The 70,250-nt window shown below is 48.6% G+C and overlaps 8 protein-coding genes across 8 annotated transcripts in view; 4 read left to right on the top strand and 4 right to left on the bottom strand.

The window, feature by feature from the left end:
- Positions 1–24,479: 24,479 nt before the first annotated feature.
- LOC137536889 (histone H1.11R-like) lies at positions 24,480–25,610 on the top strand. Its single transcript, XM_068259070.1, has 2 exons — positions 24,480–25,151; positions 25,539–25,610. The coding sequence occupies exons 1-2, from the start codon at positions 24,480–24,482 to the stop codon at positions 25,608–25,610; spliced, it is 744 nt and encodes a 247-aa protein (XP_068115171.1).
- A 2,102-nt stretch (positions 25,611–27,712) lies between these two features.
- On the bottom strand, positions 27,713–28,024 carry LOC137535972 (histone H4). Its single transcript, XM_068257872.1, has one exon. It carries the CDS (start codon positions 28,022–28,024, stop codon positions 27,713–27,715), a length of 312 nt encoding a protein of 103 aa, XP_068113973.1.
- A 1,882-nt stretch (positions 28,025–29,906) lies between these two features.
- Positions 29,907–30,317, bottom strand: LOC137536414 (histone H3). Its single transcript, XM_068258606.1, has one exon. The coding sequence runs from the start codon at positions 30,315–30,317 to the stop codon at positions 29,907–29,909; it is 411 nt and encodes a 136-aa protein (XP_068114707.1).
- A 1,387-nt stretch (positions 30,318–31,704) lies between these two features.
- Positions 31,705–32,640, bottom strand: LOC137536413 (histone H2B 1.1). Its single transcript, XM_068258605.1, has one exon. The coding sequence runs from the start codon at positions 32,615–32,617 to the stop codon at positions 32,237–32,239; it is 381 nt and encodes a 126-aa protein (XP_068114706.1). The 5' UTR covers positions 32,618–32,640; the 3' UTR covers positions 31,705–32,236.
- Positions 32,641–33,016: 376 nt separating this feature from the next.
- Positions 33,017–33,470, top strand: LOC137536412 (histone H2A type 2-B). Its single transcript, XM_068258604.1, has one exon. It carries the CDS (start codon positions 33,017–33,019, stop codon positions 33,407–33,409), a length of 393 nt encoding a protein of 130 aa, XP_068114705.1. The 3' UTR covers positions 33,410–33,470.
- A 2,472-nt stretch (positions 33,471–35,942) lies between these two features.
- Positions 35,943–36,254, top strand: LOC137536888 (histone H4). The gene has a single exon (XM_068259069.1). It carries the CDS (start codon positions 35,943–35,945, stop codon positions 36,252–36,254), a length of 312 nt encoding a protein of 103 aa, XP_068115170.1.
- An 8,733-nt stretch (positions 36,255–44,987) lies between these two features.
- On the bottom strand, positions 44,988–45,956 carry LOC137535664 (uncharacterized; the record flags this gene model as incomplete). Its single annotated transcript, XM_068257527.1, has 1 exon — positions 44,988–45,956. A coding segment is annotated over one exon (969 nt), but the record flags the coding sequence as incomplete, so codon positions are not given.
- Positions 45,957–66,273: 20,317 nt separating this feature from the next.
- Positions 66,274–70,250, top strand: part of LOC137534734 (zinc finger protein ZFP2-like) — a 12,218-nt gene continuing 8,241 nt past the window's right edge. Inside the window, exons 1-3 of the mRNA XM_068256357.1 lie at positions 66,274–66,336; positions 69,669–69,747; positions 69,859–69,953. Of these exons, the coding sequence (XP_068112458.1) occupies positions 69,717–69,747; positions 69,859–69,953 (126 nt within the window). The 5' untranslated portion in view covers positions 66,274–66,336; positions 69,669–69,716. The remainder of the gene's footprint in view (positions 66,337–69,668; positions 69,748–69,858; positions 69,954–70,250) is intronic.

The raw sequence follows: 70,250 nt of genomic DNA, 5'->3' as shown, positions 1-70,250 counted from the left end.
TGTGACTGAGCAGTGACAACTCTACAGTCAGCATTACAATACCACTGCTGTGTTTACTGAAGAAATCAATGTTGAAGATGGAAACCGCTGGCATGATGCAAGTGGGGGAATCTGAAGATGAAAACGATCAGCGTGATGATACCAACATCAGGCAACCTGCCTCAGGAAACGCTGGTCCCAGCTATGACAAAGAACAGGACAAGGAACAGCTGGAGTTGGAGCAGGAATTGGATGCCCCCACTGCCGAGGGACAGAACGGTGCACGTTGGACTTCCACAATTTAGCGGGAATGGACAGCAGAAGAGGAAGAAAGTGATGCTGGTGACGAATATGGTGCATCACAACAATCACAACGCTCACAAGAACATGAAGACAGAGGAGTCTGGCAGGATTCTCTGTCACACATGGCTCAATTCATGCTAGACTGCATTGAACGCGGCCCGCGCATTATTCACTATTCATTATTATTCATTATTCTGGACAACACCAATTACTGGGTTTATACCCAGTTTATACAAACACAATGTTAAAAAACTGATTGAAGAAAGTGTCAGACAGGTCAAAAATGGAACAATTCCAGCAGGCCTTTGAGGATGGAGACTTTAGAGAGAAGATTGACATCCTCCTCCTTCTCTAGCCAGTTGTACGCCGACAGACTGACTTCAGCAAACCCAGGAGGACCAGGAGGGCAGCAAAGAACACAAGCTGCTGCTAGTGCCCAAAAGGGAATGGTATTGGCAGTGTCCTTGGAGTGGGAACATTTTCTGACACCCATGCAGCAGCCCACAGAACAGCAATCGGGCAGTTCCACGTCCTCCAACACCAATCGCCTGGAGAAGATGGTCAAGGACTACATGTCAGATGGCGTAGCTGTGTTGAACAATCCATCTGCAGACAGACGGTGAGTGTGACAGCACAGAAGGACCATGGCAACTCACTCATAGTACCACAGTTTGATAGTGTTGCCCAAAAAATTATATGGATCCGTGGACCCGGGCAGTACTGGGAAGTGGGAACGCAGATTTTAGTACCTAAACACACGATACAACATGTTTTCCGGGGTCGGACTCTGAGGCACATACAGATGGTCCCGATCATCATCCTCATCATACAACTCTTCTCCTGAGTCTGACGCACCCACCACCTCTGCCACCCCAACATCCCCAGACACAGACCCCTCATCATCCTCAACATTAACTTGGGATGCTGGCCTGAGCCCGACCTCCTCCTCCACATCAGGCCCCATCATCTCCTCAATGGCAGCCCTCGATAATCGCTCTGGCGCCGGACCGATGGACACAACGTTCTCCTCCGGGGAGGGCTGCTGCTGACCACTGGCTGCTGGGGTGGATGTTATAGCTTGCGTGGGGCGTTGGCTGTTGCTGTTGTTGGGAGTGCTGCTCACAGCGGAGGTCTCTGAGGAACTCATGGTGAGCTCATATAGTGGTTGACGTTGAGTGGAGTATTACTGATCCCAGCAATATACACACTGGCTGGCAGAGTACGCAATGCTATATAGTGGTTGACGGTGAGGGAAGTACTACAGATCCCAGCAATATACACAGTGACTGGCAGTACAATGGTATGGGTGGGTGAGCAGAGTACTACAGATCCCAGCAATGCTATATAGTAATGGGGTGACTGAGTGAGCGGCAGTGTACTACTGTTCCCAGCAGACACAGAGTGGCAGTAAACACAATGCTATATAGTGTGGCTGAGCGAGGTACACAGAGTGGCATTAAACACAATGCTATATAGTGTGGCTGAGCGAGGTACACAGAGTGGCAGTAAACACAATGCTATATAGTGTGGATGAGCGAGGTACACAGAGTGGCAGTAAACACAATGCTATATAGTGTGGCTGAGCGAGCGGTGTACTACTATTCCCAGCAGACATAGAGTGGCAGTAAACAGAATGCTATATAGTGTGGCTGAGCGAGATACACAGAGTGGCAGTAAACACAATGCTATATAGTGTGGCTGAGCGAGCGGTGTAGTACTGTTCCCAGCAGACACAGAGTGGCAGTAAACACAATGCTATATAGTGTGGCTGAGCGAGGTACACAGAGTGGCAGTAAACACAATGCTATATAGTGTGGCTGAGCGAGCGGTGTACTACTATTCCCAGCAGACACAGAGTGGCAGTAAACACAATGCTATATAGTGTGGCTGAGCGAGCGGTGTACTACTATTCCCAGCAGCGACACAATGACTGGGGGGAACCTGGCTAGCGTGGCTGGAGCGCGAACTACCCTGCCTGCCTACCCAAAGCTAAACCCACAGACAAATGGCGGAGATATGACGTGGTTCGGGTATTTATTTACCCGAACCACGTGACAGTTCGGCCAATCAGAGCGCGTTCGGGTCCGACCCACGTGACCCGTTCAGCCAATCACAGCGCTAGCCGAAGGTTCGGGGAACGTTCGGCCATGCGCTCTTAGTTCGGCCATGTGGCCGAACGGTTTGGCCGAACACCATCAGGTGTTCGGCCAAACTCGAACATCACCCGAACAGGGGGATGTTCTGCAGAACCCGAACAGTGGCGAACACTGTTCGCCCAACACTACACCACACTTAAAAAAAACAAAAACAGAGAAGCTTCCCTGTATTGGAGCATTGGATTTGGTAAAGTCTTAAGGCAATGTGTTGTAAGAGACACAAGTAAGCTTTAGGTTAACAGGAATGGTTGCATGGCCACCTAGCTTTCCATCCTTCTCACCCTTGCCCTGGAATCTTCCAGACTTCAAATTGCTGTCCTTTGCTGTGTGTGTCACACCAGCATCATCCAGGGGGGTACATGATCTTTCTGAAGTCTTGAATTGAAGCCTGTAAGCAGTATCACCATGTGTCCCACTGCTTTCAACTAGCAAATTAGGCAAATAAGCAAGCTCATTTTTCTCTTGGGTATATCACAATGGTACATGCTAGGCTGGCTTCAGCATGTAGTGTTGGTGGTATAGTGGTGAGCATAGCTGCCTTCAAAGCAGTTGACCTGGGTTTGATTCCTGGCCAATGTATGTGAGGTTGCTTTTGACATCCTACAAATCCCTAAGCAAGCTCATTTTTCTCTTGGGTATATCACAATGGTAAATGCTATATTTAAAAAGGAGGTGGAGGGCGCTTAGGATGGGGGTGTATATTTTTCAGTAAGCACACTGGAGGGCGCTGCCCTAACTTTATGTGATCCTATTAGTGTTACTAGTAGGGATGGGACGAATCCACAATTTCTTCGAATCCGAATCCGGATCTGAATCTAAAAAGGTTCTCGAATATCTCGAACCTTTCGAATCCCGAATCTAACGAATCATGCGCATAAGAATTGTGCGATCCATGGTATAGTTGCCCGCAGTATAAGGTACCCAGGCATAGGTGCCCGCAGTATAGGTAGCTAGGTAAAGGTGTCTTCAGTATAGCTACCAAGGTATAGGGGCCCATACTATAGGTTGCAAGGTATAGGGGCCTTCACTATAGGTTGCAGGGTATAGTGGCCTTCAGTATAGGCAGCAGGGTATATGGGCCTTCAGTATAGGCAGCAGGGTATAGGGGCCTTCAGTATAGGTAGCAGAGTATAGGGGCCTTCAGTATAGGTAGCAGGGTATAGGGGGCTTCAGTATAGGCAGCAGGGTATAGGGGCCTTCAGTATAGGTAGCAGGGTATAGGGGCCTTCAGTATAGGTAGCAGGGTATATGGGCCTTCACTATAGGTTGCAGGGTATAGTGGCCTTCAGTATAGGCAGCAGAGTATATGGGCCTTCAGTATAGGCAGCAGGGTATAGGGGTCTTCAGTATAGGCAGCAGGGTATAGGGGCCTTCAGTATAGGTAGCAGGGTATAGGGGCCTTCAGTATAGGTAGCAGGGTATAGGGGCCTTCAGTATAGGTAGCAGGGTATAGGGGGCTTCAGTATAGGCAGCAGGGTATAGGGGCCTTCAGTATAGGTAGCAGGGTATAGGGGCCTTCAGTATAGGCAGCAGGGTATAGGGGCCTTCAGTATAGGTAGCAGGGTATAGGGGCCTTCAGTATAGGTAGCAGGGTATAGGGGCCTTCAGTATAGGCAGCAGGGTATAGGGGCCTTCAGTATAGGTAGCAGGGTATAGGGGCCTTCAGTATAGGTAGCAGGGTATAGGGGCCCTTACTATAGGTTGCAAGGTATAGGGGCCTTCACTATAGGTTGCAGGGTATAGTGGCATTCAGTATAGGCAGCAGGGTATAGGGGCCTTCAGTATAGGCAGCAGGGTATAGGGGCCTTCAGTATAGGCAGCAGGGTATAGGGGCCTTCAGTATAGGTAGCAGGGTATAGGGGGCTTCAGTATAGGTAGCAGGCTATGGGGGGCTTCAGTATAGGCAGCAGGGTATAGGGGCCTTCAGTATAGGTAGCAGGGTATAGGGGGCTTCAGTATAGGTAGCAGGCTATGGAGGGCTTCAGTATAGGCAGCAGGGTATAGGGGCCTTCTGTATAGGTAGCAGGGTATAGGGGGCTTTAATATAGTTAGCAGGCTATGGGGGGCTTCAGTATAGGTAACAGGCTATGGGGGGCTTCCGTATAGGTAGCAGGCTATAGGGGGCTTTAGTATAGGTAACAGGCTATGGGGGGCTTCAGTATAGGTAGCAGGCTATGGGGTGCTTCAGTATAGGTAGCAGGCTATGGGGGCTTCAGTATAGTTAGCAGGCTATGGGGGGCTTCAGTATAGGTAACAGGCTCCGGGGGGCTTCAGTACAGTGAGCAGGCTATGGGGGCTTCAGTATAGTTAGCAGGCTATGGGGGGGCTTCAGTATGGGGGGCTTCAGTATAGGTAACAGACTATGGGGGGCTTCAGTACAGTAAGCAGGCTATGGGGGCTTCAGTATAGTTAGCAGGCTATGGGGGGCTTCAGTATGGGGGGCTTCAGTATAGTTAGCAGGCTATGGGGGGCTTCAGTATAGGTAGCAGACTATGGGGGTGCTTTAGTATAGGTAGCAGGCTATGGGGGGCTTCAGTATGGGGGGCTTCAGTATAGGTAGCAGGCTATGGGGGGCTTCAGTATAGTTAGCAGGCTATGGGGGGCTTCAGTATAGTTAGCAGGCTATGGGGGGCTTCAGTATAGGTAGCAGGCTATGGGGGTGCTTAAGTATAGGTAGCAGGCTATGGGGGGCTTCAGTAAAGGTAGCAGGCTATGGGGGGCTTCAGTATGGGGGGCTTCAGTATAGTTAGCAGGCTATGGGGGGCTTCAGTATAGTTAGCAGGCTATGGGGGGCTTCAGTATGGGGGGTTTCAGTATAGGTAGCAGGCTATGGGGGTGCTTCAGTATAGTTAGCTGGCTATGGGGGGCTTCAGTATAGTTAGCAGGCTATGGGGGGCTTCAGTATAGTTAGCAGGCTATGGGGGGCTTCAGTATAGTTAGCAGGCTATGGGGGGCTTCAGTATGGGGGCTTTCAGTATAGGTAGCAGGCTATGGGGGGCTTCAGTATAGATAGCAGGCTATGGGGGGCTTCAGCATGGGGGACTTCAGTATAGTTAGGCTACGGGGGGCTTCAGTATGGGGGGCTTCAGTATAGGTAGCAGGCTATGGGAGGTTCTGTAGAGGTAGCAGGCTATGGGGGGCTTCAGTATAGGTAGCAGGCTATGAGGGGCTGCAGTATAGGTAGCTGGGTAATCCTCCTCCCTCCCCCGCAGCCTCCTCCACTCGTCCCCCTGCATAAATAATGAGAAGCAGCCTCTCACCTCCAGCATCAGCGTGGAGCCCGGAGCGGCAGACCTCTCCCTTCACTTCCTGGTTCCCCCTAGTGGCCACCTGACCGGCTCTTACTGATGACGCGTAGTAAGAGCCGGTCACTAGGGGAAATAAGGAAGTCTGGAGGAGGTCTGCCGCTCCGAGCTCCACGCTGGAGGTGAGAGGCTGCTTCCTCTTATTTATGCGGCGGGCGAGCGGAGGAGGCTGCAGGGGGAGGAAGGAGGACAATTGCGGACGGGTAAAGCGGCGGATTCGGCGATCAGAAAATGGCGTCGGGATTCGAATCCACGAATCTCGAATATTTCCTAATATTCGAGGGATTCGTGGATTCGCCGGATTCGTCGTCCCATCCCTAGTTACTAGGAATAAAACTTCCTCCTGCTGCAATCCTTCAAGGTGCGGTTTTCCCCCTAACACGCCCTCAATAAGAATAAAATTCACAATACAGTAGAAGGTGCGCTGGATTTAATACATGTGGGTTCTTAAAAGTAAAATGACTTTTATTTTAATAAATTCTCGGTTGGTGCAATTAATGCAAATAAATTCTCATTTGTTTCATACTATAGCTCACACTTATATATAATCATCCATGCATACATACATCCAAGCATACAAAGAGTGTATATTTTTCACCTGCTGCTGGCCTGTCTTCTGGGGAACCCACCTTCCCCAAGAAGAATGAAAATAAATTGTAAGATTAAATTGACAGGTAGCGCTGGAATTGGTTATTGTTAGTGCAAAAATAAAAGTACATTTATTTGCTTAATAACAAAGTTTGTATTTATTTGTATTTACTTGCCTGTAATAGGACTCCTGTCTCTGCCAGTCTCTCGCCCAAGTCAAAAAAACAGCCCTCCTGGAGTCTAGGGACTGTCAAAAACTTTTCAACTTGCTTAACACCCTAGTGTGTATTCTTGATAGTAGAATGGCCTAGCCTTCCCAGACCTTAAACCATCCCCATATAAACCCAAATAACTCACAGACGACTTAGCTGGATTTAATAGGCCAGAGCAGCCCGTTTATTTAACAATAACAAAATAAGCACGTAACTTCAGAGAGCTGAGGTAAGGGGTCCGATATTCACACCATCTTGTTGGAACTCGAGGATAAACTGGCAAGCAGCCTGTAACCGGCCCCCGCCGCGGACACTGGCTCAGGGACAGCTGCTTGCCCACCGAACACTTCCACTTGCTGCTAAACAAAAACCTGGAGGTTTGCACCTGAGGCAAATCCCCCAAAACACGAACTTTCGGAGCCCTTACCCCTCCGGCTGCAGTGACGAAATTATCAACCTGTAAGGCTAGCCACTAATGATACAATCTTTTTCATCCAATCTTACCATTTCTATGTAATATAAGGTAACTGCCTAAATTATGCAATCAATATATTTACTCAGTTTACCCTTCCACTACATAGATTTGGTAAAATTGGATGAAAAGGATTGTATCGTTAGTGCCCACCTTTAGACAAACACATGCATAACACAAACCCAAGGGAGGGAGGGAGGGAGCTTCTCTGCTAACGCCTGACTGTTAAAACCCCGCCCCCCCCCCGCCTCTATTCAAACCTACTACTTTCTCACGAAACCACCCCCCCTTCTAACTTAACCCTTTTCTTCCCATGCAGGCCACCCTATCATGTGCAGGCCCTGCAGACTTTGCTGCGCTACGCTTCCAGGCCTTTTTCTTCCTAAACACCTCCTAAACACATTAATTGTACTGTTATATAGATAGATAGTAATTTGATTGTTTGTAGCCAGCTAGTGTGTACTGTATACTGTGCTAGGCTAGTGTTAGTCTGTGTGCAGGCTAGGCCTGCTAGCATAGGGCAGCCTTAGCCTACTACTAGCTTAGGTAGGTTAGGGATTCTAGTTAGTTGTGTACTATAGTAGTTTAGTTAAATTGTACTGCTGCTGTTTGCTGTAGTCTGTTAGTTTATAGCTTCAGTACTGTTAGTTAATACTAGTTAGTTACTGATTCACTGTGTACAGGCCAGCATCCCTTGTTGTCACCTGCTGTGACTGTCATTTGCCGGCGCACCCTATTTATTGCGTCTGACCGTGTGTGACCGACCGACTGTAATTGGTCACCCACTGTCTGGCCGTTAGTTATATCGTTTACTGTTTAGTACAGCAGGCGTTTCATAGTTACTACCTGCACGTACAACTGTACTACTACTAGGTAGGTGGTAGTCTTCCACTACTACTACCACCCACCCCTTCATTTAATTTTTTCCATTTTTTACTGTGTGATTTATTACCTTTCTGTAGTAAATAGTAAATTGTTACATTCGCAGGCCAGCATCCCTTGTTGTCACCTGATTTGACTGTCATTTGCCGGCGCAGATTGCGTCTGACCGTGTGTGACTGACCGTAATTGTCACCAGGGTTGCTCAGCAGGACCCCGAATGCGAAGTTTCCCTGAAAAATTTGGATGTTTTTTAGGTTTGCCGCATGCGAACCCGAACCCGAATGCTGCGATTCCTTGTCGAACCCGAATACGAAGCATGCCGAATGCGCGCGCTGGAATTCGGCCGGATGGAGCTGTGGGTTCGGTTTCGGCTTCGGGGATGACGTGATTGGGCCAATCAGAAGTCCTCCTGCCGAGGAGCTGGCAACCCTAGCAACCAATCAGAGGAGGGGAGCCTGGCCCTCCCCTCCTCTATATAAGGCGGCGGCCATGTTGCGGAGCCACGCACTTGTGTGACTGCTGCTGGTACTGAGAGATTCTCCAGTGCTGTGCTGTGTCTGAGCAAGTGCTTTTCACTGCTAAACCTAGCGTTTTGCTTCCTAAACACCTCCTAAACACATTTATTGTTGTCTTATATAGTTAGCTAGTATTTTGATTGTTTTTAGTCAGCTAGTGTATAGTGTATACTGTGCTAGGCTAGTGTTAGTCTGTGAGCAGGCTAGGCCTGCTAGCCTAGGTAGCCTTAGCCTACTACTAGCTTAGGTAGGTTAGGGATTCTAGTTAGTTGTGTACTAGTAGTACTAGTTTAGTTAATTATTACTGCTGTAGTCTGTTACTTTATTAGTTTCAGTACTGTGTTAGTTTGTTACTGACTGTGAGTAACAGGTCACCACCAGCATCTATTGTGAGTGACCTGACCTGTGACTGTCTGTCACCTCACCTGCCTGAGCCTATTGATTGATTGCGTCTGACCGTGTGTGACCGTTTTTAATTGTCACTGATTGTCTGCCGCACAACTTACTTGTAGCCTATTATGCTAGGTGTTTCTTAGTTACCTGCGTGCATACTTCTAGTGTCTACTACTATACTACTAGTCTACTAGTCTAGACTAGTACCCGTTCACTATTTTTTTTTTTAATTTTACTGTGTGATTTTATTATCATCCGTAGTGTGTGTAATAAATAAGAGTTACTTACAACACATACAGGCCACCACACCAGCATCCGTTGTGAGTGACCTGTGACTGTCTGTCACCTCACCTGCCCGAGCCTATTGATTGATTGCGTCTGACCGTGTGTGACCGTAATTAATTGTCACCGATTGTCTGCCGCACGACTTACTTGTAGCGTAGTACGTTAGGTGTTTCTTAGTTACCTGCGTGCGTGCATACTACTAGTGTCTACTACTGTACTACTAGTCACCACCAAGTCACCACACCAACACAGACTTTATTAAAGTTTACACCCTTTCCCGCCCTCTTCTACTTATTTTTTTTTTACTGTATTTGTATAGTGCACTATGACTGGCAGAGGTAGAGGGCGAGGCACCACCAGGAGAGGAAGCGCCATTGCAGGAGCCACTGCCAGCAGTGGCCTCATCAGCTCCCTCCACAGTGGCCTCCTCATCCTCCCGTGCAGGCAAACGCCGCCAGACCCTGCTCAGCGAAGCATTCCCCGGTGTGACCAAGGTGCTGCCTCCCGCCCACAGGCGCATCCGGTTGCTGAACGGGTTGCTTGCCCGGGCCATGTGCTCCCAGCTCCTGCCATATTCCTTTGTGCAGGAGGGGAGTGACATTAGAGCGCTGCTGCAGGTTGGGATCCCGGAGTGGCAAGTCCCCAGCCGCCACTATTTTTCCCGCAGGGTGATCCCAGCACTGCACCGCTCTGCCATGGAGAACGTGGGCCGCGCGCTAGATCACGCTGTCAGTGCGCGAATCCACATAACCATGGATTCCTGGAGCAGCCGGTTTGGGACAGAGCGCTATCTGTCCTTTACGGCCCACTGGGTCAGCCTGGTGGAAAGCCCGAGCGAGGAAGCAGCAGGTCCATCCTCGGGCACAGCAGCACCAGTCGCCCACTACGTGGTGCCACTGCGCGGGGTCAGGGGAGAAGCAGCAGCTCCCACCGCCAAGCGATCCCGTCTCTCCAGCAGCGTGAAGGTCCGCCACTGCCAAGCGCTGCTGGAGATGAAAAGCCTGGGGAAACACTCCTTGACGGCAACTAACGTGCTCCGGTACCTCAGGGTGCAGGAGAGGACGTGGCTGACCCCCAGAGGCCTCACTGTGGGATTGGTGGTGTCGACAAAATGCCGCCAACCTGCTGTCTGCCATCAGCAGTGGAGACTTGCTCCACGTCCCTTGCTTGGCCCATGTCCTGAACCTGGTGGTGCAAAAGTTCATTCGCACCTACCTGGGGATGGAGGAGCTGTTAGAAGCGGCGCGGAAAATTGTGCGCACTTTCCGCCGCTCAGCAGCTGCCGCAGCAAAACTGGCAGACATCCAGCAGCAGGAGGGCCTGCCACGACACTGCCTTATCATAAGATGTGCCAACTCGCTGGAACTCCACCCTGGCGATGTTGGAGGCAGCGGCTGGTTGAGCAGAGGAGGGCTGTCAACCGGTACATCTATGATGCCACTGTCGCCGGCACCGGCAGCAGAAGCAGCACCACACTCCAGCTCCTCACCAACGCGCAATGGGGGCAGATGCAGCAGGTCTGCTTGGTGTTGGCTCCCTTCCTGCAGGGAACCAACCTGGTGAGTGAACAACGGGCATCCCTCTGCCAGTGGGTGCCCTTTGTTTGTCTGCTGGACAGGGCACTTGGCGATTTGGTGGATTTGGGAGAGGAGGCCCTGAAGCAGCTGGAACAGCAGCCGCCTGTGCAGTCCACTGCTCCGCAGGTATTTGAGTCCCTGGAGGAGGAGGAGTTGGAGGTGCTGGACGTTGCTGCTGGGGGGGAACATCGGAGCGCAGCAGCAGTGGTGCGAGGGTGGAGAGAGGAGGAAGAGTCTCAGGGGCAAGAGGAGGAGGACACTGACCCTGATGTCTCTGTTAGACGGTCCACCCTGTTCCCCATGGCAGCGCACATGCTGCGCTGCCTGCGCACAGACCCCAGGGTCAAGCGGATGCAAGTGAGGGAGGACGCCTGCATCAGCATGATCCTGGACCCACGGCTGAGGGGGAGGTGGGATCAGTTTCTGCCTGCCAGAGACCGTGAGCAGCGAGCAAGGGAGTTGCAGGAGATCCTTGTTCGGCGACTGGAGGAAGCCTTCCCCCCGCCTTCCACTCCCTCTGTCCCTGTCCAGCAGCACAGCAGCAGGTGCCTGCGGCCAGCAGCAGCATCAGGCGCCCAGGAGACCTTCTGTCATTGACGCAGGCGTTCTACATGAAGGTACAGCAGCCGAGAGAGAAGGTGCGGGCAGCAGCCACCTTCGGTGAGAGTCACAGGCAGCCAGCGCATGATCCGGATGGTGGCCGACTACATGGGGTCCTTCAGTGGGCTTGACACCGGCAGCGAAGAGCCTGTGGACCCCATGGAGTACTGGGTGAAGCGCTTGCACATCTGGAGGGAGCTTGCGCAGTACGCCCTGGAGGTATTGTCTTGCCCCCCCTTCCAGCGTGCTGTCTGAGAGGTGCTTCAGTGCGGCCGGTGGCGTGGTCACTGAGAAGCGCTCTCGTCTGTCCACAGAGGGCTGTGGACTCCTCCTCCTCCTGCTGGCCTGCTGCATTGATTTACCTATGAATTTATTTATGTATTTATTTATTTATTGTATTTCTACCGGACTCCTGCTGCTGCTGCTGGCCTGCTGCATTGATTTACCTATGAATTTATTTATTTATGTATTTATTTATTTATTGTATTTCTACCGGACTGCTCCTCCTCCTGCTGGCCTGCTGCATTGATTTACCTATCAATTTATTTATGTATTTATTGTATTTCTAAAGCGGCAACACATTACACTGCGCTCATTTTCATCCTGCTGCTGTCAGTGGTCCCACCGCCCACACAATGCATTGCCTGCTGCCAGTGCCACACGTCACTCCACCTCCTCCTGCTGCTGCTGTTGTATTTATCCTACTGCTGTCAAAGGTCCCTCCGCCAGGGTCCACACTATGCATTGCCTGCTGTCAGTGCCACACGTCACTCCTCCTCCTCCTGCTGCTGTTGTATTTATCCTGCTGCTGTCAGTGGTCCCACCACCAGGGTCCACACTATGCATTGCCTGCTGTCAGTGCCACACGTCACTCCACCTCCTCCTCCTACTGCTGCTGTTGTATTTATCCTGCTGCTGTCAGTGGTCCCCCCGCCAGGGTCCACACTATGCATTGCCTGCTGCCAGTGCCACACGTCACTCCACCTCCTCCTGCTGCTGTTGTATTTATCCTGCTGCTGTCAGTGGTCCCACCGCCAGGGTCCACACTATGCATTGCCTGCTGTCAGTGCCACACGTCACTCCTCCTCCTACTGCTGCTGTTGTATTTATCCTGCTGCTGTCAGTGGTCTCACCACCAGGGTCCACACTATGCATTGCCTGCTGCCAGTGCCACACGTCACTCCTCCTCCTACTGCTGCTGTTGTATTTATCCTGCTGCTGTCAGTGGTCCCACCGCCAGGGTCCACACTATGCATTGCCTGCTGTCAGTGCCACACGTCACTCCACCTCCTCCTGCTGTTGTATTTATCCTGCTGCTGTTAGTGGTCCCACCGCCAGGGTCCACACTATGCATTGCCTGCTGCCAGTGCCACACGTCACTCCACCTCCTCCTGCTGCTGTTGTATTTATCCTGCTGCTGTCAGTGGTCCCACCGCCAGAGTCCACACTATGCATTGCCTGCTGTCAGTGCCACACGTCACTCCACCTCCTCCTGCTGCTGCTGTTGTATTTATCCTGCTGCTGTCAGTGGTCCCACCGCCAGGGTCCACACTATGCATTGCTGACTCCGCCCTTTGGAGTTCAGTGTGAGTGTGACTGTGGAGGAGTGAGGACCTCTCCAACTGAGCTCCTGTGTTTCAGCAGCTGGAGTATCTAAGATTTCCATCCAAGGACTGGGTTCCTGTCAAGGTGGTGAGTGGGAGAAGGGAAGCAGGACTTTCATTGTGTGGGTTTAGGCTCCCCTGGGCTGGACGGCTCTGGGGGGCCTGGATCAGGAAGAGCATCCCTGTCCTCCATAATGGAGGCTCATAATACTGGGGGCAGTGGACTTTCAGTGGAAAGGACTGTAAATGATGTGGTCGCATGGCAGTTGGAGATCAAAAAGACCCAGGAAAATCTTAAAAATCTGCAATTTGACTTAAAGAAAAGAGTGAATAAGTATGGCCAGTCTTGGAAACCAGGATTTCTGAAATCAAATCCGCAGTTGGCAAAACTTCAAAGTCAGATAAGTGAGCAAAGTGAGGCTCTGAAGAAGTTGGAAGCAAGTGGTGGCATGTTTTCGGAGGGTTTGAGGAATCAACAGAGGTTTTCTCAGATGAGTGGAGAAGGGTCTTGGAGTGCAGAAAGAGGAAATATGGAGAATAGTCTGGCACAGAATATCAGAAACATAGAATCTCCTAATGGACTTTCAGCAAGCCAGAGTGGAGTGGAAGTGAATACTATTGGGATTAAGCCTATGGCATCTGGAATAAACTTTAGCCAAATTCCAGAAATGCAGAGTATGCAGCAATCAATTAGTGGTTATTTTCCCTTTCAGTATGGTCCAAGTATGCACTTCCCGGGACAATTTCAGAATTTTTCTGGAAATCAACTAAATGCATATCATAATATGAATATGTTGTCAAATAGTGGTAATTTTCAAGGTTTGCAAAGTTTTCCCCTTTCCCAGACCTCTCCTCTTTTCCCCTTTGTTACCCAAAGCTTAAATCCTAATGTGCATTCACCTAATGTGGCTAATCCCTTTCCCAGGTTTGTCCCCCCTGTCTGTGTCAACCCTGTGAGTCCTCAGAGTTTCGTGCAGCCAGTAGTTGAAAGGGTTAATGAAATGGTAAAAAATAATGATAGGGAAGAAAAGAGCAATAGTAATGTTTCCCCTATAGGGGGTACTGGTAAGCATAGAGATGCGAAGGTTTCATTGCAGGAACAGACCTCTGCAGACCTGTTTTCCTTCAGGATGACACCAGGAGCGGCGGCGAGTGTGACTGGGCAAAGCTCTGCATCAGCGGTACATAGTATGCAGAGTGTGCCCATTTCCAAGATGGCGCCGGGTACCTTCTTCGGCGTGGGGGCGGATACCGGAAGTGCTGGAAACGTCACTTCCTTTCCAGCGGAGGTAAAGAAAGGGGAAATAGCGGCGACTTTTCCTAAAGAAAACAAAGGGGAGAGTGCGAGCGGTGCGGCGGTTTCGGCGGAGGGAGGTGCAGAGAAGCAAATTGTATCAAAGGACGTGGATACAAAAACAGTGAGTGTGGTCTCGGGAAACATGTCTGTAGAGGTCCCAGCAGCAAGTAACGCTACAAATGGCAGGATTGACCAGGTAAACAAAGTTTTGAGTATGCAAGGGCGGAAAAAAAGGGGAAATAGGAGTGAAGAGGATAATGGTGGAGCAGAAGGGAAAAGGAGGTTGGTGGGGAGGCTGGAGGAAAGCAGGAATAAGGATGGAAATGGGCAAATGAATATGGAGGGAGGAGGGAAAGTTGCTCATAAAGGTAATTTGGAGCAGGAAACAGCAAGGCAAAGTGGTGTTTTGTCTTATGCACAAATGGTTAAGCAAAAGAGTACTAATGCTAAAGCTCCAGGGGTGCAGGATGAAGCTGGTCAATGCTCCAGAAATAGGAGAAATTTGGTCAGAGTATGTTATGGTAATGAAGAAGGGATTACATACACAAGGAAAACGTTTATTCAGTTGTTGATGAAGATGGGGTTCCGGGCGGTGGATTTTTATGCCATCTTAACTCCCGAAACCCCCCCTTCTTATTTCGATGTCAGCTTTTTGTCCCCGACGGGTCTGGACACTTTCTGGGAGAAATATGAAAGTACATGGAAAAATAGTGAAGAGTGGAAAGGTTTGTTCCCCCAGACTGTGTCCGAACGGTCGTTGGACAAAAAGGTGACAATCGTGGTCCCGAATGAGTCCATCCCTGTGCATGACCTTATGGTATGGATTAAAAATTATGGGGTGCCTTTAAATGCTCCAAGGAAGGTGATGGACGAGTTCGGGATCTGGGGGGGTGGTTGGGAATTGATGGTAAGATTGAATAAGGTGGGAAATGTGGTCAAGCACATTCCCACATCAGTTTTTATAGGCAGAGATCGGTTGACGGTTTTTTACCAGGGGCAGCCTCGTGTTTGTCACAAGTGCAACTCGAGAAGTCACTATAGTATTTCCTGTCCAGAACAGAAATGTTCTCGGTGCCATGAGTTAGGGCACTTGGCAAAAGACTGTAAGTTAATTAGGTGTAGCATTTGTCTCAAATTGGGGCATCCATATTCCCAGTGTCCTGAGTCATGGTCCAATATGGATGAGGAAATACATAGAGAGATGGAAAAAATCGTAGTGGAAGAAGGTATAGAGGCTGCTTCTGGTAAAGAACCGTCACAGTCAGAATCCACCGTCCTGGGGCCCCAGTTGGTTGTTCCTAAGTTTTTATCAGTCTTGAAAGCACTGCCCCCGCCATCTCCTCCTCCATCCTTGATGGTTATGGATAAGAAGCAGGATAAAGGATTGGAAGGGGTTGTTGTCTCTAAGAAAACAGACTCCGAAGGGGAGAAAAATATCCTTTCAGTTCCTATGGAAGACATTTCTTCTAAGGAGAAGGAAATGTCCAGAGGAGCAAAGGAAAAGGAAAATAGGGGGGAGGAAGCTTTAATGGAAAAACAGGAGGAAGAAAATAAAAACTCAGATACCAAGAAAGATCTAGAAGGCACAAAAGAGGGGGAGGGAGGGTTCATAGAAGTTAAAAAGAGAAATAGACCAGGTAAGGAAACAAAGGTTAAAAAGGTGGTGGAACCTAAACCATTGAAAGATGTGAAATCTGCAAAAATGAGGAGGCAGGAAAGGAGGAAGGAGTTGGCGGAGAAAAAGGCAGCAGAAAAATTGGAGAAATGGGGAAGGAAAGAAAATTCTACATTACAGAACAAATATGACGTGTTGAGTGATGCATCAGAGAATGTAAATAGTGATGTGGAAAATGATCTTTCTGATGATGATAAAGAGAATCCTGTGGATATGGATGTATCTTCCTCAAGGGAGGAGGAAAGTGCAGTTTAGGAAAAGTTTAGGCAATCTCCCTTTTTATTTATCCTGATGGAGGTCCCCCCCCCTTTGAAACTAGCAACCATTAATGTTGCTAGTATGAGATCTGTAAGTGCTCGTAAGGAAGCCATATTTTTTCTCGGTCAGTTTGATGCCGACATTTTATTTTTGCAAGAGACCAGGCTTCAAACATTGTCTGACATCCGTGAGGTCAAGAGGGATTGGCACTTTGGTCCCTCTTATTGGTCTCTTGCGGCTGAGCCTTATACTGGGGTGGCGGTCCTTTTTAAGACCGATATGGTAACTTTCCGGCGGGTAAGTGAAATTGAGATGGGGCGATGTTTGGTCATGGACGTCTCTGTGAGGGGGCAGGACTTGAGGCTAATTAATATCTATGGTCCTCAGTCTGAGAGGGAGAGGAAGCGCCTCTTCACAGAGATCAAGCCATTCTTGTTTACAGCCCAGGAAGTAGTCTTTGGTGGTGACTTCAATACCATAGTTAGGCTCAAGGACAGGAGAGGTGCCAAGACTCGCCTGGGCTATGACAGTAATTTTTTGAATAATATGGTTAGGGATGCTGGTCTGGTGGATATGCATGTAAAGCACACCCCAGATGACACGGGGTTCACTTATTTCTGTGGAGAACGGAAGAGTAGGATAGATAGGTTTTTTGTTAAGGAGAGCTCTGCTACCTCATCTCCTGAGGTGCGGGTGGTAGAGTTCTCCGATCACTGTATTCTGTCTATGGTGTTGAATGTTTCAGATGTTCCTCCTAAGGGAAGGGGTATCTGGAGATTAAATTCGTTGCTATTGAGAGAAGAGAGTGTAAGACAATCTTTCAGGGATTTTTTTCAGGCACAGGTTACTTTGCTGGACTGTTGTGACAATAGGTCAGAGTGGTGGGAGATGGTTAAAAAGCGGGCAGCAGGTCTTTTCAAGAACCTAGCAAAAAGAAGAGCTTTTGGTAAATATGTTGCCTACCAACGCCTGAGGCGGAAACTTGAAATTGCTGTCTTGGGGGATGGTGATCCTGTAGAGATCAAAAGGATCAAGGACTTGTTGCACAAGAGTCTGTATGATCGGCATGCTTCTTTGCTTTTGGAGAGGGATTATGGTAAAAACCACTCACCAGACCCTTACCAGAATTGTAAACAGAGTATAGCAGTTAAAATCATTTATGGTCTCAAGGATAGTACGGGATCTCTGGTGAAGTCCAGAACAGGGATCCTGGAAATTGTGAGATCTTTTTATGCTGAACTATTGGGTAACAAGGACCTTGATGAGACAGTGATGGAATCTTTCTTGTGTGATATTCCAGGACTGGGAAATTTAGATGTTCCTCTTGCGTTTTTGACGGAAAGAATTTCTGCTCAGGAAGTGGTGAAAGCCATAGATCAGTTGGCGATCAAAAAAACTCCAGGACCAGATGGCTTGACGGCCGAATTTTATAAGGTTTTCAAGGACATTCTGGCTCCTGAATTGGCAGAGGTCTACAATCGCAGTCTTGCAGAGGATGAGCTTCCTCCCTCTATGAGAGAATCGGCAGTTATTCTTTTATCAAAGGGTAAGGATTCTTCAAGGATTGAGAACTGGCGGCCCATCAGCCTTCTCAATGTTGATCGAAAGATTCTGGCTAAAATAATTTTTTGGCGTTTAAGTCAGGTGGCAAATGAGGTGCTTTCTCACCAGCAGCATTGTTCTGTCCGGGGTAGAAGTACTTTTTCAGCCGTATTAACGGTCCGGGAGATTCTGGAGAGATGCAGGGCTGCTGGTTGTGGAAAATACTTACTGACGTTGGATCAAGCAAAAGCCTTTGATCGAGTCAATCATGAGTATCTGTGGAAGCTCCTTAGCAAGTATGGTCTGCCGGGGAGGTTTATTGATTGGCTGAAAATTTTATATAGAGGTGCTGAAAGTTTCCCGCTTGTCAATGGTTGGGTTGGGCAGACCTTTGAGGTTAGATCAGGGGTGTGCCAGGGGTGTCCTTTGAGTCCCTTGCTATATGCCTTTGCCATTGATCCTTTCATAAGAAGGATTGAGGGTGGAGCGTTGTGTGGGGTGCCGTCGGGCATAATTGGCGTACCTCCTCTCAAGGTTGTAGCTTATGCTGATGATGTGACTGTGGTGGTCTCTGAGCAGGAGGAGGCGGAAGGTGTTTGTGCAGAGATTGCCCGTTACTCATTAGCATCAGGCTCCAAGATCAATCAGGACAAATGTGAAGCTTTCTGGATGGGTAAGGAAAATGAGAACTTCCTGCTTCCGGTCTCTTTTCCGGCACCAAAAGAAAAGATTAAAATACTTGGCATAGAATTTGGCCTGGGTGATTATAGTCACCGAAATTGGGAAAGCAGACTGAAAAATGCCGAGGCTAAGGTGATCCGCTGGAAAGGTTGGCGATTGACTTTCAGAGAAAGGATTGACATAATCAAAACTTATTTGATTCCAATTATGTTATATGTCAGTTTTGTCTGTATTTTGCCAGTATCTCTTCACACAAGGATCTACAGCTTGTTTTTCCAAATGCTTTGGGGAAATAAGATGAACCACGTAAAGAGGAATATCACTTATCGACCGAGGCAGAAGGGTGGCTTAGGAATGGTCAACCCGGTGGTTTTCTTTTCCTTGTTATTTATTAAAAACAACTTTGGTAGAATGTATGCAGAGGAACTGCCTGGATGGATGGGTATTTTACAGTCCTGGTTTAAGCCTTTTCTCAGGCAATGGGAAAGTGGTGGTTTGGTGAAAAGACTGAGAGCCAATGCTGATTATCTTCCGGCCTATGTTGCACCGTGTCTGAGAGCTATTCGGCAATGGGAACTGACGAAGGAGGATATTATTTCGATCCCTAGGAAAATCCTGGTGGAGAGAGTGGTTGAGACCTTTTTTCAGGACTCATTGGCCCTGAGAGATTGCCCAAGCCCAATTATGGAGGAGGGTTTGCGCTTGCTATGTTCTCCTAGGATACCTAACAAATTCAGGGATTTGGCTTGGCTCTCTTTTCATGGCAGACTCTTTGTTAGGGGAAATTTGAAGTTCATAGGAGATCGGGATCGTGGTTGTCCTCATGAGGAATGTGGTGGTGTGGAGGAGACCATGGACCATTTCCTTTTGAACTGTTCCTTTAAGAAAGAGGTGTATAAACAGGTGGGTAGGGCTTTAGGTATTCCTTTTCTTGAGCGGCTTAGTTATGCGGAGTGGACATATGGGGCATTCAATAACCGGGGGTCATTTAATTTGGACACATTATTTTTAGTTAGTTTAGTGATTCGGTATTACACTTGGCATGTACGGTGTCAAATTACGGTACATCAAAAAGTCCTCCCTGTCCAGGTGGTGGTGCATGGCATTATTGGTGAGGTTGGGAAAATTCGGGGTCTTGAGGAGAAGAGGTTGAGTCGGGAGGAATGGCGTCTGTTTTGGCAGAACTTCAGACCTCCTTGATTTGGCCAAATCTCCTTAGTGGTGAGCTTTCTATCTCTCTTTCACGTAGATAGATGACTCAAATTTAAGAATGGCTTGCAAACATAGGAGGAGTGAGATTGCTTAATCTTTCTTATTGAAATATGTAAAAAGTGTAAATATTATACAGTGTATATAGTGTGGTACGTTGAAGTTAATTAATTGAGATTCAATTTATTGGGTTCTTGAGTTTTTCTTCCTTTCAGGAATGGACTTGATATGGACTGAATATTAAGTTAATTTGGGGCCAGAGGCCTAGTGTTTGTTATTGTATTTATTTTGGTTATTTTCATATTTTTGTATAAAATAAGTAGTGGTATTCTTAATAAAAGAATCACTATGCATTGCCTGCTGCCAGTGCCACACGTCACTCCACCTCCTCCTGCTGCTGTTGTATTTATCCTGCTGCTGTCAGTGGTCCCACCGCCAGAGTCCACACTATGCATTGCCTGCTGTCAGTGCCACACGTAACTCCTCCTCTTACTGCTGCTGTTGTATTTATCCTGCTGCTGTCAGTGGTCCCACCGCCAGGGTCCACACTATGCATTTCCTGCTGCCAGTGCCACACGTCACTCCACCTCCTCCTGCTGCTGTTGTATTTATCCTGCTGCTGTCAGTGGTCCCACCGCCAGGGTCCACACTATGCATTGCCTGCTGTCAGTGCCACACGTCTCTCCTCCTCCTACTGCTGCTGTTGTATTTATCCTGCTGCTGTCAGTGGTCCCACCGCCAGAGTCCACACTATGCATTGCCTGCTGTCAGTGCCACACGTCACTCCTCCTCCTACTGCTGCTGTTGTATTTATCCTGCTGCTGTCAGTGGTCCCACCGCCAGGGTCCACACTATGCATTGCCTGCTGCCAGTGCCACATGTCACTCCACCTCCTCCTGCTGCTGTTGTATTTATCCTGCTGCTGTCAGTGGTCCCACCGCCAGAGTCCATACTATGCATTGCCTGCTGTCAGTGCCACACGTCACTCCACCTCCTCCTGCTGCTGCTGTTGTATTTATCCTGCTGCTGTCAGTGGTCCCACCGCCAGGGTCCACACTATGCATTGCCTGCTGTCAGTGCCCCACGTCACTCCACCTCCTCCTGCTGCTGTTGAATTTATCCTGCTGCTGTCAGTGGTCGCACCGCCAGGGTCCACACTATGCATTGCCTGCTGCCAGTGCCACACGTCACTCCATCTCCTCCTGCTGCTGTTGTACTTATCCTGTTGCTGTCAGTGGTCCCACCGCCAGGGTCCACACTATGCATTGCCTGCTGTCAGTGCCACACGTCACTCCTCCTCCTACTGCTGCTGTTGTATTTATCCTGCTGCTGTCAGTGGTCCCACCGCCAGGGTCCACACTATGCATTGCCTGCTGTCAGTGCCACACGTCACTCCACCTCCTCCTACTGCTGTTGTATTTATCCTGCTGCTGTCAGTGGTCGCACCGCCAGGGTCCACACTATGCATTGCCTGCTGCCAGTGCCACACGTCACTCCATCTCCTCCTGCTGCTGTTGTACTTATCCTGTTGCTGTCAGTGGTCCCACCGCCAGGGTCCACACTATGCATTGCCTGCTGTCAGTGCCACACGTCACTCCTCCTCCTACTGCTGCTGTTGTATTTATCCTGCTGCTGTCAGTGGTCCCACCGCCAGGGTCCACACTATGCATTGCCTGCTGCCAGTGCCACACGTCACTCCACCTCCTCCTGCTGCTGTTGTATTTATCCTGCTGCTGTCAGTGGTCCCACCGCCAGGGTCCACACTATGCATTGCCTGCTGTCAGTGCCACACGTCACTCCACCTCCTCCTGCTGCTGTTGTATTTATCCTGCTGCTGTCAGTGGTCCCACCGCCAGGGTCCACACTATGCATTGCCTGCTGTCAGTGCCACACGTCACTCCTCCTCCTACTGCTGCTGTTGTATTTATCCTGCTGCTGTCAGTGGTCCCACCGCCAGGGTCCACACTATGCATTGCCTGCTGTCAGTGCCACACGTCACTCCACCTCCTCCTGCTGTTGTATTTATCCTGCTGCTGTCAGTGGTCCCACCGCCAGGGTCCACACTATGCATTGCCTGCTGTCAGTGCCACACGTCACTCCTCCTCCTCCTGCTGCTGTTGTATTTATCCTGCTGCTGTCAGTGGTCCCACCACCAGGGTCCACACTATGCATTGCCTGCTGCCAGTGCCACACGTCACTCCACCTCCTCCTGCTGCTGCTGTTGTATTTATCCTACTGCTGTCAGAGGTCCCACCGCCAGGGTCCACACTATGCATTGCCTGCTGTCAGTGCCACACGTCACTCCTCCTCCTACTGCTGCTGTTGTATTTATCTTGCTGCTGTCAGTGTGGTCCCACCGCCAGGGTCCACACTATGGATTGCCTGCTGTCAGTGCCACACGTCACTCCTCCTCCTCCTGCTGCTGTTGTATTTATCCTGCTGCTGTCAGTGGTCCCACCACCAGGGTCCACACTATGCATTGCCTGCTGCCAGTGCCACACGTCACTCCACCTCCTGCTGCTGTTGTATTTATCCTACTGCTGTCAGAGGTCCCACCGCCAGGGTCCACACTATGCATTGCCTGCTGTCAGTGCCACACATCACTCCTCCTCCTACTTCTGCTGTTGTATTTATCCTGCTGCTGTCAGTGGTCCCACCGCCAGGGTCCACACTATGCATTGCCTGCTGTCAGTGCCACACGTCACTCCTCCTACTGCTGCTGTTGTATTTATCCTGCTGCTGTCAGTGGTCCCACCGCTAGGGTCCACACTATGCATTGCCTGCTGCCAGTGCCACACGTCACTCCACCTCCTCCTCCTGCTGCTGCTGTTGTATTTATCCTACTGCTGTCAGAGGTCCCACCGCCAGGGTCCACACTATGCATTGCCTGCTGTCAGTGCCACACGTCACTCCTCCTCCTAATGCTGCTGTTGTATTTATCCTGCTGCTGTTAGTGGTCCCACCGCCAGGGTCCACACTATGCATTGCCTGCTACCAGTGCCACACGTCACGTTTTCAGTTTTGTTTTTTTAAGTACACCTATTTCAATGTGAATTCACTTTAAAAAAACCACACAAAAAAACCCCGAATTCATGAATACGAATTTTTAACGAATTTTTAGGCGTAACCTCGAACCGAATATGAACTCGAACCGAATTTCGTGGTCGAAGGCGAATTCGAATGTCATGCGGACCCGAATTCGAATGTACCCGAACCGAATTTTGGTACATCTGAGCATGCCTGGCTGCAACAACAAAACGGAAGTCATGTACATGTGCCCATTCCCCTTCGTGATCATTACCTTGCCCTGGTGAAGGGGCTTGCGCGTATCACAATGAAGCAATGACCACCGGCTATATAAGTGTCTCGGGGGGGGAGGGGGGGCACACCCATGATAATAAGGTTGTTGCTTAATTGTGGACAGACCAAATTTGATCAGCTGGACAGTCACTGTTCTGTCAGTCAGCTACCTCAGCCCGGCGACCATATGGGCTTGAAAACCAACATGGCCTGCACTCCCGCCATGGTGTGCACCAGTCCAGCATGGCCGTCACTACACAAACAGCTGTTTGTGGTGTGTTACACAGTGAGTTTGGTGTGTCAGTGTGATTGATGTATACCAGTGGTCCTCAAACTAAAGTCCGCGGGCCGAATGCAGCCCCTGAGGCTTTTTTAACGGCTCCCCACACACAACATGTATTACTTAGAGATGGTGCTTTCTACAATACCTAAGCTCAATGTTCTATTTTTCTACATTATTGTATCTATACTCCGGCCCTCCAGAAGTCTAAAGTATGTTGTCCCGGCCCTTGACCGAAAATGTTTGGGGACCCCTGATGTATACACATGCAAGATGTTACTTTAGGCCTGCAATTTAGCATTCAATGTGATTTTGGCCCTTAAAACGCTGCTTTGCGTCAAATCCAGATTTTTCTCCGGGACTTTTGGCGTCTATCCCTCTTCGCCATGCCCCCCTCCAGGTGTTAGACCCCTTGAAACATCTTTTCCATCACTTTTGTGGCCAGCTTAATTTTTTCTAGTTTTCCAAGTTTGCCTCCCTATTGAAGTCTATTGCGGTTTCTCTAAAGTTTGCGCCAACCGAACTTTCGCGGGAGGTTCGCGAACCAAAAATCGGAGGTTTGGGCCATCTTTAGTTCTGCCAACTCATTAGAAATTCCCTGCATGCAAGCGGACATTAATTAGGCATATCATTTATCATCAACGTCTCTACTCCCCAAATAGGTCAGATTGATCATAGAAATCAAATGACATTTAGAAACACAAAAGCAAATTTCTCTGTATATATCACTAAGATGCACATTCTCATAATATAGGCAAATAATCTTTGGACAGCTCCTATATGTGAGAAGCTCATCCTAATGGCAGACAGCAGAGGAGAGCTCAGGCTGTGTTAGCATCCGGGACATTCCCCAGCATAATACTCCCTTCCAGGGGTCAGTAGCCCCCCAGCCCCGTATAATGTGTGGCGGGGATCCTCTCCTTCATATTGCAGGGGCAGTGACAGGAGACCCCGTATATTAGACATGTTACCCCCTGATAATGATGGAGACAGAGGAGATCGGGGGAGCAGGAAGCGGAGCAGGTCACATTACAGCGGGATTTCCCGGCCACTGTCGCCGCTCAGAGGCCCCCCGTGAGTGTAATGGGGGAGGGGAGACCCCTGCCAGCCGGGCGGCCGCACACAGGGGGCGCACCGCTACTTTCCGGGGGGAATAAATCCACTTTTCTCCCGGCGAGGAAACACAAGCAGAGAGCCGAGGAGTGACAGCTGTGTGGAGGGGAGGGGCGGCTCAGAGTCCGGATCCCACCAGTAGGAAGACGGGACGCGCTACTGTCAGCAGCCAATGGCAGCGCAGCCGGAGAGAGTATATAAGCGCTCACTGGCGGCCACTTGCAGTGTTACACTTTGTAATATAACTAGGAAGATGGCAGAGACCGCCCCAGCAGCAGCCCCTCCCGCAGCGGAGCCCGCCGCCAAGAAGAAGCAGACTAAGAAGGCGGCAGCCGGAGGAGGAGCCAAGAAAGGCAGCAAGAAGCCTTCCGGGCCCGCCGTGTCCGAGCTCATCCTCAAGGCCGTGTCCGCCTCCAAAGAGCGCAGTGGGGTCTCCCTGGCCGCCCTGAAGAAGGCTCTGGCTGCCGGAGGCTACGATGTGGAGAAGAATAACAGCCGCCTCAAGCTGGCCATCAAGGGCTTGCTGACAAAGGGCAGCCTCGTCCATGTCAAAGGCACCGGCGCCTCCGGATCCTTCAAGGTCAGCAAGAAGGAGGCAGCCGGCAAAGAGCACAAGAAGCCGGCACAGGCCAAGAAGAAGCCAGCGGCTGCCGCCAAGCCTAAGAAGCCGGCTACTGCCAGGAAGCCCAAAGCCGCCAAGTCCCCGAAGAAGCCTAAGAAAGCCCCCGGCGCCGCCAAGAAGAGCCCCGCTAAGAAGGCGGCCAAGAAACCGGCGGCAGCTGCTGCCAAGAAGCCCAAAGCTGCCGCTAAACCCAAGAAAGCCGCCAAGAGCCCCGCTAAGAAGGCAGCCAAGCCTAAGGGCTCTTTCACATTAGGGCAGATTTTCTGCGTTTCAACGCAAAGGATAAAGTTTGCGTTACCCAAGGTGAAATGAAAGTCCATAGACTTTCATTTTAGCTTTCACATATAACGCAGCCTTTTTGTGCGTTGCGTTCCACTGCACCCAGGCGCAGTTTTTTGGCCAACGCTAGCTTTATGCGTTACAATGTTAGTCAATGTAAAACGCACACTATGCACGTTTTTAATCCGTTAACGCAGGCAATCAGTCCCAGAATGCAACAGAGGAACAATGTAGAAAGTTGACAACTAAAAGAAAAAAAAAATTACCTGCGTTTTTCTATGTGCAGTAACGCATTGAAAACGGATTAAAAACGCACACTCACTGCAGTGCAACGCATATCAAAACGCAGTAAAAGGCATACAACAAAACGTATGCTTTGAGCGTTCTCCAACGCAAGCTCTGATGTGAAAGAGCCCTAAGGCCGCCAAAAGCCCGGCAAAGAAGGCAGCAAAGCCCAAGAAGGCCGCTCCTAAGAAGAAATAAGCCGCAGCCTGTCTCTCTTATTAACCCAAAGGCTCTTTTCAGAGCCACCCACATTTTCTGCGAAGGGCTGCGATTCTTATTATAAATGCCACTGATTACTTCTATTTGGTGAAAGTCCCAGGTTATGCCGTGCCTCCCCCCTCCGTGCAGTTAGTGACTCCCTAGTAATGTGCTGCTCTTCCAGTGGATGCTGAAGGCGGCCATTCACGTTGAGGGGGATCACCAAGAATCTAGTGAAATGGGGGGGGGGGGGGGGGTTGCTTCATTCTGTAGATTCAAGTTTTAGTTGCGCTTAATCTAGCATCGGGATTGTCTGGAAATGGAAGTTTCACCATCATGTCTCACATGCATATTGTTACAGTCACAATTCTAGAAATACAGTTAGTGTTACAGGAAATAATGTAATTCTTTCCTCCCCTCTGATTATCTGTGACTGATGGTAAATATTCTACTATCTTGCCTTTAACTAGACCTACATATATTTAAGTCAATGGTCCGGCTAAGAATAGAGGAGCCAGAATTTGCAGCAGCGGAATTCTGGGGACACACTCGAGTATCCACGATTAGTTTTTACTGGCCGGGTGTAGATATTCTGAGATGAGCGGTGTCAGCTCCGGTGTTCCAACATTTTAGCATACCCGACAGAATAGCATACAAATGCTACTGAGCATGTGCAAAGTCATGCAGGTCGTACATTAACCCCATAATGCCCATCAGCAGCATTAACCTTTTCAACCCCAGTGAGCTGCCTGTGTGCTGATGTGCAATCTCCACTATCCAAGTGGACATAGAGTTAGAATAAAAAGTTGTCCGAGCGAAGCGAGGACCGAGCCCGCAGCCCAGAGAGCGAAGCGAGCGGGCAAGGGGACACTGATTCTACTAACAAGGGGTATATCACTTTAAATGTATGCTATTCTGTCAATGTATGCTAGTTAGTTGGAGCACCGGTACATTTCTGCCCGGCTAGCAGCAGTGTTTGTAGCCGGTGTGATAGCGACACTACTGTATGGGGAATGTGGCGGTGGCTCCATTGCCGGGTGCCAACAACGTTGTCTGTATGTTTAAGGATCCATCTGTACTTACTGTTTCAACAAAATGTCACTAAACATGCACATATGCCCAGGCAGAAGGTTATCAGCCTACATGGGTAATAGAAAATAGCGGAGCTAGGTGAAGGGGTAAAAAAAATATGCTTTCCTATGAAAGCGTCATATGCTCAATTTGCCAATATCCTGAGCGATATCTGGGGATGTCGCATTGTGTGGCATCGGCGCATAGTGGTTACTCTGCGTGAAAACGAAGAAAGGGAAATACGAGGAATTTGTTCTGGGTCACATGATCAGAGTGAAATGACCTCTTTCTACCATCCGGGGATAGGAGCGGCTGATCTTCCCCATCAGCAAATCCAGCAACTCGTGTGGCGAAGCAGATGTTATAATCTGAAATGAGCCATTATTATAGTCCGCTGCTGTTATGGACGAAAGGAATAACAAATCTGACTAGCCGATGTTTTCAAATATCCCGCGCGTATATTAACGGCCTTTCCCGCCATTTTATCGATCTCCAACTATACACTCCCAGATTCAATTGGTCACGATTTGCACACCTTGTCCTACAGTAAATATTACAGCCGTCATGTGGTCTCTCTGCTGCGAGCATTTCCCTCCTACCCAACCATACTGATATGCCAGCATCAATCTCCGGTCCCATCCGCTATATAGAGAGCGGAGCTCAGCTTTGCAAATACAATAAAAACCGTCTCCAATTGGAGGTCGTACCCTCTTACTACAATTATCCTGTGACATCACCGAATTACCATTTCAACGGTATAATGGAAATAGCTAGTGATGACAGAGAAGATTAGCGGGGGTGAAGCAGCAGCAGCTACCATACTGGTAGCGCAAGAACTTAGAGCTATTCTAGCCGTGGCTACTCAGTTTAATAAGAATACCTCTACAATAAATCTGCAAAGGCTTTCTCTTCTTTTGGAATCTATTAGAAGCAGCAATTCCCTGCTGCGGAGGTGATGACAGCACTTTTATGGATAAAATGGGTGGCCCTGAAAAGGACCTTTGATTTAGATAGTAAGTAAGGAGTCTTGCTTAGCCCCCGAAGCCGTAGAGGGTGCGCCCCTGGCGCTTGAGGGCGTACACCACATCCATAGCGGTGACCGTCTTCCTCTTGGCGTGCTCGGTGTAGGTGACGGCGTCCCGGATGACGTTCTCCAGGAAAACCTTCAGCACTCCGCGGGTCTCCTCATAGATGAGGCCGGAGATGCGCTTGACACCCCCCCTGCGGGCCAGGCGGCGGATGGCGGGCTTAGTGATGCCCTGGATGTTATCCCGGAGCACCTTCCTGTGCCGCTTGGCGCCTCCTTTCCCGAGTCCCTTCCCGCCTTTTCCTCGGCCAGACATACTTGTATTACTACTTCTTCTCCGCTGTAGAGACCAACTGATCGTTGCTGCCGCCTCCTCTCCTCTTATACAGTCTGAGCGGACCTGAGGGGAGACTGCACAGAATGGGGCGGAGCAGATCTTGCAGTTTTTTTTTCCTCATGCGTATTTGTTGTTTTCTGTATCCCTTGTAGGCTTTTGCTGTGCAGCCCTGTATGAAAGTAAACCAGTGACTGACTAATACGTACAAACAGTTCCAAATAAAAATAAATTATATATATATATATGGACTTTCGGATACATCCCGCTACAACTATTAGCCGCTTATTTCCCATGATGTACGCCCTCACCATGGTCTGGAATTCACTTTTTTTTTTTTTAAATAAGCCTGGAACTCACTAATCTCTCTTAGAGCGTCACCGCACAACTATTCTTATACAAAACAGGGCGCGGATTGTTACACTGGCTGGATGGGGAAGAAACGTCCCAGAACAGAATTATCGGCGGGAAATTTGAAATAGCATCAGCTCTGGCTCAACCAATCACAGACAGCTCCAGCTGCTTCTACGCAGGCGAAAGATGATTCTATGTACAGATACAGGAAGTGTTTGGTGTTTATTTGATTTAACACTCAGTCAATTCAGATTTTAAACCCCACATTTCCCAGATCATTATACAAGTTAATAAGATTCGGGTTTTAAAGACAATTGCGTCATTAAATTAATATAGATCGGAGCATTTAACTGGCCCGCTTTCCTGCTAATATATGGGCACTTTTCTATAGACTGCTATGTGTGGGCTTTAAAACAAACAAAAAAACTCGCTTTGAGCCAAACAGAAGGAACAGCTTATATCGCGCTCTGCTCTCAGCGGAGTCAAAGCGCCAGAGCTGCGGCCACTGCATCCATCTGAAAATGGCGCCTGTGAATAATGGTGCACAGTGTTGCCGCTAATCCGTTTGCCGCTTATCGCTATTTAACGTTAAAGCCTTATTGTTATTTAGCGTTAAAGCCTTATTGTTATTTAGCGTTAAAGCCTTATTGTTATTTAGCGTTAACACACAGAACCCTCTCTGTACCTATCCCTAACCCCTAAACCCCCCGGTGGTGCCTAACCCTAACCACCCCCCTGGTGGTGCCTAACCCTAACCACCCCCCTGGTGGTGCCTAACCCTAAGACCCACCCCCAGTGGTGCCTACCCTAACCACCCCCCTGGTGCTGCCTAACCCTAACCACCCCCCTGGTGGTGCCTAACCCTAACCACCCCCCTGGTGGTGCCTAACCCTAAGACCCCCCTGGAGGTGCCTAACCCTAACCTTGACAGTGTTACATTAAATCCATTCATCGTTTTGCAGTTAAATAACTTCTGCAGTTTGGCTTATGTAGGGCGCTATTGATAAATAACGTTAGTGTGTGCCACTATTGATAAATAACGTTAGTGTGTGCCACTATTGATAAATAACGTTACTGTGTGCCGTTTTTCTTCTTTTTTTCCCTGTGCGCCATTATTATGCAGTACTAACGATAAATAGCGATAAGCGTATCTTTTTAATGTGGCGCCATTTCTATGCATAGGCACTGTGCGCCATTATTCACTGATCCCGCGGCCACTTAGCCGCTCCACGGACGACCAGGATCATTGGGAAGCCTTGTACAAAAAAAAAAAAAAAAGTTTTAAGGAACAAGTCAGAGCCTAATCAAGTGGTAGAATAATAAGGGTATAGAGTATTACTCGACATGTGAGACAAGATTTTATATCTATCGATACTAGCATGTTGTGCGCAGGGCTGGGCGAGATCTACACACCGCTATCTGCGACATTACTACAGCTCTGTATGGAGAATGTGGGGTGGCTCTGAAAAGAGCCTTTGTGGTGCGATATTAGAGTAATAGGATGTGATTATTATGCCCTCTCGCCGCGGATCCTGCGGGCCAGCTGGATGTCTTTGGGCATGATGGTGACCCTCTTGGCGTGGATGGCGCACAGGTTGGTGTCCTCGAAGAGCCCCACCAGATAAGCCTCACTGGCCTCTTGCAGAGCCATGACGGCCGAGCTCTGAAAGCGCAGGTCGGTCTTGAAGTCCTGGGCGATCTCCCGCACCAGGCGCTGGAAGGGCAGCTTGCGGATCAGCAGCTCGGTGGATTTCTGGTAGCGGCGGATCTCTCGGAGAGCCACTGTACCGGGCCGGTAGCGGTGAGGCTTCTTCACTCCTCCGGTGGCCGGGGCGCTCTTCCGGGCGGCTTTGGTGGCCAGCTGCTTGCGGGGAGCTTTCCCTCCGGTGGACTTGCGGGCGGTCTGCTTGGTTCTGGCCATGCCTGCTAATCAGCGTTACTCTGCGAGCTCTGTGTGATCTGATGCCGCCGCTACTCTCTTTTATACTGCGCTCTGCCTTCTCATTGGATGCCGCTCTTCTCCACCGGCCTTTCTCTGATTGGCTATTGGGGGGGGGGGCGTCAGTCGTTACTATTCAAATGTACCGCCAACACTAGCGCTTGTTCCAGCAGCCCGCCATTTTAACGCTTATTTGATTGCCCTATGTATGCAATCGTATAATAACTGCTAGAAGATGATGATGATTATTATTATTATTATTATTATTATTAATAGTAGTAATAATAACAAATAAAGCAGTGAGGAAGAATAGCGGAAGCAATGTCTCTGCAGCCCTTTATACCCACAACACAAGTATGTATTTATGTGTATCGGCTCAGGGAAAACCTCGCATCTCACATCAGAGAGAGGAAACAGGAGTCAGGATGGAAACAATGTAACAGATGATAGAAATAGATACAATGTTTGGGATGTTGCTGCTCTTCATGTATCTATTCCGTGTGCTGCAGCCGGCTGGGGAGCTACACGGCACTCGTTACTGCAGATCAGCCGGGCTGAGGATCCCCGTCCTGCATCAGCCGCCAGTTATAGGAAGTGATCGCAATGCTGCAGCTCTATTCAGAAATACTTATTACTTCAATAGACATCTGGATGGTCGGTTACTGATAATTATTATTTAGTATTTATATAGCGCCGACATCTTCCACAGCGCTGTACCGAGTATATTGTCATATAACACTAACTGTCCCTCAGAGGAGCTAACAATCTAGTCCCTACCACAGTCCTATGTCTATGTATCGTAGTTTAGGGCCAATTGTAGGGGGAAGCCATTTAACTTATCTGTATGTTTTTGGGATGTGGGGGGAAACTGGAGTGCCCGGAAGAAACCCATGCATACCTGCCTGGGATTCGAACCAGGAACCCAGCGCTGCAAGGCAAGAACGCTAACCACTAAGCCACCGTGCTGCCCAGTGATAAGCTTTGTTTGGAGATTAAATATGGGGATGCGGTTATCTCTGCGCGATTCGGTTGCCAATTCTATCCTGAAAGATCCTCTGGATCTCTTATTGGTGGAGGATGCCGGGATTGCTTATTGGAAACACGCCATGTTTAACCACGAGCCAGCCTGGGCTGCTAGAGGAATCTCCGCAATACAAGCCGTCCCCTACTTACAAACATGTTCTGTTTCAGGAAGTTGTAAGTCAAGCCCTGCGCTGCGCTAAACACGGATACATGATTTACTATTACGAAGACAACGCTGTCTGGATTTGGACATATAGTTACAGTATATACAAGTGTGCTTTTAAAGTGATTTAAACTACTTCAAACAGATTAGGTATAATGAAATCTTCCATACACTGGACCACTTATTTATAGAGCAATACAATTATTTACTTCGTTCACTGTTCTCCCCACACACTGGAGTTGGGACTGTTGTGTTTTGGGGGAGACCGTGGCATCTTCAAATGTAAGACGTCTGCTGTCTGCGGTGATAAGGGCTTTTAAAAACGTCCTAAACGCTGCAGGCAATTTGTTCATCTCATCAGTAAAGCAGGAGTCACTCGGCAACTAGCAGTCAATCACATTTTACGGATCATCTCCACAAGGAAGTAAAAGAATCCTTTATTATGTTGGGCAGTGGGCACTACATTCTGTAGTCTGTCGGGTTCATTCACTTTTAAACGGAACCGCACAAAAGCTTCAGGGATCAGGACCGTACAGATTGTATGAATTAATTTCGTGTTTAAATTGCGTTAACAGTGGCGGCAAACTCCCAGTTTTGTTAAAGAAGCACAGAAGCAATGGCATATAACAGCTCTGTAATGAATGAGTGAGTGGCTCTGAAAAGAGCCTTTGGGTTATGCTCGGTACAGGGTGCTGCTGGGCACAAAGCGGGGAGATTACTTGGCGCTGGTGTACTTGGTGACGGCCTTGGTGCCCTCGGACACGGCGTGCTTGGCCAGCTCTCCCGGCAGCAGCAGGCGGACGGCGGTCTGGATCTCCCGGGAGGTGATGGTGGAGCGCTTGTTGTAATGAGCCAGGCGGGAAGCTTCCCCGGCGATGCGCTCGAAGATGTCATTGACGAAGGAGTTCATGATGCTCATGGCCTTGGAGGAGATGCCGGTGTCGGGGTGCACCTGCTTCAGCACCTTGTACACGTAGATGGCGTAGCTCTCCTTCCTGGTCTTCCTGCGCTTCTTGCCGTCCTTCTTCTGGGTCTTGCTCACCGCTTTCTTAGAGCCCTTCTTGGGCGCCGGGGCGGACTTGGCTGGTTCAGGCATTGCTGCGGATTCTCAGTAACTCTGCAGAGTGCGGAGACACAATGAGGAGCAGCGCCACCTCCCCTCCTTATATAGGCGGCCTATGCTAATCAGGCTGCAGCGCTTCTCTCTACACTATTGGGCAGCGTCACTGGCTGATAATTTCCTTCCCTCTCACTGGCTGGAGACGCGCCGTGTGCAAAACACATTACTGAGAACCCGAAGATAATCCCATTGGTGACTTCAGCGCAGAGGAACGCCCAGAGTTTGCTTATTGGTGAATTGCTGGTCCTACATTCCATTGGCTGAATCGGAGAGCAGCCAATCAGGTGACAGCGCGGGGCGGGCAGCAGAGTATATAGGACAGGAGGAGTGGTGAAGTCGGCTGTTCTGCGTTATAGTCTTTTACTGCTAATCATCATGTCCGGAAGAGGCAAACAAGGCGGCAAGGCTCGTGCCAAGGCCAAGACTCGCTCCTCCCGGGCCGGCCTGCAGTTCCCAGTCGGTCGTGTTCACCGTCTGCTGAGGAAGGGCAACTATGCGGAGCGGGTGGGGGCCGGAGCTCCGGTCTATCTGGCCGCAGTGCTGGAGTATCTGACCGCTGAGATCCTGGAGCTGGCTGGTAACGCCGCCCGGGACAACAAGAAGACCCGCATCATCCCCCGCCACCTGCAGCTGGCCGTGCGCAACGACGAGGAACTCAACAAGCTGCTGGGTGGGGTGACCATCGCCCAGGGGGGCGTCCTGCCCAACATCCAGGCCGTGCTGCTGCCCAAGAAGACCGAGAGCCACAAGGCCGCCAAGAGCAAGTAATTCCCTGCAGCGAAAGATATTCCACAGAACCCAAAGGCTCTTTTCAGAGCCACCCACACTGTCTGCTAAAGCGCTTTTAATATTCCAATTTAAATGAATTTTATTTACGTCTTTATATCCACGTAACCAGTGCTAGAGAGGGGTTAATAAACCTACTATAGAATATCGCCTAAATATAAAACGTTCAAAGGCATCCTTCTAGAGATGGGAAGTTCGGATCTTTTCAATGATCCGGATGATTCGAATCGGATCATTGAAGAGATCCGAATCTTTGATCCGAATCTCGGATCATTTTACTACCGGAAGCATTCGGGGGTGAAATGAACAGCAGGACAGGTCTGTGGACAGGAGAAGGGGAGGGGGGTGGACACACAGAGAAGGGGAGAAGATGGACAGAGGGCAGGGAGTGGACAGAGAAGGGAGGAGGGACGAGCAGAGAGTAGAAATGTTTGCACACAATCCCCACATGCTGAAGTCATATGCTTTACATATATTTCACCTATATGCTCATCTGTGTACTTTGAAAGAAAAGGTCGCACAGTGAAAGAAAGCATTCCCAGAAGATAAGTGCAGCTGTTTAGTGCCCAGTGCAGGAGGATTATATTGCCTTTCAATCACAGTGTCTGCAAAGTTACTGAGCTGTGCTGAGCCAAAAGCTTCCAATGTGATCACTGTGTACAACTACGGAACAGCCAGCCTATAATGGGCAGCATGTTATAGCCAGTATGTGTGCTCTACACATATCTGGCAGTGGCACCCATGTCCCCTCTCTCTCATCTACCTGTCTCCCTGCAAGGCTGGCTCCCATCCAACAGAGCGATCCCTGCTTCCAGGACCCCGCTGCCCGCTGAGAGGGGGCGTGTCGCTCCTGGCCCCACCCCTTTTGCGATCCGAATCGTTCATTTTGATGATTCGGATGATCGACTCATAAAAAAGATTCGGATCAAAGATCCGAATCGTTCATGATCCGGACAACACTACATCCTTCCTGACTTGCTCAAAGTTCCATATAAAATGTGATAGACTGCAGTGGCTTCTTTCTGATTCACACGCAGATTGCCAAAGCAGCTCCTATAGCCGTGTAATGTATGAAGGCGACAAGCCACACAACATTTGTTTAACAAGCATCAATGGAGTTCCTAATCGTATCCATCTACAGCATATAGTGCTGGGACTGGGAATGTTTGTTTGGATGCATCTCCTCCAGTCCTGACGGCTTTTTACTAAAAATCAAATTGCATTTGCAAGTACAATCAGACAGCTAGTAGTACAAGTAATTCCCTGCAGCGAATGATATTCCACAGAACCCAAAGGCTCTTTTCAGAGCCACCTACACTGTCTGCTAAGTACTCGTGTATAGTTTAATTTAAACCATTTCTATTGACATCTCCATATCAACCTAAGTAGCTAATGCCTAAACCAGGCAGTGACTGATTATAAATCGCGTGCTGCTCTCCTAATTTGCGGGAACGATACTACGGTATACTACAGAAAACAGGCAGTCAACAACGTTCCTTATCAGCCAAATATAAGTTCAGAGGGGTCCTCCTGATAGTGACAGTTCCATATAAAATGTGATACGCCTGTATAGTCGATTCACACGCAGGTTGCCAAAGCAGCTTCCCTTCTAGACGTGTAATGTATGGAGGCGATAAGCTGCACAAAGCACTTGTATAACCAGCATACAGTGGTGTTTCTATTAGTAGTATCCTTCATACACTGTAAATAGTGATGGGGATGTCTCTATTTAGGATGCATCTTCCCCTGAGTCCTGACTGCTTCTTTTTTAGAAATCTTTTTTTTCTTTTACAATTAATGTAGGTTTTATTTAGAATCACCAAGTAGTACAAACAATATTTCTCTGTACAAATGTCTAATCCACAATGTGGAGAGTAATATTCTGGCCGTGCTACTGGCTGATGGGAGAAGCTTCTGTAGCTGTGATTGGTGGAGGCAGAGCAGTTGTAATTTTCAAATTTGCCGCCGAATTTCCCCGGAACAGCTGGGATGGATGTGCAGCTCTGTGTTGCTGCATTATGTGATGCTGTACAGGTGAACACCGGCAGCTGCCCCGCAATATTCAGCATTTCCCCGGCTGTGCTGCTCCCTGCAATGCCAGCTCAGAGTTCCGCTATAAGAGGTATGGGAGGTTGGTGCTTATATTGTAACAATGTAACTTACTACAAGGATAGGGGGATCCTGGAGGGACACCGATCAAATTAGTGCAGCCGTATTAGTATGTCCAGTGAGTGTGAAATAATCAGGAGAGTCATTTATATTTAGGGGTGGCACTCATGCTGGTGTCTGAGGTGACAAAACGAATTACTGCAAATACAAACCCTGATCTGTATGTTGAGGAACCAGAATAACCAACACTCATAAAACATTATCTGTATACAAGAGATTTTAGCATATATGCTCCGCCCTCTTCAGCGCAGTCTCCCCTCAGGTCCGCTCAGACTGTATAAGAGGAGAGGAGGCGGCAACACTGATCAGTTCGGCTCTATATCGGAGAAGAAGCAGTATTGTTATCATGTCTGGCCGAGGAAAGGGTGGGAAGGGACTCGGGAAAGGAGGCGCCAAGCGGCACAGGAAGGTGCTCCGGGATAACATCCAGGGCATCACTAAGCCCGCCATCCGCCGCCTGGCCCGCAGAGGGGGTGTCAAGCGTATCTCCGGCCTCATCTATGAGGAGACCCGAGGAGTGTTGAAGGTTTTCCTGGAGAACGTCATCCGGGACGCCGTCACCTACACCGAGCACGCCAAGAGGAAGACGGTCACCGCCATGGATGTGGTGTACGCCCTCAAGCGCCAGGGCCGCACCCTCTATGGATTCGGGGGATAAGCTGATACCCTTCCTTACTAAATCTCATTAAAAAAGGCCCTTTTCAGGGCCACCCACTTTCTCTATAAAAGTGCTTATCAGATCACCGCAGTGTAAGCAGCAGTCAGCATTGCTATGAGCAGCGCACTACAACCGGGGATTTTTCTATCACCGGCCACCACTGAAAGAAGCGGAGGCAAGTGGCTTTCCGTGATGTCACTGAGCAGCCCGGTAATCACTGCCTATTAATCATCCCCGCTCATCTTACCGATCACCGGCTGCATCTGTTGGGAGCGTTGAGCTATGATTACTAACGTCACACAGGCAGATGTATGTTGATTGCAGACAGTGCAGGAAGGAACATGTAGACCCAACGGCCGCTGAACGATTGGGGAACGAATAGGTGAATATGTGAGAAGTGTTTTTTTTTTTTTTTGCTATATTTTGTAAGCACTGCCTGTCTGCCGACGAAAAGGCCTACCCGTCAAATTACCATGAACGATCCTCGTAGGGTATTCATGTAGAATTTAGTGTGGTGCAAATCGTCACCGATTAATTTTGAAAGTAGTAATAGTTTGGGGGGATCGCAGACATGGTGGTAAAGTCTGTTATATGCGCGGGGTATTTGAAAAGATTAGCTAATAATCAGTTATTTTCCTCTCGTTCCTAAATGTGAGTAACAATAGAATTGTATTGAGGATTCCCTCACATCTGCTCCTTCCCACTGGCAGTGGCATCGCGGTGCTTTTCCTTTGTGCAAATATGTAACATCGATTTACAAGACGAGAATAAAAATAAATCGGACACATTTTAAGGAGAAAAATACATATATTTATATAGCTGTTCGCATCAGCCCTGCAAGAGGGACAGTCCTTTCAAAAAGCCGGACAGTAGGGGGGGCTTTGAAGTCGCCCTTACATTGTGATCACGTGAATCAAAAAATACTCTTCCTATCTTTAATCTCTACTGGAGGCGCAGCTCAATTTAGGGCAAAAGGGCAATGATAGTTGCAAGTTCAACTATTTTCACACGATGAAAGGGTGGAGTCTCCAAACAGGAAGTTCCGGGTTGAAGGAAATGCTAGAGAGGAGACTTTCCTCAGCTGGAACTGGCAGCTGAGTAGGTAATAAGAAGCTGTTACAAATTCTGTTTGCAATTCTTTCCCACCACCACCAACAGTTGCAGCAACACACGCTTGTATAATTTATTTATACATTATGTGAGAGGTATTTGTAAGCCCTGATATTTGTTCTTATGGCCAATGAAAATATATAAATAAATACAATAGATTAAGGTGTGTGATCCCTTCAGTCACCCAGTAATATGTTATCAATTTCCATCAAAATACAGTATTTGCAAATGTATGCCCACAACTTCCTCTGTGCTCTAAAGGATAAGCAACAGCAAAATAACCTTTAAAGAAAAACATTTTGTAACAGCTGATAAAAACCCTGCAATCAATCTGCAGTGCAGACATATTGTTAACATCCTTGGCTTGATTCACAAAACTGTTAGCACGGGTGTTTTCGCGTGAATTTTGGCGTTTGCGGCGATCACAAATTTTCACGCGCAATTAAAAGGTTTTGAACGCAAACGTAAAATCGCTATCAGTTTTGTGCAAAAATGTGCATTTGCGCTTTAAAAGGATAACGATTGCGTGCAAAAATTTGTGAAACGTTTAATTGCACATGAAAATTTGCGATCACGCGAAAACATCCGTGCTAGCGGTTAGCACTCTTTTGTGAATCAAGCCCCCCTGTGTTTACCAATTACGTATCTGCCATGGCAGTCAGCTGACACAGCTGCCAGATCAAATTACAAGTTGTGTTTAGTCACAGGTGAGGGAGAATAAGAATTGGGCTAAACTCTTTAACCCTCCCGGCGGTCTATTAAAAACCGCCAGGGGGCAGCGCAGTAGTTTTTTTTAAAATCATGTAGCAAGGCTAGGGCTCGCTACATGATAGCCGCTGTGCAGCAGCATCCCCCCGCCTGCCTCCGGCGATCTTTGATCAGAAAATCAAAGAATGGGATTTCCTGAAGGGCTTCCCCCGTTGCCATGGCGATGGGGCGGGGTGACGTCAAAGGGAGTCCCGATCCACCCCTCAGCGCTGCCTGGCACTGATTGGCCAGGCAGGTCACGGAGTCTGGGGGGGCGCGGCCATCGGCGGCTAATCGGCGGATAGCGGCGGTGATTGGAATGCACACGCAGCTAGCAAAGTGCTAGCTGCGTGTTGCAAAAAAAAAAAAATATGCGAATCGGCCCAGCAGGGCCTGAGAAATCCTCCTGCGCAGCATAGCTCGTCCTCAGCACGGGCTTACCGCCAGGGAAGTTAAATACTAGGGATGATCAATGAGATGCAAATTATTCTGAAATTATGCATTTTTTATACAAATGTACGCAGTTTGAAAATGGACCAATCAATTTAGACAAAAAAAAATTAAAAAAATAAGACATAACATTTATATTGTGCTTTTCTCCTGGAGGACTCAAAGTGCCAGAGCTGCAGCCACGAGGATGCGCTCTATAGGCAGTGACAGTGTTATGCTGATCATAGATGGTACGTTTTTTTTCTTATCAATCGAGCCGCTGATGGCTCGATTGATAATTTCTGACGAGTCTGATCACCGCATGGATCGATTCCCGGCTCGATCTCCGCGGGTGGACAACGGGCAAAAACGAAGCGCTGATAAGGAAGTGCCCGCGGGGACGAGCGGGAATCAATCCGCGCGGACCAGCGGTGATGCGCTGGCTCGATTCCGGCGCATAAACGGACCGTCTATGCTCAGCATTAGGGAGACTTACCTACTGAATAGGTGCTATCCCTAAGGATATCCAGTATGGTAACCACCCACCATCACCACCTATGGGGCTGATTTATCAATCTTACCGCACTGTAGCAAGCCCAAGCTAAATGGGCACCATATGAAAGGTCCATCTCCATTCCTCAGTATACCATCATAGCACCATCAAATAAGTAGGAAATACTGTACACCATATGAGAGGTCCATCTCCATTCCTCAGTAGAGTTGGGCCGAACGGTTCGCCGGCGAACGTGGTTCGCGCGAACGTAGGTGGTTCGCGTGCGGGTACCGCACGCGAACCTTTTGCGGAAGAAGTTCGGTTCGCCCCATAATGCACTCACAGTCAGCAGGCCCAGTGTAGCCAATTAGGCTACACTAGCCCCTGGAGCCCCACCCCCCCTTATATAAGGCAGGCAGCGGCGGCCATTACGGCCACTCGTGTGCCTGCATTAGTGAGAGTAGGGCGAGCTGCTGCAGTCTCTCATATAGGGAAAGATTAGTTAGGCTTAACTTCTTCCTGGCTGCATACCTGTTCTGTTCAGTGAGCCCTCAGCCCACTGCATACCTGTACTGTGATCCTGCCACTGCATACCTGTTCAGTGATCCTGCCACTGCATACCTGTTCTGTTCAGTGAGCCCTCAGCCCACTGCATACCTGTACTGTGATCCTGCCACTCCATACCTGTTCAGTGATCCTGCCACTGCATACCTGTTCTGTTCAGTGAGCCCTCAGCCCACTGCATACCTGTACTGTGATCCTGCCACTCCATACCTGTTCAGTGATCCTGCCACTGCATACCTGTTCAGTGATCCTGCCACTGCATACCTGTTCTGTGAACCCGCCACTGTATACCTGTTCTGTTCAGTGGACCCGCCACTGTATACCTGTTCTGTGAACCCGCCACTGTATACCTGTTCTGTTCAGTGGACCCGCCACTGTATATCTGTTCTGTTCAGTGGACCCGCCACTGTATACCTGTTCTGTTCAGTGGACCCGCCACTGTATACCTGTTCAGTGAACCCGCCACTGTATACCTGTTCTGTTCAGTGGACCCGCCACTGTATACCTGTTTAGTGAACACGCCACTGCATACCTATTGTGTTCAGTGATCCTGCCACTGCATACCTGTTCTGTGAACCCGCCACTGTATACCTGTTCTGTTCAGTGGACCCGCCACTGTATACCTGTTCTGTTCAGTGGACCCGCCACTGTATACCTGTTCTGTTCAGTGGACCCGCCACTGTATACCTGTTCTGTTCAGTGGACCCGCCACTGTATACCTGTTTAGTGAACACGCCACTGCATACCTATTGTGTTCAGTGATCCTGCCACTGCATACCTGTTCTGTGAACCCGCCACTGTATACCTGTTCTGTTCAGTGGACCCGCCACTGTATACCTGTTCTGTGAACCCGCCACTGTATACCTGTTCTGTTCAGTGGACCCGCCACTGTATACCTGTTCTGTTCAGTGGACCCGCCACTGTATACCTGTTCTGTTCAGTGGACCCGCCACTGTATACCTGTTCAGTGAACCCGCCACTGCATACCTGTTGTGTTCAGTGAACCTGCCACTGCATACCTGTTCTGTGAACCCGCCACTGTATACCTGTTCTGTTCAGTGGACCCGCCACTGTATACCTGTTCAGTGAACCCGCCACTGTATACCTGTTCTGTTCAGTGGACCCGCCACTGTATACCTGTTTAGTGAACACGCCACTGCATACCTATTGTGTTCAGTGATCCTGCCACTGCATACCTGTTCTGTGAACCCGCCACTGTATACCTGTTCTGTTCAGTGGACCCGCCACTGTATACCTGTTCTGTTCAGTGGACCCGCCACTGTATACCTGTTCTGTTCAGTGGACCCGCCACTGTATACCTGTTCTGTTCAGTGGACCCGCCACTGTATACCTGTTTAGTGAACACGCCACTGCATACCTATTGTGTTCAGTGATCCTGCCACTGCATACCTGTTCTGTGAACCCGCCACTGTATACCTGTTCTGTTCAGTGGACCCGCCACTGTATACCTGTTCAGTGAACCCGCCACTGCATACCTGTTCTGTTCAGTGAACAGTTTGGTGTGTCAGTGTGAAGCAGTACCTTAATTACACTACCTGATTGATGTATACACATGCAAGATGTTTTAAAGCACTTTAGGCCTGTCATTTAGCATTCAATGTGATTTCTGCCCTTAAAACGCTGCTTTGCGTCAAATCCAGATTTTTCCCGGGGACTTTTGGCGTGTATCCCACTCCGCCATGCCCCCCTCCAGGTGTTAGACCCCTTGAAACATCTTTTCCATCACTTTTGTGGCCAGCATAATTATTTTTTTTTTCAAAGTTCGCATCCCCATTGAAGTCTATTGCGGTTCGCGAACTTTAACGCGAACCGAACGTTCCGCGAAAGTTCGCGAACCCGGTTCGCGAACCTAAAATCGGAGGTTCGGCCCAACTCATAGTGCCAACAAATGAGGAGGAGATACTGTACCCCATATGAAAGGCTCATATCCATTCCTCAGTATACCATCATAGTACCATCAAATAAGTAGGAAATACTGTACACCATATGAAATGTCCATCTCCATTCCTCAGTATAACATCATAGTACCAACAAATGAGGAGGAGATACTGTACACCATATGAGAGGTCCATCTCCATTCCTCAGTATAACATCATAGTACCAACAAATGAGGAGGAGATACTGTACACCATATGAAAGGCCCATCTCCATTCCTCAGTATAACATAATAGTACTAACAAATGAGGAGGAGATACTGTACACCATATGAAAGGCCCATCTCCATTCCTCAGTATAACATCATGTTCCCAACAAATGAGGAGGAGATACTGAACACCATATGAAAGACCCATCTCCATTCCTCAGTATAACATCATAGTACCAACAAATGAGGAGGAGATACTGTACACCATATGAAAGGCCCATCTCCATTCCTCTGTATAACATCATAGTAGCAACAAATGAGGAGGAGATACTGAACACCATATGAAAGACCCATCTCCATTCCTCAGTATAACATCATAGTACTAACAAATGAGGAGGAGATACTGTACACCATATGAAAGGCCCATCTCCATTCCTCAGTATAACATCATGTCCCCAACAAATGAGGAGGAGATACTGTACACCATATGAAAGCCCCATCTCCATTCCTCAGTATAACATCATAGCACCAACAAATGAGGAGGAGATACTGTACACCATATGAAAGGCCCATCTCCATTCCTCTGTATAACATCATAGTACCAACAAATGAGGAGGGGATACTGTACACCATATGAAAGGCCCATCTCCATTCCTCAGTATAACATCATAGCACCAACAAATGAGGAGGAGATACTGTACACCATATGAAATGTCCATCTCCATTCCTCAGTATAACATCATAGTACCAACACATGAGGAGGAGATACTGTACACCAGCTGTGCCCAACCTAAGGCCCGCGGGCCATTTGTGGCCCGCGAAGCCGACTTTTGTGGCCCTCGGAATGGTCCTGAGAAGGAGGATCGGGGATTGTGTCATACTACGTGATAGGTTTGCATAGTTTACTCGCATTCTCCGCACTAGCGCTGTGATAGTTAGAGACCCTCATCCATTGGTTGCTGCAGGAACCACCCTCCAATAGGAATCAGCCTTATTCCTATTGGAGGGAGGTTCCTGCAGCAACCAATGGGTGAGGGTCTCTAACTATCACAGCACTACTGCAGAGAATGTGAGGCAGAGAACCCGAGTACGCTGTGTAAACCTATGACGCAATCCCTGATCCTCCTCCTCAGCACGGATTCTTGCTTCGGCTCTCCTCACGTGCTCCGGCTCTCCCAGATGCTTTGCCACTGCTCTGGCCTCATCTCAGGGGACAGTATGACATCACACCATACCAGCCGGTCAAGCTGTAAAAAACTTGTTCCACACTGACCTTCTCCAGTGGCTAGGCCGCAGCAACTAACCGAGACCCAGTCTTTTGCTGAATAGTAGGCTTCAACTCCCCGCAGCTCACACAGCATTTGTGCTGGGAGGGGGGATCAGCCAGAAAGCCTCTGCACATACACCTAGGTACCCCAGAAAATGGGCATCAAATGATGAGTACAACAATTATTGGTTTGCCATTCTCTTTCCTTTTCCAACACCATGTTAACTGTTACTGGAAAAATGTTAAGTATTTATATTTTAATTTTATATGTATGTGTTTCGGCCCGCTAAATCTATCTTGATAGGAAGTACGGCCCTCGGGCAAAAAAAGGTTGGGCACCACTGCTGTACACCATATGAAAGGCCCATCTCCATTCCTCAATATAACATCATGGCACCAACAAATGAGGAGGAGATACTGTACACCATATGAGAGGTCCATCTCCATTCCTCAGTATAACATCATAGTGCCAACAAATGAGGAGGAGATACTGTACCCCATATGAAAGGCTCATATCCATTCCTCAGTATACCATCATAGTACCATCAAATAAGTAGGAAATACTGTACACCATATGAAATGTCCATCTCCATTCTTCAGTATAACATCATAGTACCAACAAATGAGGAGGAGATACTGTACACCATATGAAAGGCCCATCTCCATTCCTCAGTATAACATCATAGTACCAACAACTGAGGAGGAGATACTGTACACCATATGAAAGGCTCATATCCATTCCTCAGTATAACATCATGTTCCCAACAAATGAGGAGGAGATACTGTACACCATATGAAAGGCCCATCTCCATTCCTCAGTATAACATCATAGTACCAACAAATGAGGAGGAGATACTGTACACCATATGAAAGGCCCATCTCCATTCCTCAGTATAACATCATAGTACCAACACATGAGGAGGAGATACTGTACACCATATGAAAGGCCAATCTCCATTCCTCAGTATAACATCATAGCACCAACAAATGAGGAGGAGATACTGTACACTATATGAAAGGCCCATCTCCATTCCTCAGTATAACTTCATAGTACCAACAAATGAGGAGATACTGTACACCATATGAAAGGCCAATTTCCATTCCTCAGTATAACATCATAGCACCAACAAATGAGGAGGAGATACTGTACACCATATGAAAGGCCCATCTCCATTCCTCAGTATAACTTCATAGTACCAACAAATGAGGAGGACATACTGTACACCATATGAAAGGCCTATCTCCATTCCTCAGTATAACATCATAGCACCAACACATGAGGAGGAGGTGCTGTACACCATATGAAAGGCCCATCTCCATTCCTCAGTATAACATCATAGCACCAACACATGAGGAGGAGATACTGTACACCATATGAAAGGCCTATCTCCATTCCTCAGTATAACATCATAGCACTAGTGATGCTCAAATACCCCTTTTCAAAATTCGAGTTAGGTCGAATTCGAATAGTAAATTATTCGTGGTCAGTCGAATATTCGAGTCGAATAATTTTTACTATTCGATTCGACCTCGGACTTCGAGCTCACTATTCGAGTCGGTATTCGAGCTCACTATTCGAGCTGACTATTCGAATTGGCCTTAAATAGCTTCCAACACTTGTTTTGAGGGTGAATGATGCAAGAAACATCTTTTTTTCCAAGTAACAACAGCAAGTGATTATGTGGGGATGTTCCTTTAAAAAAAAATGTGGAAAGATAAGTTGTGTCCTTAATTTTGTTCAGTAGTGTTACTGTATATACTTGTTCTTCTTCTTCTTTATCTTTCTTCTTCTTCTTCTAGATCTTCTTCTTCTATATCTTTCTTCTTCTTCTTCTTCTTCTAGATCTTCTTCTTCTTCTTCTTCTTCTAGATCTTCTTCTTCTTCTTCTTCTTCTAGATCTTCTTCTTCTTCTTCTTCTTCTAGATCTTCTTCTTCTTCTTCTTCTTCTAGATCTTCTTCTTCTTCTAGATCTTCTTCTTCTTCTTCTTCTTCTAGATCTTCTTCTTCTAGATCTTCTTCTTCTTCTCCTCCTCCTCCTCCTCCTCCTCCTCCTCCTCCTCCTCCTCCTCCTCCTCCTCCTCCTCCTCCTCCTCCTCCTCCTCCTCCTCCTCCTCCTCCTCCTCCTCCTCCTCCTCCTCCTCCTCCTCCTCCTCCTCCTCCTCCTCCTCCTCCTCCTCCTCCTCCTCCTCCTCCTCCTCCTCCTCCTCCTCCTCCTCCTCCTCCTCCTCCTCCTCCTCCTCCTCCTCCTCCTCCTCCTCCTCCTCCTCCTCCTCCTCCTCCTCCTCCTCCTCCTCCTCCTCCTCCTCCTCCTCCTCCTCCTCCTCCTCCTCCTCCTCCTCCTCCTCCTCCTCCTCCTCCTCCTCCTCCTCCTCCTCCTCCTCCTCCTCCTCCTCCTCCTCCTCCTCCTCCTCCTCCTCCTCCTCCTCCTCCTCCTCCTCCTCCTCCTCCTCCTCCTCCTCCTCCTCCTCCTCCTCCTCCTCCTCCTCCTCCTCCTCCTCCTCCTCCTCCTCCTCCTCCTCCTCCTCCTCCTCCTCCTCCTCCTCCTCCTCCTCCTCCTCCTCCTCCTCCTCCTCCTCCTCCTCCTCCTCCTCCTCCTCCTCCTCCTCCTCCTCCTCCTCCTCCTCCTCCTCCTCCTCCTCCTCCTCCTCCTCCTCCTCCTCCTCCTCCTCCTCCTCCTCCTCCTCCTCCTCCTCCTCCTCCTCCTCCTCCTCCTCCTCCTCCTCCTCCTCCTCCTCCTCCTCCTCCTCCTCCTCCTCCTCCTCCTCCTCCTCCTCCTCCTCCTCCTCCTCCTCCTCCTCCTCCTCCTCCTCCTCCTCCTCCTCCTCCTCCTCCTCCTCCTCCTCCTCCTCCTCCTCCTCCTCCTCCTCCTCCTCCTCCTCCTCCTCCTCCTCCTCCTCCTCCTCCTCCTCCTCCTCCTCCTCCTCCTCCTCCTCCTCCTCCTCCTCCTCCTCCTCCTCCTCCTCCTCCTCCTCCTCCTCCTCCTCCTCCTCCTCCTCCTCCTCCTTCTTCTTCTTCTTCTTCTTCTTCTTCTTCTTCTTCTTCTCCTCCTTCTTCTTCTTCTCCTTCTCCTTCTTTTTCAATATCGTCTTCTTCTTCTTCACGTATTTCTCTTTTCAATTTTTTTTTTAAAGAAATGCAGCTATTTTTGAGCGTAACAAATAGCTGGTGGGCGCACGCATGTTGGAAGCGCCATTGTATGTGCTCCCTGGCAGTGGAAACACAAAGACAGCAGGAGGTAAATTCAGCAGCAGGAGGAGGAGGATGAGTGTGTGGCAGCAGGCAGTCAATGAGGCAGGCAGCTCGCCGTGACATAATAGCCCTGGTACCTAGCGGTGATACCAGGGCTGTAAATAAACACAACAGGAGGTCCCAGACAGCGGTCGTGCAGCCCACATTGTGTCCAATACACAACTGGGACAACACAGTTTTCAACCCGGGCACCTCAGAAAAATTAAACCTTTTTTTTTTTTTAATGGTTTGTTTGGTTTTGGTTTTGCAACCAATATAGCTATTGTTTGACGTAATAGCTGGTGGCAGAGTGGCAGCAGAAGAAGGTAATTCTGTGTACCCTGGCAGTGGGAAACACAGACAGACAGCAGCAGCAGGAGGAGGAATGGAGGAGTAGGCGAGCAGCTATTGTTTGACGTAATAGCTGGTGGCAGAGTGGCAGCAGAAGGTAAATCATCTGTGTACCCTGGCAGTGGGAAACACAGACAGACAGCAGCAGCAGCAGCAGCAGGAGGAGGTATGGAGGAGCAGTGTGAGTGTGGCAGCAGGTAGGCAGCGTGACATAATAGCCCTGGTACCTAGCGGTGATACCAGGGCTGTAAATAAACACAACAGGAGGTCCCAGACAGCGGTCGTGCAGCCCACATTGTGTCCAATACACAACTGGGACAACACAGTTTTCAACCCGGGCACCTCAGAAAAATTAAACCTTTTTTTTTTTTTAATGGTTTGTTTGGTTTTGGTTTTGCAACCAATATAGCTATTGTTTGACGTAATAGCTGGTGGCAGAGTGGAAGCAGAAGAAGGTAATTCTGTGTACCCTGGCAGTGGGAAACACAGACAGACAGCAGCAGCAGCAGCAGGAGGAGGTATGGAGGAGTAGTGTGAGTGTGGCAGCAGGTAGGCAGCGTGACATAATAGCCCTGGTACCTAGCGGTGATACCAGGGCTGTAAATAAACACAACAGGAGGTCCCAGACAGCGGTCGTGCAGCCCACATTGTGTCCAATACACAACTGGGACAACACAGTTTTCAACCCGGGCACCTCAGAAAAATTAAACCTTTTTTTTTTTTTTAATGGTTTGTTTGGTTTTGGTTTTGCAACCAATATAGCTATTGTTTGACGTAATAGCTGGTGGCAGAGTGGCAGCAGAAGAAGGTAATTCTGTGTACCCTGGCAGTGGGAAACACAGACAGACAGCAGCAGCAGGAGGAGGAATGGAGGAGTAGGCGAGCAGCTATTGTTTGACGTAATAGCTGGTGGCAGAGTGGCAGCAGAAGGTAAATCATCTGTGTACCCTGGCAGTGGGAAACACAGACAGACAGCAGCAGCAGCAGGAGGAGGTATGGAGGAGCAGTGTGAGTGTGGCAGCAGGTAGGCAGCGTGACATAATAGCCCTGGTACCTAGCGGTGATACCAGGGCTGTAAATAAACACAACAGGAGGTCCCAGACAGCGGTCGTGCAGCCCACATTGTGTCCAATACACAACTGGGACAACACAGTTTTCAACCCGGGCACCTCAGAAAAATTAAACCTTTTTTTTTTTTATGGTTTTTTGGTTTTACAACCAATATAGCTATTGTTTGACGTAATAGCTGGTGGCAGAGTGGCAGCAGAAGAAGGTAATTCTGTGTACCCTGGCAGTGGGAAACACAGACAGACAGCAGAAGGGCAGTACACAGCAGCCCACTGTAGGTGTAAAATGTGTGGCTGCAGGCGACGTAATAGTCAAAGTGAACCAGGCTGGCTTAGTGAGCAGGAGCCAGGAGGTGGTAAAGGGTGGTAAGGCACATTAACGATGGTTCCGGCAGCCAGTTCATGTCCCCCTCTCGCCGACAACAGGGGCCAGGAACTCGCCTTCCACCCACGCCTGGTTCATCTTGAGAAACGTCAGTCTGTCCACAGACTTGTGAGACAGACGTGAGCGTTTCTCGGTGACCACGCCACCAGCTGCACTGAAGCAGCGCTCGGACAGCACGCTGGAAGGGGGGCAGGACAGCACTTCCAGGGCGTACTGCGCCAGCTCGCTCCAGATCTCCATGCGCTTGACCCAATACTCCATGGGATCAACAGGGGCATCGCTGTCAAGCCCGCTGTACGACCCCATGTAGTCAGCCACCATGCGGGTCAGGCGCTGGCTGTGACCGGAGGAGGATGCTGCTGCATGCATCTCCTCTCTAGTCACTGCTGCCGGAGCCTCTACAGTCCTGTAGAGCTCGTGGCTGAGAGACAGCAGGTCTGTGGGGTGCTTGCTGCTGCTGGATGCAGGCACCTGCTGCTGCCTCTGTGCTGGCTGCTGGACAGTGGGGGTGGAAGGCTGGGGGAAGGCTTCCTCCAAGCGCTCAACAAGGGCCTGCTGCAAGCTCCTTATTTGTTGCGCTGGGTCTCCTCCTGCAGGCGGCAGGAACTGGCTCAACTTCCCCTTGAGGCGTGGGTCCAACATCATGCTGATCCAGATGTCCTCCCTCTGCTTCATCTGGATCACCCTGGGGTCCCTGCGCAGGCACGTCAGCATGTGCGCTGCCATTGGGAAGAGGCGGGCCACGTCTGCTGGCACATCGACGTCAGTGCTGTCCTCATCCTCCTCCTCTGCCGCCTCATCCTCTCTCCACCCCCGCACCAACTCAGCTGCGCTGTGCTGATCCCCCTCATCAGCAGCCAGGTCAGGGACCTCCACCAAGTCCTCCTCCTCCTCCCCCTCAGAGGTGGACTGCGCAGCTGGTTGCCGCTCCTGCTGGTCCAAGGCTGCCGCTCCCTGTTCCAGCAAAGCATCGAGGGCCCTGTTCAGCAGAGAAACCAGGGGCACCCACTCGCAGACCATAGCATGGTCCCTGCTCACCATGTTTGTGGCCTGCAGGAAGGGAGCCAGCACAAAGCACACCTGCTGCATGTGCCTCCAGTCATCATCGGGGACGATGGACGGGATGTTGCTGGTCTTGTCCCTTCTCTGAGCGGCGGAAACAGTGGCCAGGGCAAGGTACTGTTTGACAGCGCGCTTCTGTTCAACTAGACGCTCCAACATCGCCAGGGTGGAGTTCCAGCGAGTCGGAACGTCAAGGATCAGCCGATGGCGTGGCAGATCCAGCTCCTTTTGCACGTCTTCCAGGCTCGCACAGGCTGCAGCCGAGCGCCGGAAGTGACGCACAACATTCCTTGCCGTTTCCAGCAGTTCGCCCATCCCCTGGTAGGTGCGCAGGAACTTCTGCACCACCAGGTTCAGCACGTGGGCAAGACAGGGGATGTGGGTCAGGTTTCTCCTGTCTATTGCGGCAACCAGATTGGCCCCATTGTCGGCCACCACCTCTCCGACTCTGAGGCCTCTGGGGGTCAGCCAAATCCTCTCCTGCTCCTGGAGTTTGGCCAACACATGGGTTGCCGTCAGCTTGGTCTTCCCAAGGCTGACCAAGTGCAGCAGCGCTTGGCAGTGGCGGGCCTTCACGCTGCTGCTGAGGCGGGGGGTTTGGCCAGGTGTGCCGGAGGATGGCAGAGGATCGGAGGAACCTGCTGCAGTTCCCCTGACCCTGCGGGGTGGCACCACCCACTGTGTTGCTGCTGCTGCTGTGCCCGCTGCTGCTCTCCCATCCTCACCCCCTTCCACCAAGCTGACCCAGTGGACAGTGAAGGACAGGTAGCGGCCTGTCCCGAAGCGGCTGCTCCAGGAGTCCATGGTGACGTGGACCCTTTCACCAACCGCGTGCTCCAGCCCTCGCTCCACATTGGCCATCACAAAGCGGTGCAGTGCAGGAATGGCCTTGCGGGCAAAGAAGTGTCTGCTGGGGAGCTGCCAGTCTGGGGCTGCGCAAGCAAGCAGCGCACGAATGTCGCTCCCCTCCTGCACGAGCGTGTACGGCAGGAGTTGGGAGCACATGTCCCGTGCCAGCAAGCCGTTCAGCTGCCGCACGCGACGGCTGCTGGGAGGCAGAGCCCTAACCACCCCCTGGAAGGACTCGCTCAAAAGGCTCTGGCGTGGCCTTTTGCTGACACGGGAATCAGCAGACACAGCAGAGGAGGCCACTGAGGACTGGCTGCCAGAACAGGCCTCAGTGTTGGCGGCAGGAGTTGCAGAGGGGGGAGGAGCAGTGCGTTTCCGCACTCCTGCTGGTGCTGCTGGAGGAGCAGGAGGGCGGGTGGCTGCTGTTGCTGCTGCTGCTGCTGAAGGCTGTGCAGTGATGGGTGTGGTGCCACTGCCAGCACCAGATGCCTTCAGCCTCTGGAACTCCTCATGCTGGTGGAAATGTTTAGCCGCAAGGTGGTTGATGAGCGAGCTGGTGCAGAACTTTAAGGGGTCTACTCTGCACCTCTGCTCAACTTCCGCTGACAGTGGTTGCAAGTGGCGTACTTGCTGTACACAGTGGGCATGGTGAAATATCGCCAGATTGGTGACTTAAACATCCCCCTACGGCATGGAAGCGCTGCTGCCTGTCTCCCTGTGGTGGTTGGGGGGGGGGGGCTTGGGTGCGGCTGGTGGTGGTACTGGCAGATGCTGCTGCTGCTGCTGCTGAGCCTGAGACACCAGCAGGCTGTGGGACCTGCCTACTGCTGCTGCCAATGCTTGCAATGATGCGCCTCCTTGCAAGGCCCACAAGAGCATCCTCCTCCTCCTCCTCAGAGCTGCTGAGGACGACATCCCCTGGAGGTGGTGGCACCCAGTCTCTGTCTGTCACCGGGTCATCATCATCCTCCCCCTCCTGAAACATGTCCTGCTGGGATGAGGACCCCCCAAACTCCTCTCCTGATGCATGGATGGGCTGCTTGACTGTCGCCACAGTCTTGCTGTCCAATCCCTCATCCCCCAAAGTGCCCATCAGCATCTCCTCCTCAAAATCGCCAACAACAGCAGACAATTGACTCATGATGCCTGGGGTCAAAAGACTGCTGAATGACAGGTCGCCAACTGACGGTGAACTGGCCTCCTCCCCAGGCCCTGCTGGGCGGCTGCTGCGAACAGGGGTGGTGGTGGTGGTGGTGGTGGTGGTGAGGGTGGAGGCCTCGGATGTAGAGCTGATGGCGGGCTGCTCATCCTCCGTCATGAGTTGCACCACAGTGTCTGCATCCTTTTCCTCAATGGGACGTTTCCGACCCGGCTGGAGGAAAATGGGAGCAGGTGCTACACGCTGCTGCTGCTGTGTCTCTGCAGCGTGAGTTGCAGATGCTCCTGCTGGGCGGCGCCCAAGGCGTCCACGGCCAGTGGCTATGGGAGGAATGTTAGCCACTGACGCTGCTGCTGCTGCGGAACTGTGCATGGTGGCGCGCCCGCGGCCGCGGCTTGCCACAATGCTGCTCCCTCTCCTCCTGATTCCCTTGCTGCCCTTGCCCTTGCCCAAACCGCGCTGGCTGCCACTTCCAGACATCTTCAATGTTTTGGGCGTATAGACAAAAGTTTTTTAAAAGGGCGGGTGAAAAGTGGGGTACTTTAATGGAGTGGGTTGGTTGGTGAGGTGACTGAGTGAGTGTCCCCTAGTACAGTAAGTAAGTAGTAACAGTCAGGAAGTACAACTAGCAGTTACAATAATCAGTAGTAATCACAAGTAAATTTAGTGTGTGTACACTCAGACAGTGAGTGCACGCACGCAGGAGCTAGTAGCCTATGAACACAGTGACTGAGTGTCCTAGACTCCTAGTACAGTAAGAGTAAGTAGTAACAGTAAGTAGAACTAACTAATTACAATAATCAATCAGCGATCAGAAGGAAATAGAGTGTGGGTGGTGTGTGTACACTCAGACAGTGAGTGCACGCACGCAGGAGCTAGTAGCCTATGGACAGTGACTGAGTGTCCTAGACTCCTAGTACAGTAAGAGTAAGTAGTAACAGTAAGTACAACTAACTAATTACGATAATCAATCAGCGATCAGAAGGAAATGGAGTGTGGGTGTGTGTACACTCAGACAGTGAGTGCACGCACGCAGGAGCTAGTAGCCTATGAACACAGTGACTGAGTGTCCTAGACTCCTAGTACAGTAAGAGTAAGTAGTAACAGTAAGTAGAACTAACTAATTACAATAATCAATCAGCGATCAGAAGGAAATGGAGTGTGGGTGTGTGTACACTCAGACAGTGAGTGCACGCACGCAGGAGCTAGTAGCCTATGAACACAGTGACTGAGTGTCCTAGACTCCTAGTACAGTAAGAGTAAGTAGTAACAGTAAGTAGAACTAACTAATTACAATAATCAATCAGCGATCAGAAGGAAATAGAGTGTGGGTGGTGTGTGTACACTCAGACAGTGAGTGCACGCACGCAGGAGCTAGTAGCCTATGGACAGTGACTGAGTGTCCTAGACTCCTAGTACAGTAAGAGTAAGTAGTAACAGTAAGTAGAACTAACTAATTACAATAATCAATCAGCGATCAGAAGGAAATGGAGTGTGGGTGTGTGTACACTCAGACAGTGAGTGCACGCACGCAGGAGCTAGTAGCCTATGGACAGTGACTGAGTGTCCTAGACTCCTAGTACAGTAAGAGTAAGTAGTAACAGTAAGTACAACTAACTAATTACGATAATCAATCAGCGATCAGAAGGAAATGGAGTGTGGGTTTGTGTACACTCAGACAGTGAGTGCACGCACGCAGGAGCTAGTAGCCTATGAACACAGTGACTGAGTGTCCTAGACTCCTAGTACAGTAAGAGTAAGTAGTAACAGTAAGTAGAACTAACTAATTACAATAATCAATCAGCGATCAGAAGGAAATGGAGTGTGGGTGTGTGTACACTCAGACAGTGAGTGCACGCACGCAGGAGCTAGTAGCCTATGAACACAGTGACTGAGTGTCCTAGACTCCTAGTACAGTAAGAGTAAGTAGTAACAGTAAGTAGAACTAACTAATTACAATAATCAATCAGCGATCAGAAGGAAATAGAGTGTGGGTGGTGTGTGTACACTCAGACAGTGAGTGCACGCACGCAGGAGCTAGTAGCCTATGAACACAGTGACTGAGTGTCCTAGACTCCTAGTACAGTAAGAGTAAGTAGTAACAGTAAGTAGAACTAACTAATTACAATAATCAATCAGCGATCAGAAGGAAATAGAGTGTGGGTGGTGTGTGTACACTCAGACAGTGAGTGCACGCACGCAGGAGCTAGTAGCCTATGAACAGTGACTGAGTGTCCTAGACTCCTAGTACAGCAAGAGTAATTAGTAACAGTAAGTAGAACTAACTAATTACAATAATCAATCAGCGATCAGAAGGAAATAGAGTGTGTGTTGTGTGTGTACACTCAGACAGTGAGTGCACGCACGCAGGAGCTAGTAGCCTATGAACACAGTGACTGAGTGTCCTAGACTCCTAGTACAGTAAGAGTAAGTAGTAACAGTAAGTAAGTAGAACTAACTAATTACGATAATCAATCAGCGATCAGAAGGAAATAGAGTGTGTGTTGTGTGTGTACACTCAGACAGTGAGTGCACGCACGCAGGAGCTAGTAGCCTATGGACAGTGACTGAGTGTCCTAGACTCCTAGTACAGTAAGAGTAAGTAGTAACAGTAAGTAGAACTAACTAATTACGATAATCAATCAGCGATCAGAAGGAAATAGAGTGTGTGTTGTGTGTGTACACTCAGACAGTGAGTGCAGTGCGCACACGCAGGAGCTAGTAGCCTATATGAACAGTGACAGTGAGTGTCCCTACGGGTACAGTAAGAGTAAGTAGTAAGTAAGTACAACTAACAATAATCTATCAGTAATCAGAAGGAAATAGAGTGTGTGTACACACAGACAGTGAGTGAGTGCACACACGCAGGAGCTAGCTAGTAGCCTATAAACAGTGACAGTCAGTGAGTGTCCTACTCCTAGTACAGTATAACTACAATACTATTAGTAAAGGACAGCAGAAATACTGGTATAGATGAGAGAAATAAACAGAGGACAGCTGCCCACAGAGGCAAGGCCCCCCTGAGGCCTAAACCTGTAAGCTTGCAGCAGCTGCCTGTCTCTAATGTAACACACAAGCTACTAACTAAAATACAATGTCTATCTAACTAACAACAATATAGGTGTATATGGCAGGTGTAGGTGAGCAAAAACGCTAGGTAAATGACCACAATAGAGCTCTTGCTAAGCCAAAGCACAAAGGAGCAACTCTCTCTCTGTACAAGTCTCAGGCAAGCACGGAGAAACGTAACATGGCGGCCGCTATTTATAGGGTAGGGGCTGGCCAGGGTCCCCCTCTGTGATTGGCTGCCGTCAGAGGGCCTGGGAGCCCTCTGATTGGCTCTAAGGACATCAATCTGGGCTATGACGCTATTCGAGCTCGGTACCGAGCTCGAATAGCGCCGGGTTGCTCGAATAGCTTGAATAGTGAATGGGCTATTCGAGTGTACTCGGATAGCCCATTCGAATAGCTCCAGCTATTCGGAGCTCGAATACTGAGCTCGAATAGCTGAAAAAGAGCTCGAATATTCGAGCTACTCGAATATTCGAGCTCTGCTGAGCACCACTGCATAGCACCAACAAATGAGGAGGAGATACTGTACACCATATGAGAGGCCCATCTCCATTCCTCAGTATAACATCATAGCACCAACAAATGAGGAGGAGATACTGTACTCCATGTGACGAACAGCCCCGCAATCTCGTCTAACTTACTCCAGTACCATCAGGGATTAATCGCCTCTGATGGCTTGTAAGACTGTGAGCAAGTTGACGTTAAAATAGCGGTTGCTGGGTCGTCAGGTAATAATGCGACAACGCGCGCCAATCTTGTCTAATCTGACACCGTTACCATTCGGGGAATAGACACATCCGATGGTTTGTAATATGGTGAACAGAGTGACGCCAAAGATTGGTCGCACCGCTGCCGGCAATGTGACGTATGCGCAGTCACCCACCTATTCCTGTTCCCTTTGCTGCAGTTTACCATTAAGCCTCAGACCCTGAGGCTATCCTGAAGGCAGTCAGAACTGCAGGCAAAGTAACCTTTTGGATTGGTTGGTGAGTCCACACACAGTCTAATTTCGATGGTATATACAATCAATACAATCTGTGCTCTCATATAGAGGCCAGGTCGCTGCCACCAATCCGCAATAAAAGCGTGCGAATGCGCTAATTCTAACTCTAGCTAAATCCTGTAGGAAAAAGGGTTAATTAGACAACCTTTCTAGAGATAGCAACACTAACAATATTTAATATCAAAACAGTTATGGTAACATGTCTCTCTGAAGATGTGAATTCTTTTGACGGAGATTTGTTTCAGAACAGCACTTAGACGAACGATTTTTAAATAGTTTATTTAAAGAAATAATGCAGAACAAAATATAGCAATAGAAACAAATGGATACAGAAATAATAAGAGTTCAATATGAAAATAATAGCTGATTACAGTCTGAGCAGTTTGTCAAGTTACCATGTCCTTTGCGGTAAGCCCCACAGAGATATATAGTCCAATTCTGGAAAGTTCTGTGGAATAGGTATTAATCCTTTTATCATCCAGCCCAAATCCGTGATGGTACAGGATGGCTGAGGTCTCTCCCTCCAGGCTGAGTGTCAGTCGGTTTTAACTCTTTCTCTGCCAGAGGGTGTGGCTGGTAACAAGAAAGGTTTCCACCCCTGACAATCTGACCTCAAGCTGCTGAAGTCCGCCCCTATTGTCTGAGGGACAGAATTGGCAGTTTCTCCAAGTATGCCTAACTCAGCGGATATCTGACATATCATATAAAACCCAACATTTTACATTCCGTCAGCATGCGCTGAACCAATCGATATCAAACTCGCTTGGAGTGCCACCTTCCTTGCCTATGTAATCAATACCTCAGGCTGTGAGATGACTAGGAGATCGATTAACGTCTCAGAAGGTGGGCTGCGCTGGTCGCCTGGCGCACTGTGAGTTGTGGACCGATGGGCCCAAACGGTTACGCAATATCCATTGAATTATGGACTAATATGAAGTGAAATATCAAAAGCTCATTAAGCCAGGGACATGTCTCTGGGTATTCTCCGGACAGGCAGGAATGTCACCTGCCTGTCACCATATGTACACCATATGAATGTCACCTGCCTGTCATGCCTGTACACCATATGAAAGGCCCACCTCCATTCCTCAGTATAACATCATAGTACCAACAAATGAGGAGGAGATATTGTACACCATATGAAAGGCCCATCTCCATTCCTCAGTATAACATCATAGCACCAACAAATGAGGAGGACATACTGTACACCATATTAAAGGCCCATCTCCTTTTCCCAGTATAACATCATAGTACCAACAAATGAGGGGGAGATGCTGTACACCATATGAAAGGCCCATCTCCTTTCCCCAGTATAACATCATAGTACCAACAAATGAGGAGGGTATACTGTACACCATATGAAAGACCCATCTCCATTCCTCAGTATAACATCATAGTACCAACAAATGAGGAGGAGATACTGTACACCATATGAAAGACCCATCTCCATTCCTCAGTATAACATCATAGTACCAACAAATGAGGAGGAGATACTGTACACCATATGAAAGGTCCATCTCCATTCCTCAGTATAACATCATAGCACCAACAGATGATTAGGAGATACTGTACACCATATGAAAGGCCCATCTCCATTCCTCAGTATAACATCATAGTGCCAACAAATGAGGAGGAGATGCTGTACACCATATGAAAGGCCCATCTCCATTCCTCAGTATAACATCACAGTACCAACAAATGAGGAGGAGATGCTGTACACCATATGAAAGGCCCATCTCCATTCCTCAGTATCACATCATGTTCCCAAATAACGAGGAGGAGATACTGTATGCAGGGTTGCTCGAATGTACCCAAATTCGATTTGAATACATTCAAATTCGGGTCCGGGTCAAATTCAGATTCGGCCGGTTTGAATGGACTCGAATTAGATTCGGGTGGATTCGAATTCGGGTCAGGGGAAAATCCGACCGTGATCACGAATTCGTGATTCAAAACCCGCCTACTTTAAGGGTTAATTGCAAAGCCCCCTTAAATGACAGAATCACCAAATGTGCAGGTTATGTTAAGAAGAAAAGTGGAAGCAAGGGGAAACATTTTTTTTTCAAAAAGACCTTATACTTTTTGAGAAAATCGATTTTAAAAGTTCAAAGAAAAAAACGATACATTTAAATGCCGGTCAATGACAGATTGTGGGAAATATTTCCCAGCAGTTAATAGCAAAGGGCCCTTACATCCTAGCAACACCAAATTTGCAGGATATGTTAGTGGGAAACAATATTTTAAAAAAAATTAAACATTTTATTTTTTGGGGAATGTCCTGATTGTGGGAAATCTGAAAAAAAAAAATGACGTGGGGTCCCCCCTCCTGAGCCTCTGTAACCCCTTGTCCCCCATGCAGGCTGGGATAGCCAGAATGCGGAGCCCCGGCCGACTGGGGCTTCGCATCCTGAGCTATACTAGCCCGCATTGTCCATGGTATGGGGTGCTCTGGGGGGAGGGGCAGCCAAGCATTCCCCTCCCCGCTCACTCCCCGGAGCCCTTGTCCAATCCATGGAAAAGGGGCTCTTCCCCACCTCTGGTGCCCCAGGAGGAGGTGGGGGCGACGCCTCCCTGGGGGGGTTCATGGTGGCATCTGGGAGTCCCCATTAAGAAGGGGACTCCAGATGCCCACCCCCCTCCCAGGAGAAATGAGTATAGAGGTACAAAGTACCCCTTACCCATTTCCACAAAGGGTTAAATGAAATAAAAACACAGCAACAAAAAAAGTCCTTTAATAGTCTTAATTAACCATAAATACTTACCTGTACCTTTAAAAAAATGTTCCCACGCCCATATCCTCGGTAATGATCCAACGTATACAGTATCCTCCAATCTTGCAATCTTCAATTAAGTTGAATGAAGATCTCCCACGGCAATTAGCTATACTATACCTTAGAATGCGTCCTGCCGACGCATAGCGCCGTCTCCCGCTGTCCTCCCCACCTCCTCACCTGTCACCCTCACCTAGCCTGGCACCTGGTGCACCATGGGAACCGGCAGCTATATGTCATGCACAGCCCGCATTCTAAGGTATAGTAACCGGCTCAATAATGAGCCGGTTCTTTTTGTATTGAATCGAATGAATCAGCTCTGAGCCGATTCATTCGATTCAATTCAAAAAGAACCAGCTCATTAATGAGCCAGTTACTATACCTTAGAATGCGTCCTGTGCAGGCCGTATAGTGCCGTCTCCCGCTGTCTCTCCCCACCTGGCTGCACCTGTCACCCTCACCTAGCCTGGCACCCGGTGCACCAGATGCCAGGCTAGGTGAGGGTGACAGATGAGGAGGCGGGAAACATCATCCATGTTCCCCTCTACTCCGTTACGCGAACATTTGGTCTAACGACCTACAGTGTGACATTAATTTAAAACAACTTATCTCAGCAAATAAAACGATTTATAAAATCTCAAAAAGTAGTAATCACTGGAAAACATCTCGTAAAATTCTATTCAGATGGTATATAACCCCTAGACGCATGGCCTTTTTTTCTACAGAAAAGTCCCCTCTATGGTGGAAATGTAAAAAAGAAATTGGTACTTACCGTATGTACATATGGTATGGAGTTGTCCTATCATTTCACGCCTCTGGTCTAGTATTGAATCATGGATAAGAAAAACCATGATTAACAACTTCTGTATTCCGCTCCAACTTGCCTTACTCCTTGTTGGTGTAGAATCACTCCCTCTTAAATATAAACCTGCGGTTTGTCATATATTTTTTGCTGCTCACCATTTAATTTTCTCAAACTGGAAATCTCAGGACGATAGACCCATATCCCAAGTTATATCGATTGCATACAGTAATATCTCTATGGAAAACAGAATTAGAGCTAGGATGGGCCTAACTCAGTGTAACTTTTTCTTTCCAGAACCACAGATTTTCACTTAAATATCTTTCTTACAACACAAAGTATTGGATCCATTATTATTATTATTATTATTTTTTATTTATATAGCGCCAACATATTCCGCAGCGCTTTACAAAGCACAATAAGACGACAAGGGGAACATAGATACAACTAACAGATATACAGCAGAGTTCCAAGCAGCACAAATATTGTTACAAAGACAGTAAACATTAGGAGGATGACCCTGCCCTTGCGAGCTTACAATCTAATGGGTAGTGGGGGACACACTAGGTAAGGGGGTGGAGGATGGATGAGGCAGTGATTCTTTGCCTCTGATTACATTGTGACAAATAAGTAAATAAAGGGCTATAGAATGTTATAAGCTTGTCTGAAAAGGTGTGTTTTAAGAGTGCGTTTGAAGGTGTCCAGGTTTGGAGCATGACGTACAGGCTGTGGAAGAGAGTTCCAGATAAGGGCTGATGCTCGTGTAAAGTCCTGGATGCGAGCATGAGAGGAGGTGATCAGCTTAGAGGCCAGGAGAATTTCTTGGGAGGAGCGAAGGTTGCGGGAGGGACAATATCTTGAGATTAGTGAGGAGATGTATGGAGGAGACAACTCGTGGAGGGCTTTGTATGTTAGAGTCAGGAGTTTGAACTGGATCCTCTGGGTAATGGGTAACCAGTGGAGAGAACGGCACAGTGGGGCTGCATCGGAAGAGCGTGTGGAAAGGTGAATGAGGCGGGCCGCTGCATTTAGAAGGGATTGGAGAGGAGCTAGCCTGTTTTTTGGTAGGCCACAGAGCAGGGTGTTGCAGTAGTCTAGGCGGGAGATGATTAAGGCATGAACAAGCATTTTGGTGGCCTCTTGTGTGAGGAAGGGACGGATACGGAATATATTTTTGAGCTGGAAATAGCAGGTGGTGGTTAATGAGGCAATGTGAGGTTTAAAGGAGAGGTCTGAGTCAAGTATAACCCCCAAGCAGCGGGCCTTAGTGGTTGAGGTTATTGGGGTGTTGTCTACCGTTATGGTTGCAATTGGTGGGGGTGTAGATAGCAATGGTGGAAAAATCACAATTTCCGTTTTAGTCATGTTGAGTTTGAGGAAGCGGGAGGACATGAATGCAGAAATGGCACGTAGACAGTCGGGGACTCTGGATAGTAGTGAGGACAGGTCAGGAGCTGAGAGATAGATTTGGGTGTCATCCGCATAGAGGTGATACTGGAAGCCAAAAGAGTTAATTAGTTGTCCCAGGCCACGGGTGTAGATTGAGAAAAGAAGTGGCCCAAGAACAGAGCCTTGAGGTACACCAACAGACAGTGGGTGTGGAGAGGACTTGGTGTTAGAGAAGGAGACAGTGTAAGAGCGTCCAGAGAGATAAGAGGAGATCCAGGAATGTGCTTGTCCCTTGATTCCTAAAGATGACAGTGTCTGCAGAAGCAGAGCATGATCAACCGTGTCAAAGGCAGAGGAAAGGTCAAGGAGTATTAGAATGGAGAACTGGCCTTTGGATTTAGCTACCAGTAGGTCATTAGCAACTTTCGTGAGGGCAGTTTCAGTGGAATGGTGTGTGCGGAATCCAGATTGAAAGGGGTCAAGTAAGGAGTTGGTAGAGAGAAAGGCAGACAATTCTGAATGGATGTGACGTTCCAGCAGTTTAGAAGCAAAGGGGAGGAGCGAGACAGGATGGTAGTTGGATGGAGAAGTTGGATCAAGAGAGGGTTTTTTTATTAGTGGTGTGATGATAGCTTGTTTGAATAAGGAAGGAAAAGTGCCAGTGGAGATAGAAAGGTTGAATAGAGTTGTTAGAGCGGGATTAAAGGAGGAGGAAAGCTGGGGGATTAGATGAGAGGGAATGGGGTCCAGGGCACAGGTAGTGAGATGCGCTTTGGAGATTAGTGAGGAAAGACACTGTTCAGTTAGTGTGGTGAAAGATGTTAGAGTGGGAGACTGGTCTTGTGGAGCGGTGGGAAGGCAGTTAGTGGTGGGTGAGGGTGCAGGCGGACAGAAGGAATTTATAGGTGACGGCTGTGCTGGTAAAAATGGTTGCGCGTTGAAGCTATTACGTATTGCATCAATCTTGCTTGTAAAGTATGATGCAAAGTTGTCGGCTGACAGACATGTGGTAGGGGGAGGAGGTGGGGGACGAAGTAGGGAGTTAAAGGTGTTGAACAATTGTTTTGGGTTGTGGGACTGTGAGGAAATGAGCGAGGAGAAATAAGACTGCTTAGCAGAAGTGAGGGCATCCCTGAGCTCCTGCATAGTTTGTTTATAGTGATTGAAGTCTTCTACAGCAGCGCTTTTTCTCCAGCATCTTTCTGCCACCCTGGAGTGCCTTTTCAGCTGTTTGATTTGTTCAGTGAGCCAGGGCTGCCGGTTAGTTTGGCGGGGGCGGGTGGTGGTGAGTGGAACGGCTGAATTCATGGCAGAGGAGACTACATTAAATAAGTAACTGGATGCTGCCTCAGGGTCAGTGTAGGAAGACAGGGTACTTAGAGGTTGCAAGGCCTCAGTCAGGGAATTCACATCCAGGTTGCGGTAATTCCTGCGCGTGACTGTATGGTGTAGTGTTGGAGGAGTTGACGGTAGAGAAGAATTGATTGAGAAGGTAAGAAGGTTGTGGTCTGAGAGGGGAAGCGGAGTGTTATGAAGACTATAGTTCATACCGCATACCATAAAGACTATAGTTCATACCGCATAAGGGACTATTCTATTATGTTGTTGTATAATTATAATTATATGTTAGTTGTTCTCCCAGTTCGTTATTCTGTAAGACTGAGTAATACTGAGCAATATTGTACATATTTATATATGTAGTTACTTTGATTTTGTATGTTATATTCAGATCTAGTTCAGCATACAACTAATTGTCTACTGTTACTTTGTCTCATATAATGGTCAGAATTAACTCTACACCAATGCTGTTTGTTTCGCTTACTGACTGACGGGGGCTCGTTCTAGCCCACTGTAGCCATCAGACTGGTGCACTATCAATAGCCCTCTCTGACTATCCCAAGGGTTATGTAAATGCCAGAGAGTCCTGCTATACTGATACTAGGTGCTAATTAGAGATGTCGCGAACGGTTCGCCTGCGAACGGTTCCAGGCGAACTTTGGGGGTTTGCGTTCGTCTGCATCAGGCGAACTTTTGCGGAAGTTCGATTCGCCCCATAATTCTCTATTGAGCAAAACTTTGACCCTCCATATCACTGTCAGCAGACACATTATTGCCAAACACACTTCTCTCACTGCTGGAGGCCCGCCCACCCTCCCTCCCTCCTCCAAGCAAGGTCCTTATACCATTTGACTCAGTTGTCTGCCTACACTAATTAGTTATGGGACAGCTGCTACACACTCTGCTAGGGAGATTTGAATTAGCTTCTTGTGGGTGAGTCCCCTCCTCCCTCCTACCGGAGGGAGGAGAGTCTCATCTGCCAGGGAATTACACTATTTCAAAAACCAGTTTACATGATACCATGGCTGGGAATCGAACCCAGATCTCACTGTGTGATGGGCAAGTCACCCTAACCACTGTACCACTACAGTAGTAACTGAAGCTGGCCTAAAATTTACCATTTATGCTCAATGCAATAGAAACATTAGGTTGCTTAAAGGGCAGGATCAGCAGGCGATTAAGGCAACTGGTATTATTTTAAAAGGAAAAATCCATATCCTTTCCGTTTAGGTTCCCTTTAAGGATTTGTAGCATAAAAGCCAACTCACATTGGCTGGGATTTGAACCTGGGTCTCACTTTGTGGTGGGCAAGTCACCCTAACCACTGTACCACAACAGTAGTAACTGAAGCTGGCCTAAAATTTACCATTTATGCTCAATGCAATAGAAACATTAGGGTGCTAAAAGGGAACCTTAACTGAGAGTGATATGGATGTTCCCTGTAAACAATACCAGTTGCCTGGCAGTCCAGCTGATCTTTGTGACTGCAATAGTGGCTGAATCACACCCTGAAACAAGCATGCAGCTAATCCAGTCTGACTTCAGTCAGAGAACCTGATCTGCATGCTTGTTCAGGGGCTGTGGCTAAAAGTATTAGAGACACAGGATCAGCAGGCGATTCAGGCAACTGGTATTATTTTAAAAGGAAAAATCCATATCCTTCTCCGTTTAGGTTCCTTTTAAGGATTGGTAGCATAAAAGCCAACTCACATTGGCTGGGATTTGAACCTGGGTCTCACTGTGTGGTGGGTAAACACCCTAACCACTGTACACAACAGTACTAACTGAAGCTGGCCTAGCATTTACCATTTATGCTCAATACAAGAGAAAAAGTAGACAAGACAAATAACATTTATAATCACACTTTTCTCCTGGTGGACTCAAAGCACCAGAGCTGCAGCCACTAGGGCATGCTCTATAGGCAGTAGCAGTGTTAGAAAGACTTGCCTAACACAAAAGACAATGCCATGTCTGGCTACATATCCATAAGCAGTGGCTGCATGGTGTAATGGTTAAAGGCTCTGCCTCTGACACAGGAGACTAGAGTTCAAATCTCAACTCTGTCTGTTCAGTAAGCCATCACCTATTCAGTAGGAGACCTTAGGCAAGTCTTCCTAACACTGCTACTGCCTATAGAGCATGCCCTAGTGGCTGCAGCTCTGGTGCTTTGAGTCTGCCAGGAGAAAAGTGTGATATAAATGTTATTTGTCTTGTCTACATTTTCTCTTGTATTGAGCATAAATGGTAAATTTTAGGCCAGCTTCAGTTACTACTGTTGTGGTACAGTGGTTAGGGTGCATGCCCACCACACAGTGGGACCCAGGTTCAAATCCCAGCCAATGTGAGTTGGCTTTTATGCTACAAATCCTTAAAGGGAACCTAAACGGAGAAGGATATGGATTTTTCCTTTTAAAATAATACCAGTTGCCTGAATCGCCTGCTGATCCTGTGTCTCTAATACTTTTAGCCACAGCCCCTGAACAAGCATGCAGATCAGGTGCTCTGACTGAAGTCAGACTGGATTAGCTGCATGCTTGTTTCAGGGTGTGATTCAGCCACTATTGCAGTCACAAAGATCAGCTGGACTGCTAGGCAACTGGTATTGTTTACAGGAAACATCCATATCACTCTCAGTTAAGGTTCCCTTTAAGCAACCTAATGTTTCTATTGCATTGAGCATAAATGGTAAATTTTAGGCCAGCTTCAGTTACTACTGTAGTGGTACAGTGGTTAGGGTGACTTGCCCATCACACAGTGAGAACTGGGTTCGATTCCCAGCCATGGTATGATGTAAACTGGTTTTTGAAATAGTATAATTCACTGGCAGATGAGACCCTCCTCCCTCCTGTAGGAGGGAGGAGGGGACCCACCCACAAGAGGCTAATTAAAATCTCCCTAGCAGAGTGTGTAGCAGCTGTCCCATAACTAGGCAGACAACTGAGTCAAATGGTATAAGGACCTTGCTTGGAGGAGGGAGGGTGGGTCCTCCAGCAGTGATGTGTATTTCACTCAATCAGGTGTGCCTCCAGGTATTAGAGCTCTTGAAACATGTTTTCTATCATTTTTCCAGCCGGTAGATTTTTTTAAAATTTTCAAAGTTCGCCTCCCCATTAAAGTCTATTGCGGTACGCAAACTTTTTCACGAACCGAACCTTTCGTGGAGGTTCGCAAACAGGGTTCGCGAACCTAAAATCGGATGTTCGCGACATCTCTAGTGCTAATATGTGTTTCTGTATCTTAGCTGACCTCAGTTATTCTCTGTATTATGTCATGTATTTAACATACAATGTTAAGCTTTGTTTCTGCTTATTCTTTTTTCAATAAAAAGTTTAATGAGGAGAAAATGTTAGAGTGGCCAATTGGCCATTCTGCTGCTAAAGCAGCCATTGGTTGCTGGGATTTGAAGTCCCACCTGATTGGTCCTTGCTCTAGTAGATGTCTGGCCTGGCTATTGCTTTGCTGCCCGGGATATCAGCCGCTAATACTAAGCTGCTGGATGTTATTCAGATTGCTCGTGTTATGACCTTTAGCTTGATCTTTGACTACATATTGGATTGCCATCTGCACTGACCCTTGCTATTACTGAAAGTACATACATACAAAAATGGTGCAGGGTGAAGCTATTAAATGGCTCACCCTGCTCCTGCAAAGGTCCTCTGGTGGTGACATTAATTACTATTCCCCCTCCAGGTCGCCATGGACTCGGGGAAAAACATAATTTGGCTGCCAGCTATGGTTCAGGGCCAGCTATGCTGTTTTAAAGTAATTTGGGCTCAGTCTTGACAGCACCAAAATTACTGTCTGAACGCCACTATAGCCATAATTCACATTACGGCCTATGGGAGCGCCCAAATTTCCCTGCGCTGTTCCGTTTTTCGTTGTTCCGGGCTACACTTCCATCTGGGTGATTGATCTCCTGTCTGTGCTTTGGCTTGTTCTTGACCTTGAGTTGGTCTACCCGTGGAGCGACAGTCATCTCATCTCCTATAGGACCTTGGACTGTTTTACTACCTTCCCTGCCGGTATCCTGCCTAAAGGGGTTCTGGTATTTCTGTCTTCATGTATTTGCCCCACCCTCCTTCAAAAACACCCACCACTTCAGGGACCTTCAAGAACGTCTGCCATGTATGCCAGGTCTGCCCCAAGACATATGAAGTCAAAATAATAATCACTCAGTAGACTCCAAACCAACAGCGAGGGCTGTTTTACATTGAGAAACACGATTGCACTGCGCAATTGCACTGTAATTGGATTGCATGTCTCCTATTTTCCTCTGCAGCGATTGTGCTGTGGCATCACCACAATGTGACGAGTGTATGAGTGCAAGTGTAGTGCACTTGCATCTGTGATTTACAAAGGGTAAAATACAGGCAGGAAAATATTTTGAATTGCAGAAAAAATTGCATAGCTGCACAATACTATATGATTTTCCTCCATTCCTATACTTTGTATGTAAGTCTAATCGCAAGAGAAAAGCAGCAAACATGATGGTTTTTAATTGGGGGACAATTACAAATGCAGCACACTAGCGTTTTGTGATCAATGGGATCGCAAACACATTGGAAAATAGCCCTGACAGTCTTTACAGAACTTTTCTGCTTCTCTGTTTACTGTCATAGTGTAATGCAGCCCTTTCAGGACGTCAGAGCCACCGAGTCCGACATTCTTTGCAACATATCAGGAAAGTGCGATCGATACAGATGTACAGTACATGATGGCATGTCCTTTGGAAATATAAGAACAAAGCAATGTAATGATGGCTGCAGTTCCAATATTCCCCACAAGATGGAGCGTTCATGGACAGGAAGAGGCGGGAGCCGCAGACAGGAAGCTCCTGTTCCAGGGGAAGTTGAGGGGATTTATTGTGATAACTCTCAGCACAGCACAGGAGGTAATCAAATATTATTTTATTATATTTATTACTATCAAGGCCCTAGCTTAGCCTGCTCTCCACCCCTAGCAGCTGCTGGTTCACACATAGCGGAGAATAATGCATGGATTTATATCATTCATATATATAGCTATGCAAAACCTCCTGGCTCACTATGAGCATATAGCTGTGCATATATATGCATATAGCTGTGGCCTCGCCTGCAGTGCTGTGCACAGCTTTATTCAAAGAGTGAAGCTACATGTACTAATAGTTTGGGTTATGCCTTTTGGCTAAGATCAAGTGTAGTATCTGTTCTTGAGGTTTTTGGGGGGACCTGGAGGGATGGTGCTCCAACGTTTTGTCCTACAATTGGCTATCATTCATAAAGCATTTCCGCATGCGGAAATGCTAAAAACAGCTGACTTTACCGACCACTCGGCAAAGTCAGCATTCATAAAGGCTCTTTCCGCATGAAAAAATGACACTAACGAGCAGAGTGATAAATCACCGCCTTGTGCGGTGATTATCGGAACAAATGTAGCAAAATGTTCATTCATGAAGAACACCGCAAGCGGTGTCAGGTCGGGAAGTCCCGCTCCCTCTGATGTGGCGATACCAATGCAAGTGAATGGAGACACACAGACCTCCCAGGCAGCTGCAGCAGAGCGGAACACGGAGAAATGTATCAACTCTGCAGCTTCCGTGTCTCCACCTGCCTACCGCCTGCCTATCGCCAGCCTAGTTCGGGGAATCTCCGCAGTGCTACCGCACATGGATACTTTTCTGTGAATGCCCACCCAGAAGTCTAAAATACCGCCAGCGGTGTTTTCCCGCACTGATTCCCCTTACCGACAGCCTCTTTATGAATGATAGCCAATTGTCGAAATGTCCTACGCTCATGACAGAATGATGGAGAACTCCATCGAGGAGACCTACAAATCGAAATAACCTACTATGAAAATAGGCTGATTGTATATGTGTTTCACTATATGTTATTGCTAATAAAGTAATAACGGAAATAAGTTTGAAAATGCAGCAGTTATAGATGATTAATTTGTGCTCAGGGCGGCTGCACGACCCCTAGAAAGGGGCCTGTTCATTAGGACACACTTGCCGCTGCACTCCCTCCAGCCACAGGCTTACTCCGCACACCCGTAGGGTAAACCGATGAGGGGGAATGAGAAAACCTAAATGTGCATGTGCAGAGTGGGCGTGGAAAGTACTGAGCACGCGCAGAAGGGAATGTAGGCAAAATCGACGCGTAGGTCAAAACGTTGGAGCAATGGCACTGTGGCAGGGTGTCCCTTCTTGTCGTAACTCCCCAGAGGCTGATTGAATGGATCTATACCATGGTCGAAGCTGAATAGCTGAGGGCTTTGCTTAGGCGTACTGCCCCTGGAAGTGGCGCTCCAGGTGCACCTGAAAAAACCTGGGATGTGGCAGATCCCAGGCGAAAGTAGGGTGCTTTGTTCTGTACTGCCCATATGCATAGCCGACTAACGCAGCTCCCCGGCCTTTTGGCTAGGGAGAGTGCGGAATTTTTATCACTCCGGCCGCAAGGTCGGGGCCAGCTTGCTGGCACCGGGGGACTTGTCCCCTGGGGACTTCGGTTCCCACCTGGCTCCCTCTCGGGGGAGCCACGGACCATGTGGATGGCCACGTGGCCCAGGCCCTGTGGGCAACCACAGGGCAGTCCAGGGTCCTCCAGCCCTTCGGGTGTTGGAGGATGCCGCCAGTGTCCTCCAACCCTCGGGTCGGAGGATGCTTAGTACCCCCTGCGCCGATGGCAAAGGGGGAATAAGTTCCCTTCGGGGAACACCAGAAGAGCCCTGCTGTATTGTGGGGCCTGTGGCTACTCATGCACGTTTTGTGGGGGTGCTTTAGGGCACTCACGCTTTTTCAGTGCATGGGGCTAATAGCCTTGCTTACCCGGGACTCCTGTTGCATGCAACAGGAGCCAAGAAAGCTAAAAAAAAAAAAAATAGTTTGGGCTATGTTTTTTTGTTTGTTTGTTTCAGACAGTGTTCATAGGTTTAGAGTTGGTGAAAGGTTAGGTTTTGCTTGAGGAGGTGTTCAGTTTAGGATAGGATAAGAGGATGGGGATGGGGATGGTTACAATTAGTGTAGTATTAACAATATAAGTAGATAGCTGCAAATGACAAACACAGAAGCTTGTGAAGGTGTGTTTGTGTGTCTTTTTCTTGGGAGGTATTTGGGTTGGTTGGTATTTCTGGAAGAAAGAGGACCCCCTCTGGCACTCCTGGGGAGGAATAGAGCTGCCTCTGTCACTCCTGAGGAGGGACTGGATAGTGCACTGGTTAAATGACAACTGAAATGAGAAGAATATGGAGTCTGCCATATTTTTTTTTCCTTTTAAACACTATCACTTGCCTGGCTATCCTGCTGGTATATTTGGCTGCAGTAGTGTCTGAAAAAGCAACAGAAACAACCATGCAGCTAATCTTGTCAGATCTGACAATAATGTCAGAAATATCTGATTTGCTGAATGCTTTTTCAGGGTCTGTGGCTAAAAGCATTAAAGGCAGTGGCTGGATAGTGTAATTGTTAAGGGCTCTGACATATCTCGGTTCTTCAAATTTCAGTAAGCCAGCACCAATCCAGTAATTGGACAAGACTCCCTAGCACTGCTACTGCCTACTGAGTGCTCTTTAGTGGCTGCCTCGCAAGTGCTTTGAGTCCGACAAGAAAAAAATACTATACAAATACTTGAATTATTATAACTGGAATTATAGAAGATCAGCAGGATAGTCAGGAAACTAGTATTGCTTAAAAGGAAATAAATATGGCAGCTTCCATATACTTCTAACTTCAGTTGTACTCCAAGGGCTCTGCCTCTGACATAGGAGACCTGGGTTCGAATCTCGGCTCTTTCTGTTTAGTTAGCCAGCACCTGTTCAGTGAGGAGACCTTAGGCAAGACTGTAACACTGCTACTGGCTAAAGAGTGCACCCTAGTGGCTGCAGCCCTGGCACCTTGAGTCTACCAGGAGAAAAGCACAATATACATGTTCTGTGTCTTGTCACTTCTGGGGGGCGCTATTTTCCTGTCGAATTCAAAGCAGCCACTAGGGACCACTCAGTAGGCGGTGGCATTGTTAGGGAGTCTCGTCCAAGGTCTCCTTACTGAATAGGCACTGGCTTACTGAATAGGCGGAGCCGAGATTTGAACCCAGGTCCCATGTGTCAGAGGCATAGCCCGTAACCAGTACACTATCCAGCCACTGCCTTATCCTGACCGTAAACAAGTAATAGTATGTGTCTGGATGGTGACTGTATCATAGTGTGTATCAGACTCCTATAACATATGTCATTGTCGATTTCCCCATTCAGGGCTGGTAATATCTGGAAATATACAAGGACCCCCACAAGGGCGCCATCATGAAGAATCAGCCACCCCTCACATCACCAGGTAAAAGGGGACTTACATTTTGTAAAGGACAGAGCATTACGGAGGGTCCACCTCATCACCTGATAGACACATAGAGGCAATGTATTCAGTCAGTTTGTGTGTTTTCTACAGATGGATCCTGTAACAGAAACCCACCAAAGAGAGATACAGGTGCTCTTTATTCCCAGGATCATGCACAAGAAGATTGCCCTTCACATATTTATCAGGTAGGTGGAACTTAACCACTTGTGCACGAGCCACCGCATTAAAACATCCTGTTGGAGCCTCTTAATGGCTTCAGGACGGACTAATGCATTGCCCGCTGCCGCCGCTGTGCACGTCCCGTCCCCCTCTTCCCCCCCGCCACTGTAACTCACCGGGACACTGCGAACTGCAATTGGGGAAGGAGAATGAGTGTTCTTCTACCCAATCTCAATGCCTGAAATGAATGGACTTGCCATGGGGCCATGTCCATTCATAAAACAGGAAACACACACACACACACACACACACCCTCCACTTCG

This window comes from Hyperolius riggenbachi, chromosome 10 (genome assembly GCF_040937935.1).
Source record: "Hyperolius riggenbachi isolate aHypRig1 chromosome 10, aHypRig1.pri, whole genome shotgun sequence".
NCBI lineage: Eukaryota > Metazoa > Chordata > Amphibia > Anura > Hyperoliidae > Hyperolius > Hyperolius riggenbachi.
The sequence above is the reverse complement of the archived record's forward strand: the minus strand, read 5'-3'. Positions and strand labels throughout refer to the sequence as shown.

Excerpts from the sequence above, each read along its gene's own strand:
- LOC137536889 (XM_068259070.1), top strand. The coding sequence starts at position 24,480 with ATGGCAGAGACCGCCCCAGCAGCAGCCCCTCCCGCAGCGGAGCCCGCC. Across the intron at positions 25,152-25,538 it reads TAAAGTTTGCGTTACCCAAG|AGCCCTAAGGCCGCCAAAAG; the intron begins GTGAAATGAAAG and ends CTGATGTGAAAG.
- LOC137535972 (XM_068257872.1), bottom strand. The coding sequence starts at position 28,024 with ATGTCTGGCCGAGGAAAAGGCGGGAAGGGACTCGGGAAAGGAGGCGCC.
- LOC137536414 (XM_068258606.1), bottom strand. The coding sequence starts at position 30,317 with ATGGCCAGAACCAAGCAGACCGCCCGCAAGTCCACCGGAGGGAAAGCT.
- LOC137536413 (XM_068258605.1), bottom strand. The coding sequence starts at position 32,617 with ATGCCTGAACCAGCCAAGTCCGCCCCGGCGCCCAAGAAGGGCTCTAAG.
- LOC137536412 (XM_068258604.1), top strand. The coding sequence starts at position 33,017 with ATGTCCGGAAGAGGCAAACAAGGCGGCAAGGCTCGTGCCAAGGCCAAG.
- LOC137536888 (XM_068259069.1), top strand. The coding sequence starts at position 35,943 with ATGTCTGGCCGAGGAAAGGGTGGGAAGGGACTCGGGAAAGGAGGCGCC.